Raw genomic sequence first — 69,391 nt, 5'->3', positions numbered from 1 at the left:
TCAACTGATTTTCCTGAATCCCCGAAAAGGACTGACATCTCATCATCTCCTCGCAGGAGGCAGCAGTCAGGGATGCATAAATGCCCCGAGTGTGACAAATGCTTCAAGCATCACTCTGTCCTCATCGAACACCAGAGAGTCCACAGTGGACTGCAGCCTTACAATTGCTCCGAGTGTGGGAGGGCTTTCAGAACAGCCACCCTGCTGGCCGGTCACAGGCTACGCAAATGCAAAAATGCTGCATATCTGTGCATTAAATGTGGGAACAGTTTTCCAACCTCACTGGAAAAATTCAGACACCACTGCCCAAAACGAGGCCGTAACTATGATTGCGGACACTGTGGCAAGAGTTTTCAAAAGACGAGCAGCTTAAAGGAACACCTGCTAACTCACGTCCAAAGTCGCCTTTTCAAGTGCAGCCATTGTGGGATAGGTTTTTCAGGAATTGGTGATCTCAAGTATCATCAGCAAGTAGATCATGATAAGCCTTATCAGTGTAAGCAATGTGGAAAGAGCTTTATATCCTCCAAGTGTCTCACCAAACATCAACAGCGGCACGAAGAGGTTGGGGAAATGGAGACCACCAAGTTAATGAGTGGAGGTAAACATAGGAAGAGTGGCTCCGCTCGCCGGACTTCCTCGACATCCATGTCGTCCAGGAAAACATCATTCAAAACCATCTACCCACGAGGACGTGTCACACATAACTGTCCACTGTGTGGGAGGAGCTTTAAGTATCGTTTTGAGTTTCTTGAACACCAGAGGTTCCACACTGCGGTGAAGCCTTATAAGTGCTCTCAGTGTGGCAAAGCCTTCCGCACAGAAGCACATCTGTCCGGGCACAGGAAGAGAAAGTGCAAAAATGCTGCCCACATTTGTACCAAGTGTGGCTGTCTTTTCAGGTCTGTACACGAACGTGCCAGACATCAGTGTGTCCAACTGCTGACAAAATACGAGTGCTCTCACTGTGGAAAGACCTTCAAGATGGCCCACCTGCTGAGGAACCATCAGATGAGTGAACACCAGCTCCCCTACAGCCCCAATCATCGCTTCAGGTGCAGATACTGTGATGAGACTTTCCCTGGCATCAGTGAGCTGAAGTACCATCAGAGAGTTGACCACGAGAAACCCTATCAGTGTCAGGAATGTGGCAAGTGTTTCCTGTCTGAAAAATGCCTGGCCAACCACGAGCTGCGCCACAACGATGACCGACCAGAGAGCTGTCTGGTGTGCGGCCGCGGCTTCAGAAACCGCTACGACTTAAAGCAGCACATGCGCACTCACACAGGAGAGCGACCTTATCAGTGCACCCACTGTTCACAATGTTTTTCCACAGCGGGAGGACTGAGGAGTCACACCAGGGTTCACACTGGGGAGAAGCCACACGTCTGCCCTGATTGTGGTAAGGCTTTCTCCCAGATGGGTGCAATGCGCACCCACAGGCTGACCCACACAGGAGAAAGGCCGTTTAAGTGCACAGTGTGCGGCAAAGGTTTTACAATGGCACACAAGGTAACAGTACACATGCGCGTGCATACAGGAGAGCGGCCGTACGTGTGCTCTCAGTGTGGGAAAGCCTTCTCAGATGGAAGTGTGCTGAAGCAGCACATGCTGAACCACTCAGGGGTCAGACCATACCACTGCCAAATCTGTCCCAAGACCTACACCTGTCTGAACCACCTGAGGAGGCACCTGAAAAGTCACTCCAACATGAACTGAGTCAGGCTCAAAGGGAAAGTGGAGCAGAAGGCTACTAAAATTGCAATGGACCAACTTAATGAAGCAATAAAATTATGCTGTACAGTTGCTGTTGAAACTGAGGTGAAAAGTTCAATTTCCTCTTCACTGTAAAGTAACACATTAGCTAATTGTCATAGATGATGTGATTTAACTCTCTAAAGTTTGACATTTTGGAAACTGCACTTATTCCGTTGTTTTGCTGATAAGTTTGATACCACTCTAATTTCTTTCTGTTAATAAGCTGAAACCCAGAGATGCTAAGCTTAGTAGAAAAAAAATCGAAGCGAAGGGAACCTGCTAGACAGACGGCTCAAATTCCACCGGGTAACAATGTGATGCGTTCTGTGTGGGCAGCGGCTGCCGGAGCTAATCACGGACATTCTAGTCAAGTTTTCAAACCTCACTTGTCCCGTTGCGGTCACGATGTGACAGAGACATTAAAAATCAACCTCAAATTAAAATCAAATCAAAGAAATGTTCATTCTTACATTATAGTTTTGGTTAAACAAACAAGATATAACATGTTAATTATTGAGCTTTAGAGGTGCTCGTAGGTGATATTTTAAACTTTGAACAGTTATTCTGTTTCCAATTATTCTGCTAAGCAAAGCTATATGGCTGTTGGCTGCTAACTTTAAGACTGGTATCAATTTATTTAAGGAAGAAAGGAAATGAGTGTATTTCACAAAATGTCAAACTATTCCTTTAACATCTGCACAAGCAAATGGCCTGTCCTTTTCCTTTGTCCCCTATTTAAGCTTTGTTTGTTTTTTTTGTTTCTTACATTGATTTCAGATGCATGAGTATGTTTGGATGTTGTCCTGGATATTATTCAGGTTAGATACAGTATGTTCAGAATCTGTAATGTTGAAAATATATTTTTGGAAAGGCCTGAAAAGTAATAGAAAGGAAAATGTTGGCTCTGTAAATATGTTGAAAGACAAATTATTGAGTGCAAAGTTAAAATCATGACACCATTTATTTGAAAACACTTTATCTCCGTTGGCCTTTTATATGCCCCATTATGGTTTGCAAACCTTATGAATTTCAAATTAAAGTACCTTGGTTAATCTTTGTTGACATGTTGACAGAATTTATTTGACAGAAAACATCTGGAAGAGTTCTCAGACAAAGTGTGGACATGAGAATAAAAGGTTTCACTAGATGGCAGTAGGGGACCATTAACCGTTTCTTTCCAGGCAGTGTTGTCCGTTGGTGACCAGTAAACATTTAATCAAGTTTAATTCATTCAGTATTTGTTGCTGTGGGTGTAGACTGGAACAACTTGAGACTATTCTGAAGATGCCTGGGGAGACAAGAGTGATTGGTTCAGCGGAAGTTAGACTGGCCCATTTCCTCTCATTAACTTCATTTGGTGTGGTTGGACTCTTGATTGGACTGCAATTTCCTGATGTTTTTGCAGATGCCAAATGATATCTGAAGTCAACAAAAATAATTCCTCACTTTTTGTTTTCATGGCGCTGCCGTAGCCCAGTTTAGTTGAAGAGTAAAGTCTGATCTGGACCGCCACAGTTCCTAGTAACTTGTGAGTTAAGTTGGGCCGCAGGCAGATGAAGTCTTAAGTCATATCCATAACAGGGTCATTGTGATTAATCTCTTCCATCTGTGCTGACTTTCTTTTTTTCCCCTCTGTTTCTGCCTTGTTCCGTTCTTGTGTTCCATCTCATCCGTGGTCACTAATGCATAGAGTAGCTTTTGAATCTTTCAGCATCATCGTCTGGGGAAGTTCTACCCAAGAGATGAATGTTGTGGTGTATTAAATGTTGCAAGATGTTAAAAACCACAAACCGTTACATATAAAAAAATAAAATAAAAATAAAACAAAAACCTCGTCAGGCTGGAGACACTGCAGCACTATTACTGCTTTCTCTCTGACTAAGAAATGCTACTAATCTTCTCCACTGAGTGTCGGGATCCTGTGGAAACTCGTGCTACATCCTGTCTGCCAACAAGCAGTGCCCAAGACATTATGCAGAACCTCTCGGCTTTAGGAAGCATGCAGTGTTTTTTCATTTTCTTTCAACATGCTGACCTTTTGAGGACATGCATTATTTTTGTTTCCTCTGTGGGGTAAAGATAATGACTTCTCAGTGATCTCAGTCCCACCTGCATGCTCCAAGACTGTAAAAAGGTGCTTTTCTTTGAACTGAATCATTCGGTTGTGAAAACTGAAAACAATCCAAACTGCTTGGCAAATGAATTCTTCAAGAATTAGATTTTATGTAGTAATGTATTCCTCATGAAAACTGGTATTGAGACACCTCAAAATGCATGCATCACAATTTATACATTCTCCTACAGCTGCCAACAATCCAACAGATTTACTATGAGAGCTTGCTAATAAACACAGATCATTACCAGATGTCCCCCCCCTCTCGCTTTCTCTCCCTCCTCAGCCCCCCTTTTCTCCCTCTCCCTTTCCTTTCCTCTCCCCCCCCCTGCTTCACACAACTTTTTTCTCTGAAACAGTGATCTCAGTGGAAAATCGGAGACCAGGCCAGGCCTGCCCCGCAGTCCCACAGTTTGAGCGTATACACACAAATGTATGTCCACGGCAACCGGTGCAACATCCACCCACATCCACACCTTGCCAAATTAACAACCCACGCCTACACCTCTGCCTTCCATGAAAAGTATCTCACTGCAGGCTTAAACTCTTTCCAAAGACCTCTCCAGGATCAGGTCAGAAGGAGCTCTAGATGGCACTGTGTCTCTTCCGTCTTCCGAGGAAAAGGGGAGTGAAGAGCCCCCCTCCTCCTCCTCCTTCACTTGATTTTATGTTCATGTCTGGACGAAGAAGTGAACCAGATGTACCCCCCTCCATCTTCCACAGAAAGGAGAGTTTTACAGAAAAAATACAAAAATGCTTCCAAGATGTGCATTAGCTGCTATTTATTAAGTTCTGATGACATGTATTGGTTTTCTACATAGCATTTGTGAAGTGGGGTCTGATCCTGTACTTGTTCTGAAATCATTAAATCCTAACACAGCACCCCCCCCCCCCCCCCCCCCAAAAAAAAACTGGAGTGTGTGTACATTGGGCCTCCTTCCCAATCAGCAGGTTTAGTGTTTATTCCTGTGTGTATCCGTGTCTCTGGGGACCCTTTTAAGGAAGCAGGCATATCTGTGATTTTGTATAAACTTTGGGCCAGCGCGCGTTCTAGTCAATTCCTGCTAATCGTCTCCCGAGAGCGCGCGTGAACTTTTCTTCCTCCCCCTTCTCCTCCTCCTCCCTCGCCGTGCGCTCTGGTCTCCTCTGCGCGCTCTGGGTATCACCTCGGACAAATTGGGCGGAGCGCTGGATCACGAAAATTTCGCCGAATCCTTTGTAGAGGTACCGGGTTTGGGGCGGAGTGGTTCGGTGTTTGTTTTTCTGGGGACTGGGGTGCTTTTTTTTATAGTTTTAGGTGTTTTTTTACGGTTTAACCATGGGGACTTTCAGAGGTTCCTTGCGCTGCTGTGCCTTTTCCTGACTGAGGCGCAAACGCAGGACCGGAAAAACAGATTTGCGGGTAAGTTTGCTGAAAATTTTGAATTTCCACAAAAAAAATCTTATTTCTCGTGTTTGTGCCATTGTGTTGCATTTAAAGTGATCTTTCAGTGTTTGGATGTAACATGGCACATACTGAAGTGATGTCTGCTGCAAGAGTTGGTCCAGATGTTCATTGTCTCTGCGCTGCATACTTTCCGAAGCCTGGGAAGACTCGCAAACCAGCAGCACGGAAACAAAACAACTGAAAGTAAATCAGAGGGTGACTGTAGCCTAGCCCACCCTGAGCAGGCCCTTGTTTGGTCTCATGTTTGTGTTAGTGGGCCTGGATAGTAGGCGTAGGGTATAATGCATACTAAGATCCACCTGAGCTGTGGATGCCAAAGTGATAAAGAACTAAAGATTTTTTCCTGCCAAGGTGCTGGTAACAGTTAATAGTACGGTGTATGTATACAGGTTATGGGTGCAGTCAGTCAGTACAGGCCTGCACCTGCCATAAATCGACATGTATAAAGTGAATAGATGAGGTCAGATCAGCCCCATGACACCCACAGTGATGTAAGATGCTCCAAGCAGCATCATGCTGGCCTGGCTCTGCATGGTTATACTGTGCTGACATCACCTGAACTGATGTGGACGATTGATCTTAAATGTATTTTGGATTTAATAACTACATAGATTTCACTTTTTCAGTTTTTATGGTTGTTTAAGAGATTATGTAAGATATTGCTGACAGCCATCTTCTGTTTGTTTGTTTGTTTGTTTGTTTGTTTGTTTGTTTGTTTGTTTGTTTGTTTTATGAGCAGATTGTCCAGTTGACCTCTTCTTTGTTCTGGATACATCTGAGAGTGTCGCCCTACGACAGCAACATCCCAACTATTATATTGACCAGATCAAGCATTCACCAATCAATTCATAGATGAACTCCAGAACATGTAAGCACACACACCACACACACCACACACACCACCACACACACACACACACCACACACAGATCTTTTATTACCACAGTGGAAAGATACTCAATTAGAAGTAAAGCTTGCCTTTAGCATTTCTTTAAGAGTAATTTAACACCCTAGTGGTATACCTTATAATCTTCCTGCAGTGATGTACAGGTGTACTTTGGGATACTGTGACATCACAGCTGGGTGTGGTTACATGTGCAATACAGCAACGGCTGACGTTGTTAAGTTATTTTTTAAGTAAAAGTACAGAAGTATTTTCAGAAAAAAGTTTTTTTTAATGCATAATGAAAAGTGTCATAATATTATGACTCAGTATATTCACATTAGGCTATATACATCCTATTTTATTCAGTCATTGCAAGATTTGTATTTTAAATCTCTCAAAAATAATTAGTACCAAAGCGGTCTGATGAAATAGACTAGATTAACAGAACAAGCATAGAGTAGACAAAACATCTTGTCCTGTTTGCTCCATGTTGCATCTTATGTCCTATGTTGTCATGTGTTGTCTTGACTTGATGGTTGTACCATTGATGATTTACTCTACTTAATGACTCTTTTATGAGGGCGTCATGTATGTGAGCGATCCTGATAGGAACTCAGGAGCACTCCACTACAGTGACGAAGTCGAAGTTGTAAAAGAGCTGAGTGACCTGTCGACTGAGCGCGAGGCCCTGAAGAAAAGCGTCAGAGACATTCATACATCGCAGGCCACATATACTGACTGTGCCATCAAGAGGGTCTTGCTGAGCTGCTTATGGGTAATTTTAACACCCGTCACACAACACTTTAGCAGATTAAGTTGGAAAAAGGGTGACATAATTTACAGTCTGTTTGTGTGGCTGCCTGCATGCAGGGGCTCCAGCTACCAGGAGAACAAGTACATCGTGGTGGTGACTGATGGTCACCCTATCACTGGTTACAAAGAGCCATGTGGAGGTGTGCAGGAGGCTGCTAATGAGCCAGGCAACATGGGTCAAAGTGTTTGCTGTCGCCATTTCACCTGACCAGGAGGTACAAGCACACACACACATTTGTTATTATATACTTGTGGGGACCCTCGCCAAAACTAAATGCATAACCTCCATCCATACTGCAAAATTAAAGAATAAATGTTAAGGCTCATGCTGTGGGTGATCGGATCCTCCATGAACACAGTATTGGAAGAGGTTTCAGCGATTTAAGACTTTCTTAAGTTGTAGTTTTACACAGTATCTACTGTGTCTGCTCATTTGTGCATTGAAGAGTTATTGGTCTATTGGTCCATAATGGCTGGAGAAGTCATCCATTCTCAGTGTTAACAGATGGGAGACAAAACCACAAGTTCTTATTCAGTTCAAACCATACGCTATTAAAAAAGATTCAAATACCAACTTGATCAGGCCAACTGAGATTGCTGCTCCTTAATTGAGCAACATCAGAAATTTGGAATGCATGTATTTTTACAGAAATTCCCTCTTAACCTTGCCATAAAACCAATTTCTAACCCTCAAGCAACCATTTGAAGTGTAATCTGATGCCTGACTATGTGCATGAAAACAAGTTCCGTTAAGTGACAGTGAAGTACCTTCAAGTGAAATAAAATAAGTAGGGTGATGCACGTAAACTAAAGAGAGAGAAGGGAAATAAACTTAAGTCAAGACCATCAGTTTGTAAAGTAAAGTAAAAGTAAAAAAGTAAATCAAGTTAAGTTAAGACAAGAGAGAAGTAACGTCAAGTGAATTGAATTGAAGTGGAGTAAAGTAAAATAAAGTGAATTGAAGTGTCTAAAAATGTGATTACTCTTAAGGTCTAAAGCTAAAGCACATATCATTAAGAGACATCATTCTGCAGGTCATACAGTATTTTAAATATGCATTGTCAGGTGTTTGTGTGGTTTGCTGTTAAAAGTCACTTCTCACACTGTGTGAACGCTTAAAAATTTTAATGTCGCAAGTTTCACAGCTTTTAGAGATCTGTGTCATCAGTCGGTCACATACATTCAGCAGAAAGTCTATTATACTGTAGGTGATATTTCAGACATGTTGATGTTGTTTTTTTTTCTGTCTCACCAGGACACCAGGCTGTCACTCATTGCCACAGACCACACCTACAGACAGAACTTCACTGCTGTAGATGACACCAGAGCCACCAAGATCGGAACCATTAGAACCATCATCAATATGATTGTACGCATCCTCTTATCCTCTCTTCTCTTGTCTCTCTCTCTAATATTTGAAATTTAAATAACATCATCTTTCTTTCTTTCTTTTTTAAAAAAGAAAGAAAGAAAGATGATGTTTTTAAATTTCAAATATTAGAGAGAGAGACAAAGAGAAGAGAGGATAAGAGGATGCGTACAATCATATTGATGAGGGTTCTAATGTTCCGATCTTGGTGGCTCTGGTGTCATCTACAGCAGTGAAGTTCTGTCTGTAGGTGTGGTCTGTGGCAATGAGTGACAGCCTGGTGTCCTGGTGAGACAGAAAAAAAAACAACATCAACATGTCTGAAATATCACCTACAGTATAATAGACTTTCTGCTGAACTGTATGTGACCGACTGATGACACAGATCTCTAAAGCTGTGAAACTTGCGACATTAAAATTTTAAGCGTTCACACAGTGTGAGAAGTGACTTTAACAGCAAACCACACAAACACCGGACAATGCATATTAAAATACTGTATGACCTGCAGAATGATGTCTCTTAATGATATGTGCTTTAGCTTTAGACTTAAGAGTAATCACATTTTTAGACACTTCAATTCACTTTATTTTACTTACTCCACTTCAATTCAATTCACTTGACGTTACTTCTCTCTTGTCTTAACTTAACTTGATTTACTTTTTTTACTTTTACTTTACTTTACAAACTGATGGTCTTGACTTAAGTTTATTTTCCCTTCTCTCTCTTTAGTTTACGTGCATCACCCTACTTATTTTATTTCACTTGAAGGTACTTCACTGTCACTTAACGGAATTGTTTTCATGCACATAGTCAGGCATCAGATTACACTTCAAATGGTTGCTTGAGGGTTAGAAATTGGTTTTATGGTCAAGGTTAAGAGGCATTTCTGTAAAAATACATGCATTCCAAATTCTGATGTTGCTCAATTAAGGACAGCAATCTCAGTTGGCTGATCAAGTTGGTATTTGGAATCTTTTTAATAGCGTAGGTTTGAACTGAATAAGAACTTGTGGTTTTGTCTCCCATCTGTTAACACTGAGAATGGAGACTTCTCTCAGCCATTATGGACCAATAGACCAATAACTCTTTCAATGCACAAATGAGCAGACACAGTAGATACTGTGTAAAACTACAACTTAAGAAAGTCTTAAAATCGCTGAAACCTCTTCCAATACTGTGTTCATGGAGGATCCGATCACCCACAGCAAGCCTTAAACATTTATTCTTTAATTTTGCAGTATGGATGGAGGTTATGCATTTAGTTTTGGCGAGGGTCCCCACAAGATATAATAACAAATGTGTGTGTGTGCTTTGTACCTCCTGGTCAGGTGAAATGGCGACAGCAAACACTTTGACCCATGTTGCCTGGCTCATTAGCAGCCTCCTGCACACCTCCACATGGCTCTTTGTAACCAGTGATAGGGTGACCATCAGTCACCACCACGATGTACTTGTTCTCCTGGTAGCTGGAGCCCTGCAGGCAGGCAGCCACACAAACAGACTGTAAATTATGTCACCCTTTTTTCCAACTTAATCTGCTAAAGTGTTTGTGACGGGTGTTAAAATTACCCATAAGCAGCTCAGCAAAGCCCTCTTGATGGCACAGTCAGATATGTGCCCTTGCGATGTAGGATGTCCTGACGCTTTTCTTCAGGGCCTCGCGCTCAGTCGACAGGTCACTCAGCTCTTTTACAACTTCGACTTCGTCACTGTAGTGGAGTGCTCCTGAGTTCCTATCAGGAGCGCTCACATACATGACGCCCTGCATAAAGAGTCATTAAGTAGAGTAAATCATCAATGGTAACAACCATCAAGTCAAGACAACACATGACAACATAGGAACATAAGATGCAACATGGAGCAAACAGGACAAGATGTTTGTTGCTACTCTATGCTTGTTCTGTTAATCTAGTCTATTTCATCAGACCGCTTTGGTACTAATTATTTTTGAGAGATTTAAAATACAAACTTGCAATGACTGAATAAAATAGGATGTATATAGCCTAAGGAATATACTGAGTCAAATATTATGACACTTTTCATTATGCATTAAAAAAAACTTTTTTCTGAAAATACTTCTGTACTTTTACTTAAAAAATAACTTAACAACGTCAGCCGTTGCTGTATGCACATGTAACCACACCCAGCTGTGATGTCACAGTATCCCAAAGTACACCTGTACATCACTGCAGGAAGATTATAAGGTATACCACTAGGGGTGTTAAATTACCTTAAAAGAAGATGCTAAAGGCAAGCTTTACTTCTAATTGAGTATCTTTCCACGTGGTAATAAAAAGATCTGTGTGTGGTGTGTGTGTGTGTGTGGTGGTGTGTGTGGTGTGTGTGGTGTGTGTGGCTTACATTTTTCTGGAGTTCATCTATGAATTGATTGGTGAATGCTTGTCTGGTCAATATAATAGTTGGGATGTTGCTGTCGTAGGGCGACACTCTCAGAGTATCCAGAACAAAGAAGAGGTCAACTGGACAACTGCTCATAAAACAAACAAACAAACAAACAAACAAACAAAAAACAACAAACAAACAAACAGAAGATGGCTGTCAGCAATATCTTACATAATCTCTTAAACAACCATAAAAACTGAAAAAGTGAAATCTATGTAGTTATTAAATCCAAAATACATTTAAGATCAATCGTCCACATCAGTTCAGGTGATGTCAGCACAGTATAACCATGCAGACCAGGCCAGCATGATGCTGCTTGGAGCATCTTACATCACTGTGGGTGTCATGGGGCTGATCTGAACCTCATCAATTCACTTTATACATGTCGATTTATGGCAGGTGCAGGCCTGTACTGACTGACTGCACCCATAACCTGTATACATACACCGTATATTAATGTTACCAGCACCTTGGCAGGAAAAAATCTTTAGTTCTTTATCACTTTGGCATCCACAGCTCAGGTGGATCTTAGTATGCATTATACCCTACGCCTACTATCCAGGCCCACAACACAAACATGAGACCAAACAAGGGCCTGCTCAGGTGGGCTAGGCTACAGTCACCCTCTGATTTAACTTCAGTTGTTTTTTTACCGTGCTGCTGGTTTGCGAGTCTTCCCAGGCTTCGGAAAGTATGCAGCGCAGAGACAATGAACATCTGGACCAACTCTTGCAGCAGACATCACTTCAGTATGTGCCATGTTACATCCAAACACGGAAAGATCACTTTAAATGCAACACAATGGCACAAACACGAGAAATACAGATTTTTTTTGTGGAAATTCAAAACTTTTCAGCAAACTTACCCGCAAATCTGTTTTTCCGGTCCTGCGTTTGCGCCTCAGTCAGGAAAAGGCACAGCAGCGCAAGGAACCTCTGAAAGTCCCCATGGTTAAACCGTAAAAAAACACCTAAAACTATAAAAAAAAGCACCCCAGTCCCCAGAAAAACAAACACCGAACCACTCCGCCCCAAACCCGGTACCTCTACAAAGGATCGGCGAAATTTTCGTGATCCAGCGCTCCGCCCAATTTGTCCGAGGTGAATACCCAGAGCGCGCAGAGGAGACCAGAGCGCACGGCGAGGGAGGAGGAGGAGAAGGGGGAGGAAGAAAAGTTCACGCGCGCTCTCGGGAGACGATTAGCAGGAATTGACTAGAACGCGCGCTGGCCCAAAGTTTATACAAAATCACAGATATGCCTGCTTCCTTAAAAGGGTCCCCAGAGACACGGATACACACAGGAATAAACACTAAACCTGCTGATTGGGAAGGAGGCCCAATGTACACACACTCCAGTTTTTTTTGGGGGGGGGGGGGGGGGGGGGGCTGTGTATAAAATATATCTTTTAAACCTCATGTTTCCTGTCAAAATACAACAATTCCACAGATTTCACAACATTTATTGAAAAGTAGCTGATAAGTAACATGACAAAACAGCTATATATATATTTAAATATATCTTTTAAACCTCATGTTTCCTGTCAAAATACAACAATTCCACAGATTTCACAACATTTATTGAAAAGTAGCTGATAAGTAACATGACAAAACAGCAGCCAGAACATCCTCGCAGCCTCTTTACTTGACGCACAGGTCGGAACAGTAATTGGCACATGCGTGCGCAGTAACCTGTGGAAAATAAAAGTGTCCTGTGTCCCTCTTGTAACGGACAACGTGAATAAATGTGTTTCATTAAATGAAAAAAACAAAACCAAACAAGGTCGGCTCAAATATCAAAAATGAATGTGAATGCACATCAGCGGCAGATCTGCGCTGCTGTATACATTAGTTACGGCACGTTGCTAGGGCAGGTTGCCTGTTTCATGACAGATGCAGTGGGCGTAAACAAAATCCGCGATGTAAGTTTTACTATTTTCATACATGTTTTAAGGCCGTAAAACCCCTAAACACACACTTTTATACACCTTATTACACGCATTTTGTACAGTACTCCCTTAATTAATCAGGACGCAGAACACACGTGCGGTTCTCACTCAGCCAATCAGGACGCAGAACGCATGGTTCTGCGCATGGTCATGGCCCGCGATGGAATTGTCAGAAAAAAAATTGGCCCGGGTCCAAACTTATTTGCCGACCCCTGCTGTAGGTGATATTTTCAGACATGTTGATGTTGTTTTTATTTTCTGTCTCACCAGGACACCAGGCTGTCACTCATTGCCACAGACCACACCTACAGACAGAACTTCACTGCTGTAGATGACACCAGAGCCACCAAGATCGGAACCATTAGAACCATCATCAATATGATTGTACGCATCCTCTTATCCTCTCTTCTCTTTGTCTCTCTCTCTAATATTTGAAATTTAAAATAACATCATCTTTCTTTCTTTCTTATTTTTCATTTCAGAAAAACGAGACAAGGGATACGGTATGTGACTTTAAATTAATTTGTTTAAAGGAAATCTTTTTGTTTGTGTTTGTTTAATGAATTTATATTTAAATTAGTAGTTACATAATAATTATGCATAATGACTGTATTGCAGAACTAAAATCTATTCTATATTTTAAACTTTAAAAGTTTTTTTTTTTGGCCTTTATTTTTGCGCCTGCTAGAGTTGTTTTTGATGTTTTTGAGTTGATTTAATGCAATAAATCTTTGAGTGTGTTTAGTGTTGATTTTATAGATTTTAGGTAATTACTTTCCTCTGATTCTGTCTCAGTTTGTTGATTAAGTCTTGTTATGGCTGGTCTCCACTGCCATGTAAACAAGGAGGGGTCAGACAGGACAGCTACAGGAAGCTGAAATGAGATCACAGTGATATTCATGATCTTGCCTACTTTGGCGTGTCCAACAAAACCAACTAAAACTATATCTTAAAAACTGACCATCAAACACGGTGATGTTAAATTCAATTGACTCCAATCAACATTATTGTGTATAATTGATCATAATCTTTCTTTTCTTTTTTTACAGTGTTGCTCCTTCGAATGCACTGTAAGTGAGCCATTCATTGTCTTATCACCAACATAGCTTCTTGTTTATATTTGTTTTCTGAACAATTATTTTACTGTTTGTGTTTTATTGTTTTGTTTACAGGCTCCAGGAGGGCCAAAGGGATTGATAGGAGACCCTGGATCCAAGGTGGGATGATATAAAATGAAAACATACAAATACAGAAACTTAATGCAACCTAATACACAAACGTACAGAACTCTGCATTATCAACATCATTCTTTTGTTCTCTGCAGGGAGAGTCAGGTAGACCAGGAATGCCAGGAGAGAAAGGAGATCCTGGTCCCAAGGTAGGTGTCTTGCCCTGTTGACCTCCTTCACATCTCTTTGGATTTGTCATGCAGGCTTGATGGAAGCTTTGTTCAGATGATCTAATATTTCTATGTCTGTTACAGGGCAGCATTGGAGATCCTGGTCCAGTTGGTTACAGTGGAATGAAGGTAGAGTGCCTTTAAGTGTTAAATAAACATACGAGATATTATTTGTACTGAAACATAGACTAAAAGTGACAGGAGGGACTTTTTACATGTGAATAAGTGGATGCTAAAGATATTTAGCAGCAGCAGCAGCAGCAGCAGCACTGATGGATAGAAAAAGCTGTAAGTGATGGATGATACATCACCATCGAACAACAATGTGTCACATTGGAATTGAATGATGTTTATATACACATATGTGTATCTTATAAACACATGTATATAGTCATTTTCTTGTATTTTTATAGCCATAAAATAAAGGTAAGTTTTTCCATGGATTATTGTCCTTTGTTGGTGTGTTTGTCTTCGGCTATTTTCACCTGATGGCTTTCTTGTTAGCAGCCTTTAAATTGATATAAGTTTCTCTTAGATTTTCCCCAGGTAAAAGGTAACATAAGAGCAGTTAACATATACTGTATATTGTTGTTATCTCTTTAAACATGAAAAAACACCTTTTTAGCTTTACATAAATGTTGACTACTATGTGAGTATGAAAGTATTTATAATTTTTTAGGTTGATTACCTGTTGATGATTTCTGACTCTAGGTCAGACTTCTCAGTGATCACTTCATTGCGTGTAATGAAGATAATTCTGATGTGTGTATTTCTGTTTCCAGGGAGACCGTGGTGGCAGAGGAGAAAAGGTACTGTCAGAATGCACAAATACAAAAAGCATACACAATTCTGTGTATGTTCTGGGATTACTGTGTTGTTTAACTCATGAACACGGCTGACTAATGTTGTGTGTTCTCCGTAGGGTGAAAGAGGACACAAAGGCTTCAAGGTGAGCTCTTCCTAACACCTGTCTTCAGAATGGCTGCTCTAAAATCTAACACATAAATCATTGTACCACTTTCCTGTTTTACTTACTCTTTTATCTTTTAATCTTCCTCTCTCTTTCTCAGGGAGACAAAGGTCAAAGGGGAAGGGATGGAATTGATGGACGCAAGGTGAGTTACAAACCTCAACATGAAAATAGAGGTCTGGCTATCTGGCTGTCTGTATTTTGCTGATTTGATCAAGTTGTTTGAAGATGTGTTGTCTCTCTGGTTTTTCCTCCTTAGGGTGAGGCTGGTTTCGCTGGTCTTCCCGGCTGTAAAGGATCTCCCGGATCAGATGTAAGTTGTATATGTCAGTCTCAGAATAATCCCTCAGGGACTCCACTGACGCTGAGGTCACACATTGTAGACAGTTTGATTCACAACCAGATAGACACCAATTACAAGTTTTTAAAACACTGACATCAGGTTTGAGGTGTGTAGGACACACACACACACACACACACACACACACACACACACACACATTTTTACATGTTTTTGTCTTACACTCTTTCTTGGACAGACACACATACTGAGACAGGGCACTTTTGTATCTACCTGAGGCTCAAGCCACATTGTTTACAGATTAGCCATTAGCCACAGCATGTTTAGGAACGTTGCTGTCAGTGCGGCCCTGATCAACATCACTCCCTGCATCTGGAGCCCCGCGGAAGGCAGACTGAGGCCGTTGGTTCTTAATCACTGATTTGTTTACATTCTCTGCTGTCAGATTGTTTAAATGAGGCCGTATAGTCATACTGTAAACACACACACATGCCTATATGTACAAGCCTCTGAGAATTGAGTTCTGTGGCTTCAGCTGCTTATGATCATGTACTGACACTTTTTCTGTGTTTTCTGCTTCCAGGGCCTACAGGGAGATCCTGGACCAAAGGGAGACCCTGGTCCTTATGGAATAAAAGGAGAAAAAGTACGATATGAAAAATGATTGTGCTGTTAGAAGATTTCAAATAGCCTTTCAGTGGTGTGTTATAAGAGACTTTCTTCTCATTTTAGGGAGATCCTGGAAAAGACGGCCTGTCTGGAAGACCTGGAAACTATGGTGCATCGGGACCTAAGGTAAATCAGTGCAGAGAAAGCAAGAATAATGACAAAATAGAAAAAAAGAAAAAGCAGGAAATATGATAAATGTGTAACTATCTGTGTTGTGACAGGGCGAGCCGGGCTCTCGTGGAGGCGATGGGGACAAAGGAGAGCGCGGTGACGATGTAAGTGATGAAGCTCCTGACAACGCCACAAACTTTGTGATCTTTAATGACTTATCTAATATCCTGCTATGTGTCTGTGTGTTTCAGGGCCCTACAGGACCAGATGGACCTCGCGGCGAGAGAGTAAATAGGATTAATATTGACCTTGTGACAGCCAGAGTGTTTGCGTGTGACAGCTGCCAAAATATGTTTTAATGTCTTTAAAATTCCTCGTAGGGAACTATTGGAGAGAAAGGGGTTCAAGGTTCCCCCGGAAACAGAGGTCCAAGAGGAGATCCCGTAAGTAATGATAAGGATGATGAGGAGGGATGAAGGGCTGATCTGTGGTCACTCTGATTTCAGGGCCTTCTCCTAAGAAATTCTCTGGAAATGCTGTTTGGCTCAGTGAGTCGACTGCAACCATACTGACTTTAATCGTCCTCCCACTGTTATTATTCTCATGTACTACTGATCGAAAAAAAATTGGCCCTCTCTGCTTAATTGTCTATTGTTACTGTCTTTCAGTCACTTTATTCATTTGTTCTTTTCCTTGCCAGGGGGACCCTGGACCCCGTGGAGAACCGGGGAGGGAGGGCACACCTGGTCCCAACGGAGACCCTGTAAGGCACACTCAAATATAATCACACACACATTTACACGAGCGCATGCTTTCCAGTATGTGTGCATGCGTGTGCATCCATTTTTTATGTTGCGGGAGGGAGGTTACTTGTGCAGAAGCTTAAACAGAGGCGAACCTGGCTGGAGCCCCAGAGAGCTGCCCACTCCTACATGCTCCATCTCTCCTCTCTCATTCTCAGCTTTTACTCCTCCTGGGAACATCAACACTCACTCTTTCCCCTCTGACTCAGTTCTTCTCTCCATCTGCTCCTGCCAAAGCCTCAGTATGGCTCTCTTAATAAGGCACCAGGCAGTGTAATAATAATAATACGTTATAAGCGTTAGTTGTGGTAACCACCGTGATGTCAGAACATTCAATGGCTCTTTTGTGCTGCTTTCTTTCCTCATCAGAACTGAATGAATAGTAACTGAACTAAATAGTACAGAAACATGGAATAACTGACATCGGGCCTACCTCATATACTCAGGAAAAACTGTATCCTCAAATTCAGTAATGTGCTCGACATCATTTACACTCATTAAACACTGTCAAGCTATAGTACAGTATGCACAGTGTACAGTACTCAATGTAACATATACATATTTTTTGTCAACATTAACTTGAAATTAAAAGAAGCTCTTTGACATTTTGTAAAGTTTTCCTATATTCTGTCTTATCTATAGAGAAGAGAACAATTTATTTCAACTTTGTGCATCTAGTGGTGCATAGAGAGCCCTGCTGTGATTTATGAAAACAGGGAAAAATCAACACATTCTAAGTTTTTTTTTTTTTTTTTCCATTTCAACAATGTGCAAAATCTGTGACTTCACTTTGACCAGGGGTGCTGCATGCAGCAGCTGGACGCAGCTGTTGTTTCTCAGGAAATTCAAAAGCTGACTCCTTTTTTAAACAACAACGTCTTGTTTTCCGTATCACTAAGTCATGAGTCAGATTCAGAAGACACAATGTGTAAATCAGACAGCTTTGGAGCTTTGGAAAGTGTATTTATTTGACTTTTGTCAGAGCTAACACATATGTGTCCGATCTTTGAGCCAAGTTAGGTTCAACATATCTCAGCTATGAATTGAAAGGGATTACAGTAATATTGATGTGTTAATGTATTCAAAACAGTGTGAAACTTAAACTTCAAAACAGGGAGGGAGGCTAAAGATTTCTGGACTGTGCTCAGGACAATTTAACTCACTGAGTCGAGCATATATTGACATCCTATGATCTTATTCTGATAATGGCCGTTTTGACACTTAAGATGAAAAACATCATCTGGATTATACAGAATTTCACAAAGAAATCAAATCATCTATCAACTATTGCTTCAATTTACTGTAGCAAAGATGCCACAGTGTAACCAGATTTTATGTAAAAAGTACTTTAAAACTTCTTTTTTTTTTAAGCAAAAACTAATGGCCAAAAATATGAAAAAAAAACAAACTTTAAAGAGTCCTTTAATAGAGTCTGAAAATCCTGTTTTTGCTAACCTCTAGTGGTCTAACTTCTCACCTCACTGCGATGATGGAGAAATGTACTCCAGGACACCATGACATCACGGTTGGGTGTGGTTTCAGGTCTGTTGGACCTTTGGTGAGAGCCAACAGAAACTGGAAGGGGAGTAAAATTTAAAAAAATTGTATTAACACTACACTCGCCATACAGCTCTAATAGTCTGCCATCGCCAAAGATTCATGGGAGTTCTAGAGTCAAGTAGGAACATAATCAATGAAGAAATGAAGAAAAAGTCCTGCCTCAGCTGGCCTTTTACCAGTTGTTGCTTTTTTTCTTTTTCAGCTGAGGCAGGACTTTGTCTGTGTTGTAAAACCAAACTGATTGTTTTAGCCTTTTGCCAGTTGTTCTTTTTTTCTTCTTCAACTGAGTGTGCTTTTGTGGCTGTTTTTGTTGGACACGTGTTTTAATGGTTTCTCATTAACGGTGCTGTTGTTTTCCAGGGTGTGAAAGGCAGAGAAGGGCCTCCTGGCTACAGAGGAGATGAAGGACCATCTGGACCAGAAGTGAGTCCAATAGGACACACATATGTACAGGGATAATTGATATACGCACACATATACCTATTTATTCAATGAGCTTCTCTTTTATTAGTCATAGGGTCCAACTTGAAAACACAATTGAAATTTTTGTTCAACAGTTCCCAGTCCAACTTCACTGCTCCGACTGTAACATCATTGATTTAACTCTAGAATCCATACAGATGTGCAGTTTACTCCATAAATTGCAATAAAAAGAGCTATGTCATGTATATTAGAACCATTACTTTAAGAAGTGGATATTCGTAATGGAAGAAGGGAAACAGCTAGCAATAATCTGTAACAGATTGCAGTGAGGATTATGTAAGCAGTGAAAATGTGGGCCCTCAGACACACACACAGACACAGACATAGAAAAACACACAATGTTTTGACAAGATCCACATGTTCTCAACCAATATATGCCATTTACATTTCATATGTTTCTAATCATTCCTTTTATCTCGCAGGGACCCAAAGGAATCAGAGGAATCAAAGGCGCTCCTGGAGACAGAGGCCTGATTGGCGACAGGGTGAGTGTGGGAGACAGAGAGGGGTGGGGGCAGACAGATGTGTGCCATTTATCATATTGCTTGCCATGAGGTTTGTGTGTGTGTGTGTGTGTGTGTGTGTGTGTGTGTGTGTGTATGCGGATGGATCTGTAAGTGTTTCTCTTTTTTACTTTTAGGGAGAAGATGGTGCCCCAGGAAATGGTACCGCAGGTTGTCCTGGCTTCCAGGTCTGTATCAAGAGTATATGATGTACATTCATGTGCACATGACAATTGGCTCTGTTTAAATTTGTTTATTCTGAATATTTCTATCTTTTTTAGGGTTATCCTGGGACCCGTGGAGATCCTGGTGAGCCTGTAAGTGTTCTTCCAACCTTAACTGACAACTGATTATTATTTAATGCAAAATGGATTATTTGCTGTGTAAAGAAGCTTTAAACTGAACAGTATCCATGTTTGAAGTTAGCTGCCTACAGTGTAAAATCAATTGTCACACCCCTGTGCTGTCTTAACCTCTAACATTTGCTGTGTGACCTCCAGGGTGGCAAGGGAACCCCTGGACCCAAAGGAGATGACGGAGATCCCGGAGATCCAGGCCCCGATGTGAGTCTGTCTCTTACTTGTCTCTTTTTTGGAACTGCTTCTCGTTCTTGATCTCATTTTATCTTTTCACAATCCCTTCTTGGCAGAGAGCGCTTACAGGATGTGAGTCACATGTCTTGATTTATGAGCACATTTACATATTTCTCTTTTATTGCTTTCTTATAATGCATAATAATATACAATGATACATTTTGTCTTTTAGTTTCTGTCTGTCATTTTGTTTTCCTGCATTAACTCCTTACATACTTTACTACTCTTATTTTTCTCAGTCCATCCATCTCGCTCTCACACTCTCCTTCTGTTGTGCAGCTGAAAATGCTTTCTTAAGTCGGTCTGAACACATTTTATGTGTGTGTCTTTGGGGAAGAGGGTTTTGAGCTGATGCAGCTGTGTATATGTAGTTGTCAAGGATACAAGGAAATGAGCAGAAACATTCAAGGGGCTGCATTACTCTTTCAGTGTGTGCGTGTCTGTCTGTGTGGCAGCGCTACATGTGTGTCACCCGTGACCATATAGCGTTTTAACACTTTAACCCCTGGTTCAACTTGGTCATGTTTACATTGAAATTATTGCATTTCCAAGGTCTGTGTTCCATGGCATAAACATTTCTGCACATGTTTGTACTTTTCTCTCATCCGTACATCAGTGTACTGTAACGTCTATTCTTCAAGAGGAATCACACTTTGTAAGCTCTGGATTTACAGTGTCAGATCAGTTTACAACTCATCAGGACTGTGTGTTACTGAAGCACAGGGAGGGATTAGATTAAAAAAAAAGTAGTGACAGCAACATGCAGGAACCATCTCATAACCTCTGTAACTGATTCTACAGCTGTAATAAAGGACCATAATCCTCACCTTGATTATATAGTAACAAATCACCAACTGAAAACATGCATGATGTCATGAGTTAGCTTAGAGGAAGAAGTTTTGGAATCTTTACAAAAGTGTGAACATGCTACTTTTTATAGACTGGTCCTAGCTCTTAGTGAAATGTAAATCAACGCCTGCCTGAATCGGTCTAAAAACTAGTGTGTAAACTTTAGAAATTGTCGTCAGGAGTATAAAATTATATGGGCTAAAACAAAGTCACACATTCTTCCAATGAGCTCCACTTTTAAATTGTCTTGATATGGACTTTTGATGAAATCTATTTAACTTTGTTGGCAGTACCATAGTTAAAAGGAATAAATAACCCATTTAGGCCACTTTGCTTTCTTATCGAGAGTTTCTTGTGAAGATTAACCAGTCTCATTTTTTATATATATATGCATTTACAGCCAACAGCTGTTAGTTTAGCTTAGCTTAAAAACTGGAAACACAGGGAACCAACCACCTGATCTGATCCCTGCCTAGCTCCATGTTCACTTATTAATACATTATAACTTGTGGTTTTACAGGAGTTTATCGGCCCAACTTTGTTTTGGGCCAGGAGCACTACTTCCTAAAATCCGACACACAACCATAAAAACACTTCAACACATAACCCCAGTAAAAAAAAACAAAAAAACTGCAACTTGTCATTTTCGGACTTTGGTTTTTGCTGTTTTCTGTCTTTGTGCTAATCTCTTCAAATCAGCAGCTGGCTGCAGCTACATATTCCACAGACAAATATGAGTGGTATTAATCTTTTCGTATAACTCTTGGAAAGGAAATTAATGCGAATCCCAAAATGTCAAACTATTGCCCTAAAATAATATCACTAATCTTCCTCAGCTACTGCTCCATTATTCCATAGATCCATCAATCTATGACTAAGTCCTTTATAAAAAATACATAATAAGATGCCATATTTTTGTCTCTCTCAGTGGAAAAAATTAGTCCATTACAATCCTTATTCCCAGAGGCATTCAGCCATTTTTTTTCTCTTTTTAACAGGCCGTTATATCTGTTTCTCTGAACAGTCTCTTGTTTGTTCCCACATGTTTTATACACGGCTACTCACTGTTTTGGACAGTACAGTGGAAAAAACACTTACCAGTTTGACTTGAAATCATGAGACATCGAACCAGCTAACAACATTTTCAATTTAATCAAATTTAATGCCACTGGTCTTGTTATAATTTTTGAGCAACTGGATTTCTAATTTAAATTGTTGAAATGTTTTCACACTGCACAGACATGTACTTTGTTGCCTGAACTTTCTTTGGCCAGAGGGGACAGGAGGTTATACATGGGAGGGGGGTGTCAGAGGAGATAACGGTGGAGACAGACCTTTTGACTTCAACCTTTATAACTTTTTGTCAAACACACTTTGGAATGATAACATACACATAATCAACAAGGTATGACATTTGCAAATGCAGTCACATCTGGTTGTGTGTCATCAAATATGACATCATAAAGTGAAGGTCAGGATGTGTGTGTAATTATGTGATATGGCCCATGTTCTATATATCAGAGCGTTTGAAGTTGAAAATGCCGTAATTGGAAACGTGTGTGTATGTGAACGCGCATGTGTGTGTTCTTATTCAAGGCTGACAAGCAACTATGCATGTGTGTGTTAAAAGCCAGGTGGTTGGCATTACCGACTCTCTCTCTCTCTCTCGTTCTCTTTCATATCTGTCCACTGTAGGTAGATCAGCAGTGTAGATCAGCTGGTTTAAGTAGGCTTCAGATCAAAGAGCAAAAATGTTTTATTGTGATTTGTGACTTTACGGTGCTAGCCTGCCCTCTTGCCCTCACTGCATCTCATTTCATTCTACCATGCTGAGCTGCAAATAAGTATTTATGTAACTATAAATCAATTGTTTTGGAGCAGAGAGAAGATAAACTATGTATTGTATGGATCACATTTCTGTTACAGTATATTTTTCAATGAAGAGAATACAAGATAAGTCTGTTTAAATACTTTAATGTTGTACATGAGTAAATGCTACTTTAAAATAGCCTCTTGAATCTGCACATGTGTTTGCAAGCTGTTTTGAAAGCCATTTCTTGAGCATGACGCTCCGCTCTCAAATGGCAATTTTACATTAATTTCTAATTCTCTGCAGCTGTTTGCACTCTTCCTCAAACCAAAATGCCTACATTTGGAACAGTGTTTGTGGGAACATGGAACTTATAGATGAGATAATTGATTTACAGTGTTAAAATCATTATTCTCCACAGTCCTACAGTCTGGAGCATAATCTCATATATATCAGCAATGGGTCAGAGTGGAGCAGCTGCAGAGGCTTTGGTGGCTGTCTCAAGGCCAGATCTGGCTTCAACTAAGTCTTTGGAAGTGTTTTGACATCTTGATTCCATTTCTGAAGAAGTCAGATAGGCTTATATGAAATATAATAAACTATTGACTATTTAACATTATTAGTTATTGTATCTCGTCATTTAGGGGAAATTCATGATGCTAAAGTAAAGAGAAGGAACAAGCAAAGAAATTAAATAAGAAATGGAATAAAAAACAAAAGAAGACAAAAGAAAGTAATGGAGGAAATTAAAAAGGAGACGTTAAAAGAAGAAAGAAAGATGATAGTGACAAAATGATCATTTCACATGTTTAATGCTAAAATCTGCAAAGTCACTATAGTGACTATTTGCTACTCTTAAAAAGCTAAAAAGCCTCTGAGAGACTGCTTTTGTGAAATTAAGTAAATAGATAGGAGATAGATAGTAAATAAACTGAGATTTGAAACAATAAAAACACTTAAACTCATTGACACATTTTTAAAGTGTTAGTATCTCAAGGCTCCATATTGCGACCACTTCTTTTCTCATGCTATACGCCCCTATATGGGAACATTCTCCATGAATTTCATGTAAAGTTCTGTTTTATGCTGATGACATCTGAATTTACATTGCAGTCACACCAAGTGGTCCAGATTATTTTTAAAGTTGAGTGGTTGCGCAGTATTTAGTTTTTTGGGTCTCACCTCTGATTCTTTTCACACATCAAAAAACAGTTGAATGACACCATCTGGGTACAGATGTATATTTTAAATTGTGAACCTATCATCCAGACTAAACTACAGTGATGTTTTATTTTCAGGTCATCCAAATTGCAGCATTATAAAAGTCAAAACTAGCCTAAAATACAGTGCCAAGAATTCTTATCACAAACATAATGTTTGAACTAATATTCAGCTTTTACAGTGGCTTCCTGTGCCTTCTGGGTCAGACAAAAAAATACTGTTCATGCAAACTCTTTGCTTTACTTGGTATAACACATCTGTTCAAATCACAGATTTTGTTCACCAAAAGATAAATAAGCAAGCAGTAGGTAGCAACGTTAATTATAAACTTTTTTTTCTTTATGTTTACTGTTATAGACATAAATTGTATGAATCTAGAACAATTATTTGAAAAATTATTAATTCAATCCAGTATTAAATACAAAGTCATTTTGAATACAATGGATTAAACAAACTTATCAAGTTGTATTACAGGCTGATAATGGCTACCACTTTATGTAATGGTGGTAAAAAGATTTTAGTTGTAGAGTAGACTCCTAGATGTTGTGCAGATACACTCTCTTGCATATGATTAGAAGATTAGAAGAGAAGCAGCACATGTACACAGCTGGAACGTTCCCGTGTAGTCTTTTGAAAGCTTCCAAATTTGTAAAACACACCTACAGGAGTCCAAACTTTCATTTTGTCATTGAAATGATTGCATGCTAAGGCCAGACAATGATCGATGTTTGTATCAAAACACATGTAACTACAAAACATTGTAGTTGTATGTATACCTACATGCATATGCTGATTTTTGTCTCTTTCTAAATCTCTATCCTTTTTCTTTCTTTTTGTTTTTTTACACAGAACGACATCCCAGGAACTCCAGGACGTAAAGGAGCCAAAGGTCACAGAGGACCCGACGGCAATCCAGTAAGACTACCATGGAGTAACAACCTGAGCTGATAGTGTGCGCGCGTGTGTCTGCATGTGCATGCAAGATGAGACATTAGAAGAGCTGCTGCTCCCAGATTCAAACATAGTTTGTTTCATTTTATTGTTTTTCTTTAAAAACCTAGTTTAGCTTAAAAATTACATCTTTTAAAAGCCACTGATTTTAGTCTTAAAAAGTCAGTGAGATTATTATATCAAATTTAATAATACCCTCTGACACAGTTCATTTAAAGGATATGTCTGGTGATATTGAATATGTTTGTTATTGTGAAAGAAATCAGTGTTGGGGGTTAGTCTGCCTCTGCATCATTACCAACATTCCCAGCCTGTCTGTGGCATTCACTCCCATACAAAGACTTGTGGATCATTGTTTTTTAATAGTGGGATAAAAATTGTGGTTTAAGTCGAAGAGGAGTAAGCTGTAACAGGCTGTGGCTCCACAGGCACTCGTACTAATTAGTAGGATCAGTTCATTATTGGTTTGGCTCTTTTCATTTGATTTGGTGAGACTAAATATAGAAATGTAAAATATCACCATCATCTTGTTAGTCCAGCTAACAAGAACAAAGTGAACACCCAGCGCTGTTAATTTCTCTGCCTGTGAGCAGAAGTTACTACTGATCAGAGAGACATCCAGTAACTGAGCTAAATGTAGCAACATGCAACATCAAACCACATGTTAAGACATCAGACAACAGTATGTAGGAAAGACAGAGTGATTACCTTTCACTAACTGGCAAGTGAAAGTTTGTGGTACTGGATCATGTGAAAAGATGCAGAGAACACAGATCAGATCTAAATATAACACTGAAAATGTTTTCCTCCAAGGCCTCAAACTCTGCCCTTTCACACTTTCTCTGCTGTCTTTCTCTCGTCATCCTCCTCCTTCTTCTCTTCCTTCTTTTTCTCCTCCCTTTCCTCATCTGTTTTCTGTCTCTCCTCTGGCTTGTTCCCCTGCTGCATATTTCTGTATGAACCCTTTGCGTCATGTGTTCACGAGACAGTTTCTCCCGTCTACAATTAACGTCTCTTTCTCTCTCTCTTGTGTGTGCAAACTACTCTGGCCTCTTTGTCACAAAAAAGAATGCTCTTAAACTGACTTTAATGCCTGTTAAAACAAAACAGATGGTTTTCCCTGCAGCTGAGCACAAGAAAACAAAATGCTGTTGCAGTGAACTTTTGAAGGATTCACATGTCGCAGAAAGATAGCAGCACACACAAATGTGTGGGTGTGGATGTGGGTTCAGTGAGGTATTCTGGTTTGCAGTCAAATGAGTTTTCCAAAGTATCACTACTTTTTTTTTTATTCCAGTTAAAAAGAAAACAGTCATCCAGTCTAGCTCTGTCAACATCAGACCAGATCATTTTTTGTCTGGCCATTTTTTTTTTCTTAAAACAGATAAACACATCTATCAGGATGAATTATTCAGCCCTCTAATCTTCTCTTCTTACTCACTCTTCCTTTCTTTTTCAGGGACCTCCTGGGCCTCCTGGACCAGCAGGAACTGATGTAAGTATAAAAAAAATGTAATCAGTTTATTTAATCTGAATCCTCGCCCTCTTTTTTGCCAGAGGAGAGACTGGCTAAGTACCACAGAATATTCCCCCTTGAGGCTGAGCTAGTTTTGACTGAATCTGATACTGCATATTCAGTCCAAAGCCACACATCCAATTTCCTGAACCCAGAAGCCCGTAGCCTTTTACCAACAAATCCCGAAGTAAAACATTACCATTGTCATGATTTCTTTTTTTTTTATTTATTTTAAAGCAGTTTCAAACTGTCTAGGACCTGGTTGATGTGTGTTTCCTTTGAAAGTTATGTGACGTGATTTAACAGTGCATTGCCGTACTGTAACATGTACTCCACCTCTCTCTTCAGGAATGTGAAATTCTGGATATCATCATGAAGCTCTGTTGTAAGTTAAACACTCAACTTGTTGCACACTGAAATACACACTCATAGAAATGAAGCCACATGCACTCCCCATTAAACACATTGCCCTTTTCAACTCTGTGCCTGATTAGCCAAACATGCAATTGAAGCCTAAAGAATGTGAGGGTTAGGCAGTTTATGTTGTTTTACCTTTTTTATGCACAGTTAATTAACTCTGATTTGTGTTTTTTTTTTCAACCCTCTCCTAACCACTTCACAGCTTGTTGTGGTAAGTTTGTACATTCACTACAGCACTTTTACTTTTTTATTGTATTTTAATTTAATTGTATTTATTTATCTATGTACCTGTTATGTATTGGGTTTTTTTATGGCTTTTTTGTAAAGCACTTTGGGTACTGTCTGGCTATTGTAAAGGGCTATATAAACAAACTTGATTTGATCTTAATTATTTCTCATGCTATATGGCTATTGTGATCCTGTGTGATTTTGTTTATGTGTGTTTCCAGAGTGTAAGTGTGGATCTCTGGACCTGGCGTTCATTGTGGACAGCTCAGAGAGTATTGGTGAATCAAACTTTGCTCTTGCCAAAGACTTTATCATCACAGTCATTGACAGACTGATCAAAGACCAGCAAGTCAAGGTAATTTCCTTTTCTGAAAATATCTTTGTTTTGGATCTTGGCTGCACTGATTTTCATACGCCTAGCCCTTGTAAGATAACCCACATTTGACCTCTGTGGATTTTGTTGTTTGTTCAAAATAGTACCAAAAAAGTTGTGAAAACAATTTCAGAGCTGCCCTGAGATCAGGCCTAAAAACAGAAAGTGTGAATGAAAGAATTGTGTGGTTTTGGAACTCGCTTTTATATCTCTCCAATGACTCTCCTCTTCCAGTTTGGATATAATTAGTCAGATGGGTGGGAACGCAGAAATGTTGACTGAAGAAAACACATGCTTGTAGACATAACACACACAGACCAAAACACACAGTAACCATGCAATGCTTTTCTTTCCAGTTTGCAGGTAATGAGTCCAGAGTGAGTGTAGTGCAGTACAGTGGAGCAAGGGCCCAAGAAGCTGTCCAATTGGGATCCAACGCTTTTAGCCTCACCGACTTCAAACAGTGAGTTCACATGCATGCAACCAGAGCCCTGACGCCTCTCTGACTGTATGTTGAAGCACTAATTCTGCATTGACTCAGCATCACCACTGTAGAGGTTTGATTTCATTGGTTCAGTATTTGATTACATCCTCTCCAAGTCTCAACTTTATATCTGTCAGACTGTATTAAGAGGGAAGTTTGCAGTGTTTTAGTAATGAAATAAGCTTATAACCCTCTTGTTTGCTGTCTTAGCAAAAGACAGTAAGCAATGGGATACAGATCAAAATTTCTTTCCAACATCTCCAGTGCTGTTTTAGTTATACATTTTTGTATTTATATGAATGTAAATAGAACATTACACTGCTTTAAAATGTTCACACTTAGAATATTCACTTTCTCTTGAAGAGTGACATGAGAAGATCGGAAATTATATGCAGTCATATGTCAATGCAAAGTGCAGGAGCCTAGCTTAGCTTAGCTTAGCATAATTACCGGAAGCAGGGCAAAACACCTCTAAAAAGCACAGTTAATATGTTGTATCTCATGTGTTCAATCATTTGCCCTGCTTCCAGTCATTATGCTAAGCTAGGCTAAAATGCAATCCAGACCTCTACTCTAATGGACAATGAAATTAACATCAGTCCTTTCATTTCATTCAATGCAGGAAATATGTGTTTTTGCATATGAGCGTGACTAGTGTGTTTTCTTTTTAATGTCATTAATCTGCTTTTTTTTCTGTGTGCACACAGGAAAGTGAGAGACTTGAGATGGCTGGCTGAGGCCACATACACAGGCGAGGCCCTTGATTTCGCTCTAAAAAACACAATCAGTCTGATGCGGCAAGACAACCGAGTTGTTCTTGTCCTCACCGACGGACGTTCTGATACTGATAGGGACACGATTCCCCTCAACATCCTCTGTGGTCAAAATGTCCGGGTGAGTACAATACACCTACATAGACACAGACTTGTAGACCCTTTAACTGAAATACTGACAGGATCTCTGGAAATATTCTTGACCCTGTGAAAACCATGGTGTGATGCTATAAAAGAAAATTTGCCCCTCACACCTGGTAACCTAAAAATCTCTTTCCTCATCTCCAGGTGGGTGGTTTAGGAGTGAAGGACTACGCAGGTCGTCAGCCCAACCAGGAGCGGCTTGATGAAATGAGTTGTAAGAACGATCCCAAACCAGGCTTTTCCTTTGTTCTGGACAACTTTGCCGAGCTGCTGGATGACACTTTCCTGCAAAACCTCACAACCAAAATCTGTCAAGGTAAACATAGACATAGGTGCATGTGCACACACACACACACACACACACACACACACACACACACACACACATACATGCATCTCATTGGTCATTTCTATCAGTTGAATATTTTGTACCAACTTCTAATAAACTGATTGTTGTTCTCTTGTCCAGATAAGAAGTGCCCGTCGGCACGACAAAGATGTCCCAGTAAGTCTGTTTTTCTTTTTACGTGGATAGTTTGACATTAGGTTAAGCTGCTGTTTGCTCTTTTTAATGTTTATCTTTGGTATTTATATCTTTAGTGACATTTCCCTCCCTTTTTCACATTCTGTCTGTAATAGTATTGGAAACATCCACTGATGTATTGTGTGCGTGTGTTGCAGTTTCTTTCGATGAAAGTGCCGATATTTTGGTGATGATGGACAGCTCGGCGAGTGTGGGCCAGAAGAACTTCGAGACAAGCAAGACCTTTGTCCGACGTTTGGCTGAGCGTTTCCTGACCGCAGAGAAAAAGAGGGTCGCCACTGTCAAAGTGGCCGTTGGCCAATACAGCCGGAGCAGCCGCATGGAGCAGCAGCTAACTACCAATTTGACCCTGCTGTCTCGTCGCATTGAAGAGGCAGCCTTCCAAAATGACGGCACTAATTTATTAGAGGCCATGGAGTTTGCTATTAAGAATTTACGTGGCCGTGGAGACGCATCGGGAGGTGTAAAGAAGCTGGTGCTGTTCTCTGACGGCAGGTCTCAGGATATCACTGATGCTGGGCTGGAGAAGCGCGTACGTGAAGTGGCGGAAGCCGGGGTGGAGCTCTTTGTCATCGCCATTGGCACCCAGGTCAATGAGGCCAACTTGCGCACTCTTGTGAGCAAAGGGCGTCGGGAAGACATCATCTCTGCCCAGCGCCACCTGTTCCGCATCGGAGACTACCCCTCTCTGCTCAGAGGGGTCTTCTACCAAACCGTTTCCCGTAGGGTGTCCAAGTCCTGAGTGAAGGGCCCAAACAACAGGACCAACACGCTTTAGATTTTTAGTCCCATTATGAATATTCAGTCATTCACTCATTTACCATACACTGTGTTTGAATAAAAGAAAAGAAATGTCACAAAACGACAAATGATTGTGTGGCAAACAAATGGAAATGTCTTCATGTAACTTTGAGGGTCTTTTTTGCCCTGGGGTTGGCCTCCAAGTCAAGACCATCTAAGGCTGTGTACCATTTCCACCTCCACGCTAGGATTATTAGACTATAATCCAAGTGATGGTCCAAACCTAAACCATTTTACAGTTTTACAGTTGGTTTTGACAGTACACAACTGGGAGGAATTGCTGCCTGGCAGGCAAAGTTCAGGGTAAAAAAGTCAAAAGGAGTCGGTTCGGTCCTGGAGAGCCAGTACTGGCCACAATTAAAGTAAATTTCTATCTTAGGCTACTTTCTACTCAGGTATTCTGCATCCCTGCACCACCTTCAGCTAGTCTAGACCTGTGCTCCAACTTACTTCAACTAATCAGCAACAAGGCTACACTCTACTGTCTCTCCAGGACCGGAGCTCCTGCCTTTGAAGGATTTATGTTTCGGGTTTAATGTGGACTAATTTTTGTAGACCTTACCACTCTTTCAAGTGGTGTCGGATTTGTGATGTCACAATTTTACAATGAAAACAAATAGAAGTGAATCAACCACAGCTGTGAATTCAAAACACGCAGATCTTTTGTTGAGTGCTTGCTGTACCTAAATGATTGTTAACCTGGAAGGTTGGCTCATGATTGGCTGGTCATTTTTATTTTAGGTTTTGCCCCTTTAAAGTGTCTTGAAAAGGTCAGTTAAATAAGCAGTCTTGATAAAAAGTCACACCCGACATCTCTTGAAAGCTTTAGATCACCAAACCTACAGGGAAAGCAGGATATGACATCAGACAGACTCAAACAAACCCGCCACTTCACCTGGTACTAATGAGGACATGACAGCTGGACTCAACATGCGTGACTCTATCTGAGTGTGTGTGTATCTGTGTTTGTGTGTATATGTGAGTACCAATTACATGTATATGTGTGGAGGTCATTTTTTATGTGTAGCTTTGAGCGATTGTTCCATAAACAGTTGTGCTGGGGTCACTGGCTCAGATGACAGAAACCTGTTCTTTATTTTCTGTGCCATAGAAATACCACACACACACACACACACCACACCCACACACAGACACACACACTTTTGTACTTCATCAGTGAGGTAGGAAAACATCTGTCACAGTTGAAGGCTGGAAAAAAAAAAACCTAATGGGACTCAGTCGCCCCTCACACCCACACACAAACAGAAAAGACACACACACCTTTCAGATCCCCTCAGCTGTAAGTTTCCTACCTTCAGTTTTATTGTCATCAGTTGCACAGTGTCACTGTACTGTTGTCATATCCGTGGTGCTATTAGTCCCAGTGTATCAGCCTCTACCCATTGTTGTTAAAGATTTCTTTACCTGAGGATACGAAGCCTCAGTAGCGTTGTAAGAGCTCCTTCAATAAAGGTTGCCACACCAAAGTGTCTCAGCTCATTTTTGTCCATACACACACACAGACTTACAATGTGTAGCTCTCAAATCCAGTATACAAAGACTTATTATCAAATGTTCATGCATAAATACACCTCTAAAGCTCATACTCTAAACATTGTGATTTTAGCCTAATAGCGATATGGCACTAACGAACTTTGGTGACTAACTTTTCATCATCCAGTCAAACTTGTAATTTTTTTTGGTACTTTATTTTCTCTTTAGTGCTAATTAGCTCATTTAGAATGCTTACATGCCAAACTAAGATAGTAAACATAACTGCTGCTAAACATCTGCATTCTAGCTGACGTCTAGCATGTTGGCAACCTGATGTGAGTCATCAGGGTCACGGGGAGCTGGAGCATGTCCCAGCTGGCTTTGGGCGAGAGGCAGAATACACCTTGGACAAGTTGCCAGCTCATCACCAGACACATACAGACAAACAACCACTCACACCAGTGACCAAACTAGAGTCACCAATTAACCTATTAAGTGCATGTCTTTGGCCCACGCCTTTATATGTACAAACAATGCTCTTAAAACCCAAATAATATTGCCATATCTCAGATGTCTTAATAGGAAAATGCTACATTCAGAATAAACCACAGTCAAATGGAAGTCCAAATGGAATATGCTATTTACATAACCTGTGTCAAATTCTGAATATTATATATCAATATATATCATTCGGAATAATGGTGGAAAATGAATGTACATCTAAACATAATCTGCTTTTCAGTTTTAAAGTTGCAAAAATTCACTAGATAGAATTTGAGACTCACCCAGTTTGACCTAGTTTCAGCTGTGCTCGCAGTCGCAGTGTGACAAGTCAATGGTGGATTGGGCCACAACTTTTGTCAAGAGTGAAATACTTCCAGAATTTATGGATGAATTTTGAAATTAGAATTTTTTTATCCTAGGGCGATACAGTGGTGCAGTGGTCAGCCACCCCGCCAAGCACCTTCCTCCGAGACCACTACAACACATCCTTCTTTTGACAGAACTGATTGGAGTCTTGTGTTCTTTATTAATTCTGTATCTGTGATTAAGTTTGCAATGTCTCATGGAAATAAGCGTGATAAGTGCAGATCTTCTGGTGTTGTGGGCACTTTTGGTCTGTCTGATCGTACTTTGGATACAACTGATCCAGTTTCTGCTCAGTGTTTTAGAGATTCATGTGCTGCCCACTCAGAAACTTTTTGTCTAGTCATGACTTGAGGCCGGGAAAGCCCCTGTTTGCTTAGAATAACATTTCTGAATCCTCAAACTTTCCACTTCCAAAGACATAATGAGCAGTACAAAAATAGCTCAGAATAAGATACATAATAAAGTATATTGTGATTATAGTATGATATACAATGAAAATGAATAATAGTAATAACAACAGTAATAGTACTAATACTATTAAGTATATTGTAATAGGCAATAACAATAGATATTATATGTATTGTGCTCAGTGTTATACAAATGTATATAAATGGACTTCATGTAGCATGCTATAGCCAAAACTTTATATAACATTTATGTCTTTCCAGTCTTCTGACAACTCAAAGAGCTTTACAATCCCACTGTGCCCGTGATTTACAAAAACAATTTGAAACTTTTCCACGTTACGTCAGTCCATCTCAGAGGAACACAGAAGCTGTTGGAAGTTGTTATTGTTGATATCTAGCTATCTCTTTCCATGGTGGAGTCTTAACCTGCATGCAGTGAGATGCAAATCAAATCAAATCAATTTTATTTGTATAGCCCAAAGTCACAAAGTACATTTGCCTCAGAGGGCTTTACAATCTGTACAGGGAGTGACACCCTCTGTCCTTAGCAGCGATGAGCTGTGTTGCTAAGCCTGTCTAGTAATATTTTTATCCAGTTATGTTGGTTTTTATTGCAGTCCTGCCTGCGGGATTGAAGGTCACGTGCATTCAGGCCTTGCCTGTTATGGGTTTTCTCTGAATCTTTTATTGATATTATGGACTGTAGATGGAAAAATCCTGAAATTAAATGCACGTGTGTGCTGAGAGAAACATTATTTTTAAACTGTTGGACAAAGTGGTGAACTTCCTCCCATCCACTCTCGTGATCAACTGAGCCTTTCGAGAATGCCCCTTTCACCTTCTACCGACCAACCTGTTTACCTGTAGAGCTCTTTTGAATTTTCCACAACTTTTAGTCTTTTGTTGTCGCGGTCCCAACTTTTTGGGAATATAAGAATGAGTGCATATTTGCAAAAATCTTTTCGAACATTGAATATTTTGTCTTGTGCTGTATTTTATTCAGTACAGATTGAAAAGGATTTGCACATTGTCCTAATCTTTTTTGGATTTGGGGTCGTTCATGTAACATTCACCCATTCACACACATGTTAAAACACAAGGTGCACTCTGCTCATTAGAAACTAACCGAATCTTTCACACACAGCCTTCAGGAGCAATCAGAAGTATCTTCCACTACAACACTTTAACGTGTGGACTGGAGATCAAACTGCTGATCTTCTGATTAGTGGATAACTTACTCTACTTCTGAGCCACATCCACACCCAAAAGCATTCAAAAATCTATTTTTAATTAATTAAACACTAATTCTTTGTGATATTTGGATGCAACAGAGCGACAGTGTGACCCAAAGTGACATAAATGCAAGTACCAAGTCAAACTAACTGTGTCAGCAAGTATGTGCCTGAAAAGGTGCCCTTGAGGAACAGATCTCTTTCAGCTACAGTGAGCTCGACCTCTGACCTCCTTGTTGAAAAGGAGCAAGAGAAAAAAGTATTTCTCCTCCAGGGCTCAAACAGGTATCACTACACTTAATCTTTATGTTGTATCCTGCTCCTTACCACTCAGTATGCAGAAATTATTCATTACATGGACACAATGTTAATGTCTTCCTGTCTGTGGGTCAACTACAGCCACATGTTTTATATTAAAACTTCACACAGAGACTGCAGCAGAATTTCAGAGGAACTGTCTCCGTTTGACTTATTTTATTGTTTTTTTATCCTTTATCCTGCTCCTGATTTTGCGTCTCTGTTTTGATCTCTGGCGTGTGGATTCTGTGTCTGGACTCTTTAATACACCCCTTCCTGTGTTGAAGCCATTCTTGGAGATACAGAGCCAAAACTGTACTCATTAGGGGATTCCAGGATGTGTTTGTTTGTTTATTTATTTGCACATGAATGGGTGTGCCCAACTGCACGGTGATTCAAATTTCTGTGTATGATTTACGCCATATGTGCATGTATATCGATGTGATTTATGTGCATGTGCCTGTATATTTATGTGTGTGTGTAAGTGTAAGTGTGTGTGTGTGTATGTGGTGGACTGTTCCCCAGAAATTTGTCTTGGCTCGTTTGTAGTTTTTTTGAAACCTAATTTCCTCCTCCCTCCTGTTTTCTGAAGCCTGAGCGATTGGACCTCTCACTACCATCTTACTCACAGACCTCAACACAACCTTTTTCCACTGAAATTCACTGGTAGTTGACTTAAGTTTTGCACATGGACTTGGAGCCATATGCGTGCATGATGCGTGCACGACCTTGTGCATGTGTGTGTGTGTGTGTGTCCACGATGCACTGAGGTAACGACTCCCAGCTGCCTTGTCTGAACAGAAAGCACATCTGGAGAGAAGGAGGGGGGAAAGATTCTAAAGAAGAAGCAAAGGAAAGGCAGAGTAAAAGTCAGCATAAGTTTAATATAATATCCTGTTTATTTGTTCTTAAATATAACATTTCTTATTCAGGAGCTGCACTGGAAAACATCTGGAGGGACTGTATCTCCTTAAGAGTCCAGTTGCAGAGATCAGTATCGCCCTGTGAACAACCTTTCGAGCTGTCATCATGTGCATGCTGCAGATCACATGAACATGTACCAGCTTTTTCTGTGTTTTTGTGCATGTTTGCGTATGAAGTCAGTTGAGTCGTTCCGTGTGTTTTCTGTGGAACAGAGAGCAAAAAAAGTTGCAGCATTGTTGGGAAAGTCAAACTGTTTGTGATTCTGGAACTGATTATGCAGAAATCCCCCCGGACTCAAATTCTCCCTTTTAGTCCATGTGAAAGAAAGAAAGAAAAAAATTAAAGAGTGTGTGAGAGAGTAGGAGTGAGACACAGAGAGAGAGACTGGTTTGCTCTTATTCGGGAGGGAGGTCATTCCTATTCTATGAGTCACACCAGAACCCCTCCACCCCCAACTCCCTCCACATCTCTCCATCACACACACACACACACACACACACACACACATGCACATACACACATTGGTCCACTCTTCTTCTCTTTAAGGAAAAATCATCCTTGGCCAAGAGAGAGAGAGAAGAGCTTCAGAGAGTAATAACTCTGGTCAGCAGCTGGCCTTCTCCTCCTTCTCTTCCTCCTCTCCTTTCCTTTTTCTTTTCACTCATCTGCACTTGGTCACCATGGCAATATGCTGACAGCTGCTGTCACAGCTCCAACCACTTTTAGACTGATCATGAAGTTGATAAAGTTCGATGAGTGCACGGGAATAAAACTTCAAAACTTCCACATCCAGGTTCTCTACCTCGGTGGAAAACTTTTACTAAAAGCCACTTTGATATTCTTATTGATACAGATTCCAGTCTCTGGTTGTTTCACATCAACACCTTCCATTATTGACTGTTCCTCTTAATCTCCACCTCTAAACTGATATCCTATCATGTAACGGATGTGAACATGGATGTTAAGCCTGTTCCTAACATGCCTCCTGGGTTTGAGTCTGGATAATGCATTAGTGGCAGTGTTGCTGGTTAATGCATTGGCAGCTCTACAGGCCACATCAGACAAATTCAAGCAAAATGGAACCTCTAACATGTGCAAGTGTTGCTGTAGCCAAAACATGATCAGCCACGATGAAATGAAAGACAATATGCTTTAAGTTGACTGATGCAAGTGTCTGTGCGGATGTGAACAGACATGGTAAATCAAAAAAAAGGGGAGACCTCCCACCACGTCCACAAACACTTAAATACATACAAATAGACATGGGCAGCTGGAGCACCTAAATGGTTATAAACATAGTGAGCAGACTCATGGACACTGTGTCAGTGTTTACAACAAGTATAAACTCCTCTCACTCGCCCTACTAATTGTAACCAGACTACCAGACCTTAACGAAGGTCGTTTGTGTGCGTTTATGAGTATGGGGGGGTTTAGGTCTGCCTGTTCTATTACATTCGGACACACCACATGTATGAGCTCAACTGTGGAAACCTCTCTCACATGGACATGAAAGCTCACTGTGTCCTCATGTATTCCACAGAGGGCCACATCTATCAGATTGTCAAATCTCCTGATACTAAACCAAATCTGGTTGGTGGAGTTTTAAGGCGTATTCGAAAGGGGGGTCTGCTCCAGCTGTGGTTTGGCATCCTCTTTTACTGGTACATGGCAGTAATACTGGTACAATAGGCCAAGGTACACGCGCGCGCGCACACACACGAGTTCCTGCGGAGCCATGGCGCCTCCAAGCGGACTGTACTACCCACTGCTGGGGTGCGCCGTGCGCGCACAAGAGGAGGGAACAAAGCTGGTAGCTGGGGCTGGACCGGGACAGGAGAGCGAACGGACGGCTCTTCTGTAAACGAGTAATCGAGCATCCAGGGCTTTATTTCTCATTTTCATCCTCCCGTATCTCCCCTTTTCCTTCTCGGCTTTTCCTCCTGCTGAGATGAGAAGGTGATCAACAGAGGATCAGCAGTTGACGAAGTTTTTAAGTTGTTGGAAAGAGTTCGGGTAAGCAGCATTTTTACGCACGACAATGTGCCAGTGTCTCTTTCTCTCTCTCTCTGTGTCTGTCTCTCCTCCGCTCTGTGTTTCTCTACGCATTTCTCTCTTGTGTCTTTGCATGATGTCTTAAAACTCTCATCAACAGAAATCAGATTTTTTTTTTTCCTCAGGAAAACCTAAAAACTAACAAACTCCAACAAACTTTGAATACGCAACTCCTTAAAAGTCCACAAACTAGCTGCCCAAGAAGAAGCAAAAACAAAACAAAAAGAGAACGGGCACTATCAGTCATGCTATCTATATATATTTATATATTTTGCATGATGTTCACCTGTGATGAAAAGTCATGAGAACTCCCACTCACTCTCCTGGCCTGGACAGTGGGAGAGCAGTGGCAACATCTGCAGGAACGACTGTCCTGCGGAGCTATCTCTCCACTAGAGGGGGTCACAGCACGGCTTGACTGTCTGTTGGACAGAGTGTAAAAAATGTTTCAAAGATCTCACATGATGAGTCTAAAAATATTGTTTCCCTTTAGTGTGACAGGTGTGACTTATTTTTAAAGGTAAAATTTTGATAATTATCTTTCAGGTAAATTGTTCAACATGTCTGTTCACATGCAAATATAGAAAATATATTTATTATTATCATTATTATTATTATATTTGCGTTGGAAATGATATTTGCATTATTATATCTTGTCTTGATGGTGCATATTTGTACAGTATGATGCAGTGGACACATGAGTTGGTAGATGGTTCCGTTGGGGACACTTGATGGGTTGAGATCTTCAGAGTTGACGTAGAGTGATGAATAGACTCCAGAACAGCTGTAGACTTCAGTAACACGTTTCTAGTTTCAGTATCATGACAGAGTATTTACTGGATGTGACCTTCCCCTCCCACACAGCCTAATGGGATGGATTATTAATTGTGCAAAGTAGACACTGTCTGGGCCCCCAGCCTTTAAGGGCCATGGAGAACTCATGATATCAAATGTGTGTCCTTTTGCTTAATTTGCGGTAATTTGTTGAACTTTATTTGTATAACTTAGTAACAATGTTACAAAAAGATCAAATCAGATTCAGAATCAGGTTTATTGCCATGTAGGTTTTCCCATACAATGAATATGTCTTGGTGTTTAGGTGCATAAACATTAAGTAAAAAGTGGTTGGAGCTGTGAAAGATATAAATGTATGTACAGTGTTTTTAGCTGCACAGTTCTGTGCAAGAATGTGAAAAGTATTCACTTGTAGTGTGCAAATGTTCACAGCATGCAGAGTATTTAAATGATAAAGATATTTTTCAAAACACAGTGATTCAAAAGATGTTCTTAAAAGGTTGTTAATGTAACGCACAGAGTCAGTAGACTAATGTGTAGGGTCTGAGGTGGGGGGGTGAAAGTCAGTTTCAGAGCAGGCCTCTGGCCTTTTGGATGAGGCCTGCAGCAGCTGGGGGGAAAATTCTAAAACATTAGTAACATACTGTCATTGATTAATAATAAATAATTTAGATTTAACTAATTTTGTTTGGATTATGCACATCTGAGATAATACAGGCCATTATTACCTGTCTTGTTGAAATTGTCATAGTGCATATTCCTCTATAAATTTGTTGAACCAAATTGCAAACAAGGGTCAAAGTGCCAGCGCCCCCTAGAGGGTGAATCTGGCCATGACAGCTAGTGAACCCAGGCTCAGTGCAAGGGCATAGGAGGCCTTTGGAGGGCAGCAGTGCTTAACCAAAATGTGAGCTTTGCTCTGGAGCTCTCTGCTCCCAAACACAACCAGGGTCTGTTAATTTTTTTTTTTTTTTTTGTCATCACCCAGAGTAGTGTTTGTATAATTTGTCCTTGACATGAAAGGATGAGGTGCTGTGTTTAAAGAAGATAATTAGTTCAATTTTTTTAGCCTTGGACTTAAAACTGCCATTTGCTCAAACAGTGAGTCACTTGAAAACTCAAGCCTGTAATAACTGAGTGTGACTGAACCTCCATCAGTTATGGCTGTAGTGTTAGGCCTGTATCCAGGTTTTGCCATGAATAATCCATAATGAGGCAAATGTTAGCCTATGTGGAGACCAGTCACTTCTTATGGCTTCTGTTGTTTCCATTTCCACCATAAAGCACAAGAGATAAAAGTCATGTTTAACTCGTGTTATGCTTCCAAACTGATTACATAACTCTATGGCAGCCATTTTGTTCCCTGAGCGACAGCCGGTAGACTGTTCTTCATACAATCTCCTTAAATTAATACCAGGTGCAGAATATAGATGAATTATTTTGCAAGCAATTTTGGCAATCAAATGAAACTCCTTGACAAAAATCATACAACATGTGATAAGATGATGATAAGAAAAGGCATTAAAATAAGTCTATGTATGAGACTTATTTTCATTATTCTCTTCTAGTCTCATTATTTCTTGATTTGGGCCATAAAATGATCACATATGTCTTTCCACATTCAGTGTTTTTCCTGTGTTTTATGTCTTTTCCATTTTCCATGAGTTCCATTTTCACTTTATTGATTTGAGAGATGATGTGATAAACATACAAAGGCGCAGTTGTCTCATTTTGTACTTTTATGCATCAGACAGGAGAGGAGGAAGATGCTGGGTTTAGAGGTCCTCGTGCTCTGTCTTCTTTGTGGAGCGCTGACTCACAGCCAGCCAACAGAGTGCAGCAGTAAGTGCTATGAAACTGAACCCTTATTGTTGCATGTCCTGTTAATCTATTAGCACAGTTTTAGTGTTATGACTTGGAACATGTTATATTGCTGATTTAAATGCATTGCAATTTTCCATGAAGATTTTCCATGTGTTTTTTGTTGTTTTTCCCTCCAGAGAAGAGTGAATGTCCCATCGATGTGTACTTCACCATTGACACATCTGAGACCATCGCCCTGCAAGAGCCACCCCCAGGATCGTTGGTGAACAGCATCAAGGTTCCTCATTTTTCTGAAGTTTTATTTCTTAAAAAACTCAACACAAAGTAGTCCTATTCTAGAGTGTCATCATCTCTAAATGACATTGGACAGTGTTGGCTGTATTAGTCATATTGTATAATGTGTTGTGTCTTGTCGTTGTAGAACTTCACAAAGGAGTTTGCAAAGCGTTTAGAAGATGGTGAAATAAGAGGTGCTGTGCGGATCAACTGGAACATCGGTGGACTGCACTTCTCCCAAGAAAGGGAGGTGTTCAGTCCCATTGTGGCCAAGAACGAATTCATAAGTGTAAGTGGTCGCACATGCATACATACATGATCACATATGTAATCAGGTTAAAGATCAGTTTGTTCAGATTGCATTTGTATGTTTAAGGTACATATATTGATCTTTATTATAACCAAGTAATACCCAATAGGAGTGGAATAGAAATTATTAGAATGCATTCAGTAGAGTCCTGATCTTCACCAGGTGTAGGGGCGCGACTGTGTGTCCAACAGGTGATGCCAGACAGGCTAAATGGAGGTAATGGTAGATAGATCTTGTTCTTCTGACAGAGCCAGCCTCGATGTTTCTCTCTGTTTCAGGTCTTTGTGCTAAGCTAAGCTAACTCATTATATTGAATGAGCTAGCTTAACTGTACATGAGAGTGTAATCGATCTAGATCTAGACACAGCAATTGAAGGTAAAAATGTAGGAGCCACCTTAAATCTCATATCATTTCAGTTTATATAAACCAGTAATATACAACAATATACTAACTGATGACCACCGAGCAAACACCCTGTGGTTTTCTGACTGGTAATTCAGCCTTAACAAGTCACACTTGTCTTGTGTTCCCAGAATGTCGATAAAATCCGTTATCTGGGTAAGGGCACCTACATCGACTGCGCCATCTCCAACATGACCAAGGAAATGCTGCGTGCACCCTCCCACCCCAAGGCACTCCGATTTGCTGTGGTCATCACTGACGGTCACGTGACTGGAAACCCATGCGGGGGCATCAAAGTGACAGCAGAAAAGGCTCGCGATGAGAACATCCGGATATTTGTTGTGGCGGCATCGAGGAACATTGAAGAGACAGGGCTGAGAGAGATTGCAAACTCTCCAGCGACTGTCTACAGGCGGGACTTCATGGCTGTGGATCTGAGCCAAGGCAAAGTCAACATACACACGGAGACCATTGACCGCATCATCAAGACAATGGTAACACACAAGCACACCCACAGAGACACACAGAAACAGAGAACATGATCAGTGCCTCTTCTGCTCACATCTTGTTTCTTTTGTCTTCACAGAAACATCTGTCATATGTAGAGGTAAGAATGCACACAGAATTATTTAATGAATGATCAGAGATATCATAAAGATGTGTGTTTATGTTTATAACTGACTGACTGTCTCTTCTTTCCTGTATAACACAGTGTTATAGTGTGACCTGTCTGGAGACACCAGGGCCTCACGGTCCAAAAGGCCACAGAGGACAAAAGGCTAGCTTCACACACACATACACACACTCTTACAGAATTTGCACACTCGTCACTTTAACCTTCATTGATATTTTCTTCTTTTAACTTGTTGTCTGCAGGGAGCTAAAGGAGACAACGGCGATCCAGGTCCTAAAGGAGAAATAGGTCGCCAAGGTGACCCCGGTATCGAGGGTCCCATCGGTCAGCCCGGTATCAAAGTAAGACACTGAAGTTCCACCTATCCATCGTTCACTCTTTATTACACTTGAACAAATATGATTTTTGTTTGTGTTTATGTTCTTATAAATATCTTTTTTCTTGTTCATTTTTCCTCTTCTTTAGGGAGAACCAGGTCTTAAAGGCGAGAAGGTGAGGCACCCCTTTCATATTGTGATCTGACTTAAATGGTGAAGTTTTGAATAAATGACAAGGTTTGTAGATGAATGATGAAATGAAGAGCAAATATAAACAACAATGTTCTGTCTTCCCACAGGGAGAAATTGGAACTCAGGGGAAAAAGGTAAGACTATTTTTCTATTTTTGATTTATTACTTAACAAATTCTGATACAAATTCAAATATCATTCATTTTATAAAGAGATTGGTCTTTTTCATTTAGTTGTTTTCTTTCTTTGTCATTAGGGCGTGGCCGGCATCCCAGGACGCAATGGAACAGATGGACAGAAGGTAGGTGGTGCATAAGGCTGAACTTTGAGAAGTTTTGCTGTACAATTTTGGGAGTGAAATGCTATGTACAATCAAACTCTTTCTGTTCTGAAACTTTTATACAGTTTGAGTTTCTAGGATTCTTTTATAATACATTTTCTTTTCATCATCTTCTTCTTTACAGGGTAAAATTGGACGGATTGGCGCTCCCGGCTGCAAAGGAGACCCAGGCGACAGAGTATGACATTCAGCATAACTAAAGTAATATTAGTACATCAGTGTTGTTTTGTGTCATAGTCTATTTATGGTGTGTGTTTAATGCTGTGTAGGGTCCTGATGGCCACCCTGGAGATGTCGGTGAACGTGGTCCCCAGGGAGTTGACGGAGATAAGGTATATGGTCTCATCTTCACTTAAAACAAAATCAGCCATCCAACCTTGGGCCTGTCTGACTGACTGTGTTTGTGTGCTTGTGTCTTGTCTTCAGGGTGATCCCGGTCGCCCTGGAAGATCTGGCCCCTCTGGCCCAGCTGGAGATCCTGGTCCAAAGGTAAATTGGACCACAGGGACAGGGATAGCTGTTCTTTGCTGGACCTGATATCAGATCTAAATTCATGTTAAATCTTTTGATGTTGGAGATGAAAGGCTAAACTCTGGTGCTTCTTCCTCAGGGAGAAGCAGGAAGTCCCGGACCACCTGGCATCCCTGGACTTAAAGGAAACCCAGTAAGACTCATCATCACAGACAGAAATACATTTAAATACGTATTATTTTATGCATCAAGTAGCTCACCTGTGTGTTGTTTTTCTTAGGGTTTACCTGGATCTTCAGGAGCCACAGGAGAGCCTGTAAGACTTATTCATAACTTGATGTTCCCCTTCATACTTTGCCTGCATTTGTATTTTGTTGGTTTTCTAATTGTTCTTGTACTCTAGGGAAGAAGAGGAGACTATGGGGCAAAGGGTGCTCAAGGGCCAGATGGAGTAAAGGGGGACAAGGTATGAGTTAATGTACACAATCTCACAAGTGTAAAACATTTCTGTATTATTAACTCAAACTATTTGTTTCATTGAGATACATTATTTCACCCCTAGAGGGCTCAGTACTGATTTTATGTTTCAGGGTGAAATGGGGCCAGACGGCATGCGAGGACTTGCAGGTGAATCAGGAATCAAAGGAGCAAAGGTCAGAAGAGCTGTATTTCCTTTAGAATCTGTATATGTTCATTAGAACACTATATACTCTTGAACTCGTTCATCTACCCCTCTTTTGTTGCACCTGTTGACAACTTTCTCTCCTCTGAACAGGGCGACAATGGTCTGCCAGGACCCAGGGGACCAGCAGGGTTAGCAGGGGAACCTGGGAAAAATGTAGGTTAAAGGTCACATTTTGGCATAATTTGACAAAGCTATAAAGAGATACATTACCTCATGTAACTTACATTAACACTGTTTGTATTTTTTTTATTTTAGGGTACCAAAGGTGACCCTGGTGATGCTGGACCAAGAGGAGAACCTGGAGCACCTGGACCAAAGGTATGTGTCAAATGTGTTGGTGTCTTAGCTTTTGTCTTAAACTGTTTTCAGATATCTAGCTGCAGGTCCTTGTCTTGAGCATTTCTTTCTTCTCTAATCAGGGAGACCTCGGAAGACCTGGCTTTAGCTATCCTGGACCAAGAGGACCATCTGTAAGAAACACATGCACTCCATCTACTTACATTTGCAAGCTGGAGTGACACACTCAACTGACAGAACTTATATCCCACTGTTGTGCAGGGTGAAAGAGGAGAGAAAGGCAATCGCGGACCCCGTGGCAGCAGAGGAGACTGTGGTCAAAAGGGTGAACCAGGAAATAAAGGAACTCCAGGAGAGTCAGTGAGTAACTCCTTATAGTTGGATGTATGCTGTCACTAGAGCAAAAGATATCACTATAGTGCAGTAACACAATGCTAATTTTTATGCTTGCAACAGGGTGAACCAGGATCTCAGGGAGAACCTGGCCTAAGAGGACCAAGAGGAGATCAGGGCCGTGACGTGAGTACACAAGACCTGTGTTGTAAATCAGGGATATCCACGTACAGATTCTTGTCACATAGTCCAGATAAAGCAAACATCCAGCTGCATGAAGCTAGGAAAAGCCCATCTAAGCTGATGTTTTCTTATGTTTACTTGTTACCATAGCTAGTAGCAGTCCCAAACTGGACAAATGCTGAGTGGCAGGATGTGATATTATGTGTTCTCTTCCTCTACAGGGAGATCCTGGACATGAGGGAGATCCCGGCCTCACTGTAAGAACATCTTACCACTGTTTTCTCACTGGTATATCAACAGAAACGCACAGAGAATTTGGTGGATATAATGATAAAATATTCTCTGCTTCCTGCAGGAATGTGATGTCATGAACTACATCAGGGAAACATGTGGCTGCTGTGGTGGGTTTAGTTAATATTCATGATCTGAACATGCTCTAATAGCTTGTCAGATTCTCACAGTTTGTGTTTTTGTCTGCAGACTGTGAGAAACGCTGTGGAGCCCTGGACATCGTGTTTGTGATCGACAGCTCAGAGTCAGTGGGTCTGACGAACTTCACCCTGGAGAAGAACTTTGTCATCAACACCATCAACAGGCTGGGATCCCTTTCCAAAGACCCCCAGTCAGATACAGGTAGACATGAATTGGTTCATGCACATTTCTTTGCTTTCTAAATGACTTCTGTACAAAAGGATGGCTGCCAACTTGGTGTAAACACAGTTGCTTCTTTTTCCAGGCACAAGAGTGGGAGTTGTTCAGTACAGTCACAGTGGAACCTTCCAAGCCATCCGACTTGATGACCCCAAGATTGATTCACTGGCTGCTTTCAAGGTCTCACTCTCAAACAGACACAAACACTTAAAGCTTTGAAGTCTATTTTTAGACAAATGTATCACAGACTGTTCTTGTCTCTTTTGTCCAGATGTTTCTGAATTAATTGAAGATTCATGTGTTGTGAAATCAAATGTGCTGCACACACACATGGCATATGGGATTTGTCACAGTTACATAAGTGTACATGTTCCTTTCATCATATTTGATGTTTACTAATATATAATCTGTGATGCGATCGACAAACACATCACATCTCTCACATACTGACTCCTCCATTATTCAGGATGCAGTGAAGCGATTGGAGTGGATCGCTGGAGGAACATGGACTCCATCTGCTTTGAAGTACGCCTACGACAATCTGATCAGGGATAGCCGCAGAGCCAAAGCCAACGTCACTGTAGTTGTCATCACTGACGGACGATTCGACCCAAGAGATGACGACACTCTGCTGACCTACCTGTGCAGGTGCCTTACACTGGGGCTGTATTATGAGATTAAGAATTAGCATTTGTGATGAAGAAAGAAGTTTTGTTTCATTACTTGTGTTTGTGTGTATGGCGCATGTGTGCAGTGATCCCAGTGTTGATGTGAGTGCCATCGGTATCGGAGACATGTTTGACCAGATTGAGGAGAATGAGAGTCTGAAGAGCATTGCCTGTCAGAAGGATGGCAGGGTGCTGGGCATGAGGCGCTTTGCAGACCTGGTGGCTGAGGAGTTCATTGACAAGATTGAAACTGTGCTCTGCCCAGGTAGGCTCATCATGGAAACACACGCTATGTACAATATGGTCATCTATGAGAACCTGCTTTGTTTTTTTGTCCTCTTTCTCTGACAAGTTTTCTTTATCTTTGTTTTAGAACCCATCATCGTATGCCCTGATCTCCCTTGTAAATCAGGTAAGATTTTGAAATATAAATACAAGTCCAAAATGCTTTGTATCACGTAGTATCCTCTTTCTTGCTGCTTCAAACCTTAAAGCCCAGGTAACTTGCATTATTAAGACGTCAGTATGCTCCAAAGGAAGTGCTTGTCAGATTGCCAAACAGCATCAGATTTCAGGGAGATGCGTCCATCAATTCTTTACACAACTGCTTCCACCTCTTTTGCTTGTATGACCGAGTGCAACACAATTATCCCAATTTGTATCACTCAATGCAACCCGCACCCCTCTATGACAGGAGGGTTTTTGCCCCATCCTTGGTGTGTCGATTCAGAACAGGTATAAACACTTAACGTGACGTGTTCAGACAGCTCTTTGTACTAACTGCTACATTTGAAGCATACTGACGCCTTTAAGCTATCTTAAGGATGCGTTTTGGCTTTGATTGAGGTCAATATGTCTTCTTTTTTTAAAATTACACAATTGTATCATTTAACTTCGTTTGCTATGATGCAATTAGTTCATGGTTCTGTAAAGCCAACACACAAGGTCAAACATGCAATTTAGTGAAACTCGGTGTACCTCCGGCATCTTTGTCGGCTGTGTTGATGCGTCGTGTCTGTGGGACCCCGCCCACAATGTTATTCCGCCCACTTGTTTCAGGAGGGGGCATCACTGAGAGGCAAGTGCCTCCCCCCTGGAAGCCACTGGCCGAGGAAGGCAGCCCTTCGTTGGTCCCCACCTCTTTGGAGGGTGTGGCCAACCTGCTGAGTGGCCTGAGTGAGCAGCAGTATGGGGTTGGCGTTGCAACCATGGCGTACACAGCCCAGAGAGCCAAACTCGCCCAGGGAGAGGACAGGCAGCAGTGGACCCAGCTGTTCATCGACTCCTTCAAATATGTCTATGGAGACATTATGGGAGACCCAGAGAAAGCCTTAGGACTCTGCTAATGCTAATATGCTAACCATGCTACCTCGCCATTATGGACGCCAATAACTAATAAGCTTATTGCTGGACTTAGAATAGATTCTATTAAACTGTGGGCATTTTTGTTAACTATACTGGTGCAATATACACCTGGGCTGATGCAAAAGAATTGCATGATATGGAGCTGGTCCTGTGCTAACATTTCAGAACATCCTTATGTACAGTTACTGTATATGATGGGCCAAAATTCAAATGTGGATTCGCTCCTCATAGAATATTCTTGAATTAACGTACATGGCGATGTTTCTCAGAAAAGTATGTCTGTTAGAAATATGATACATATCATTTTTTCTTCCACCTCAGTGGAGGAATGTTTTCCATTCACATGGAAAGCGGATATCATCCATTTATTGGGAACAGATTGGTCTGAAGAGCCATTCATTTTGCTTCTGTATAGTATACAGTCGCTCTTTGATGAATCCTCGTTTCCACTGTGAATCACGAGCTCGCTGAATCATTCTGATGACTTTTTTTTTTTTTTTGCTGTTTTGCACATATCCATGGTTACGGCCTTTATTGTGCTCTGTGAATTACTCTTGTTGGTGAAAAGGCCATGACTTGTGGAAAATATCTGGTTTTATACATGCCACAGTATACTGTATATGAGTCAGAGGTTGGTGTATGTGGATGTTTGGTTTATTGACTTGGCACTGACAATGAAGGAACAATTGTATGTTGCCCTTGATTGGTGCATGTTTTTTTTGCATGTGGCTTGGCTTGTAAAGTAGGATGACTAGAGGAAAACTACAGAGCGGCTTTAACCAGATGTTATCATGTTAGCTCTGTGACTGCAACTCGCTGATGTGAACTATGTTGTTTTGTATAAAATGTATTCATGTTTTTATGATGTCATCTCAAGAGAATAAAATTGGAGAGCAAACTAAAAAAGTGCTTTCTTGATGAGGAAACTGATCTGAGAAGGTTAAGATGGCATCAATCAGCTGGACTGCAATTAGCATGTATGGAAGTGCACTATGTTACAGTATATCGTCTGCTGGCTTTGAGCATCTGTGTTCCAGCTGTAGCTCACTGAACACTATGTTCAATTTAAAACTTAATGTATGTGTGTGTCTGTTCCAGAGCCTGCTGTGGCTAGCTGCGTTCAGCGGCCTGTGGATGTGGTGTTCATGTTGGATGGTTCTGAGAGGATGGGACTGGAGAACCACCGCAGGGCCAAGGAGTTCATTGATAATGTGGCTCGCCGCCTCACCCTGGCCAGCAGCAAGACAGACGACAGGAATGCCCGCATAGCTCTGGTGCAGTACGGCAGCCCTACAGAACAGAGGGTGGAGTTTCCGCTCACACACAATCTCACAGTGATCTCTGATTCACTGGCAGGAGTCAGATACATGGACTCCTCTTCTGCTCTGGGCAGCGCTATCATCCATGCTGTCGATAATGTGGTGATTGAAAAGGTAACACAAACACTTAGATTGTTAGATTTGTTGGCATGTAATCTGTAAGGTAATAGTCCAGCACTTGAGCTAGATAAGAAGAACGATACCACTCCCATGTCTATACAGTAAAACAAAGGGAAAGAGCTAGTCTGGCGTTATACATAGTATGTCATTTGTTTGTGAAAAAACGTGTAAACCCCCAGAAATTGTGGTTTGTGGGACTATTTCTTGACCAGATGTAGTGACTTCCTGGAGCCCCTTCTGGTTGATTTAAAGAGGTCACTGCTACCAGCCAAGAACTGATCCTGCACATAACCAGTCTGAAAACCAAAACTTGTCAAACAAGGATTCAAACAAGATACTGTATAAAATATGTTACTTAGAGGATGTTTTACCTTTTGACAGAGCCATGCTAGTTGATTCCCTCTGTTTACAGTCTTTAAGCAAAGTTACTTCCCTTCTGGCTGTAGCTTCATATTAACTGCACAGATATGAAACAGGTGTCAATGTTCTTTAACTCTTGGCAAGAAAGGAAAAAAGTGAAGTTCTGAACATTGCACGTTGTGTTTCTTAGCGGGGATCACAGGGAGAGCGCTCGGCTCGTCGCAACGCCGAGCTGGCCTTCGTATTCATCACAGATGGCATCACATCCAGCGAGCAGCTGGATGAGGGCGTGACTGCCATGAGGCGAGCAGAAGGAGTTCCCACGGTCATCGCCATGGGAACAGACACAGACGAAGAGGTGCTGCGGAAGGTGTCGCTAGGGGACATGTCGGCCATCTTTAGAGGCGGTGATTACACCATGCTGAACAAACCCTCATTCTTTGAGCGCTTTGTCCGCTGGATATGCTAGTGAGGAACTGTAACGCTCTACACCATAGAATTAGAATCCATTGAATGAAAGAAGGGCCAGCTCCTTCAGCGTACACGTAAAACACACACACACACAGAGGCGTCAACAAACCTCATTAGTGGATTCAAAGCACTGAGGTAGCTGCATATCCAGTTGTTATGGGTGAAGATAAATACCTAATGCACACAAAAGCCAAAGAAACACAAAAGCCAAAGAAATCCACATAGGACCAACTGAAATGCACGCATACACATACACGCACGCACACACAAATAGGCATGTAATGTGTCTCTTGTAACTTACTGTTGCAAATTGTTCTCTTTGATCTAAATCTATGGTCAGCACTTCAAGCCAAAGACACTCACAAGTATCCCAAAGGAAAGGTATATGATTATTGAATGTGTATGAGACAAATTATAGGCTTTATTTTGTTTTATTTTGTAAGGATTTTAATTTTGCAGAAAGTTCTCAGTGCTCTCTGTCTCTGTCTCTGTCTCTCTCTCTCTCTCTCTCTCTCTCTCTCTCTCTTTCTCTCTCTCTCCCTCTCTCAAGGAAAGGTATATGATTATTGAATGTGTATGAGACAAATTATAGGCTTTATTTTGTTTTATTTTGTAAGGATTTTAATTTTGCAGAAAGTTCTCAGTGCTCTCTGTCTCTGTCTCTGTCTCTCTCTCTCTCTCTCTCTCTCTCTCTCTCTCTCTCTCTCTCACACACACACACACACACACACACACAAAGTCAGTATTAACAATAACGGTGCTAGATAAATGAAGGACAAAGCCATTTGCATGGTTCTCAAAGCTTTATGTTATGTTATGTTATGTTATGTTATGCTGTAATTACTGGAGTTTGTTCAGGGGATAGAAACATGTCAACACATCTTCTCCAGGGAAACAAAAGTGACTCATAAAAACGCCCCACACACACACAAGCACACACACATGCTGTAGTTAAATACACATACACTGACAAACATAGAAGGAACTAATCTGTAAACAAGAAGTCCAAATAAAACCTGCTGGTGACCCCCAACACTGTCTTCTGTGTTTGCTACTGTATTACTGTATTTTTGATCTATGTATAATTTGTCATTAAATCACTGTGGCAAAAACAATAAATCTAGTCAAGATATGAATAAAAAACAACAACAATGTAAATGATACATTACCCCTAACTGTGTATAAAGTGGTGTTTGTGGCTCTCTCTGCTGTACTGCTAAGAAATACAAAGCAGAAAATTCAACAGTGTATTCAGACAAAATTATTACTTTTTACATATTACATCAATCTGATAATCTACACTACATTTTTATGGAAGCAAATACTTTTACTCCACTGCATTTATTTGACATCTTTAGTTATTATTAATACAAATATAACACATTGTGTTGAATCAAATAATAAATTCTGATAAAATATTATAGATTAAGATACTAGGCAGTGTGTAAAATTGCTGCAACATTAAGGTGATGTAAACATGAATGTATCATTAATTATACTTCATAAATATCAATATAAATTATTCTCAAATTAGCCATTCTGCATAATGAATACTTGATTATATAAAATCTTAAACCAGTGAGTATTTTCAAGCTGTGCTCTAGAAATGTCTGGACCGCATACATTTCATGAAACACAAAAGAAAAAGTATTAAAATCAGATGGATATATTCTAGTTTATTTCTGTTCATTTACTCTTTTTTTTTTTACCGTGTCCTTTCCTAAACATCTAAACACGCTTTCCACCACTGCTTACATGTGAAAGACCAGCAGCAAAGAGGTTTGTCCACTCGAGGACACCGTAAGAGTAACGTGACCACATCCACATCCCGCATATCGGCGTGAAATTACACTCGCTGCAAACGGTAAGTCGTTTATAATCATACATACTACCTCCATGCACAGTGCACTGTCAACATGCGTTGTGATATATGGAGGCATTAACAAAGAGCATTGTGACGGAGCCTCGTAGCTTTCTTACTGATGAGACGCTAAATGCTGAAACAAATCTATTTGTAAACCTGTTTCTAACCCTGCAACAACTGTTAAGTTTGATTACTTATACTTATTTTATTTATATCAATTAAGGTCGGAAAGCATTCAGTGCAAACGTCTTGGTTTTTGCACTGAGTATAGTGCATAGTATTTTAGAGTGCAAAGGTATATATTGCATAACTTGAGGCACAGCCAGGGGTGGAGGAAGTATTCAGATACTTTACTAAAGTACTGCACTATAAAAAATACTCCATTACAGTACAAAAAAGTCTTGCATTGTAAAAGTTATTAAGGTAAGTATGTAGGTATAACAAGGGAAATGTATGTAAAGTAAAAGAATTATTGTTATGGCTTGTTTTTGCATGAAAAATGACTTGAACGATTATAAATGTCATTGTCAATTAATTTCTTCCAGTCCACTAAGCGACTAATTGACTTATTATTCGAGCTATACTTGTATAATTTATAACAAAACGTCATATTCTCTACGCGGTTCATTCATTCTTTCATACAAATGTTGTCATATAAACATAATGGAGAAAAAAAAATCACAATTTTTCTCTCTTAACTGTGAAATATGAGCAGAAAAATAAAAATGAAGAAAATGCAGAAAATGGAAATACAAGTGCCTCAAAAGTGTACTTGGGTAAGCACGGTACTTGAATAAATATTATAAAACTACATAGAACTGGGAAATAAGTATTAGTGTGTGTGCTGATGCGCTGATTTGTATATTTACTATCACAAAAATAGTGTCACTGTTGGACTGTGAGTTGAAGCCAGTCATGTACAAGAATTTAATTACATGGGAATGGGTATCTGTGTGTGTGTGCGTGCGTGCGTGCGTGTGTGTGTGTGTTACAGTGCTGCCATTATGGAGGGAGAGGCCCTCTCATCCCTGTGTACCCCTGCTCTGGTGGTTGATGTGGACAAAGTGAAGAGAAATGCCCAGAGGATGATTGAACGCTGTCAGAAGCTGGGGGTTCAGCTTCGGCCACACATGAAGACCCACAAAACCCTGTATGAACACACACACACACACGCACAAACACACACATTGATACAGGTCAGGTTCATACAGGTCAGTCATGTGTAAGGGGATACTGATCTGTGTCTGTGTTTGTGTCATGTTTAGTGAGTGTGCTGACATTATGACAGGAGGATCACGGAGATGTGTTGTCGTTTCCACACTGGCAGAGGCCTGTTTCTATGCCGACCATGCATTTGATGACATCCTCTATGCATACTCTCTTCCCTTTGATAAGGTTCTCTCACCTACACACTAAAAAGACTTCTTCTGTGCATGCAAATTTTGATAATGGAGTGTAGTCATACTGAAGTCAAAAAAAGTCAGCATGCAATGAAAAAGAAAAAGAATTTTTGTGTATGTACAACACGCCTTAGTAACAAACTAACTTCCATGTATGTGTGTTAATAGGTGGAGCGCTGTGCAGCCCTGTCAGAGAGGCTGGATCTCTTCCAGATTTTACTGGATCACCCTCAGGCTCTGGAGCAGCTCAAAAAGAGACCACTGAGAGACGGCCGGCAGTGGCACGTATGGCTGAAAGTCGACTGTGGCAATGGGAGAGGTAAACACACAAAGGGATTACGACACAGCTTGTCAACATTTGGAACATCTGCTCATCGTCTGTTTGCTCTTTGCTGTAGCTGGTGTCCTGCACTCAGAACCCGAGGCACTCAGACTGGCTCAGGCCATCACCCAGACAGAGGGTGTGGAGCTAACGGGCGTGTACGCTCACTGTGGGAACACCTATAACTGCAGAGGAGTGGAGCAAATACAGGCTGTTGCCCAGGAAACCACCAGCTTGACTCTGCAGTTCATGGAAAAGTATGACAAAAGTGGAAAAAAATGAGATGCAGGTAGCAGCCAGCTTTGTGACGTGTAACTGCCACAGAGAATTTTCTATTTTTAGATTAATACATTAATTCTGAATAAATGCTGCTGTAATGAATATTTTTAATAGTGATTTGTATGACTACTTAAACGTGAAAGCTTGCAGTAACACATTCAACGATTTATCAGATGACTCTCCTCAACTGTACACAGCGTTTTAATGTATTTTAGCTCATTGTTTTGGTTTCCCAAGCTCCAACTTAACTATTCTGATGCCCTCTCAGTGGGATCATCTCCAGAATCAGCAGGCAGCTTTTTATCAAAAAGCTCTTAGAAACACACTTTATGTCATCTTCACAGCACCAAACAGCAGGCCGATACAGTGAGCAAACATAGCGGGCCATATAGCAGCTGAAGGGCTAAACATACATATTTCTCTTGAGTTGCTGGAGACCAAACTAGAGTCAAAAGGAGAGTGAATATTGGACTTAATCTGTGAAAGACAATGAGTTGAATTCTAATGTTGTTTCTTGAATGTGTAAATAAGCAACTTTTTGTTAACACGTTCACCATTTTAAGTTTAAGGTAATGTGTCTTAAATTAGACTAATTTCTCATGAAAAGGTGTCTTGATAGAATCATTTTGTAAATGTCTCTAAATCTGTTGCAGACTGAAGGCTGTCGGCATCACCTGTAAGTCGAGCATTGGCTCCACCCCTTCCTGTAGTCACCCAGTCACAGACATGGCGCAGCTCAGTGAAGTGCATCCTGGAAACTACGCCTTCTATGGTCTGTGTTTATATGTATGGATGCAGATAGTTGTATCAGGGTCCCAGTTTGTTTATCCTGTTTTCCATTTGATGATGTTTGTGTATTTTAGACGCGCAGCAGTCTATGATTGGCTCGTGTAGTCTGGATGATGTGGCTGTCAGGGTTTTGACAAGAGTCATTGGACACAGCCCTCACAGGAACCAGCTCCTGATTGACTGTGGATGGACTGGACTCAGGTACCTTCATCTTCATCTTCATCCTTCTGCTTCTACATTGCCTTCTCTGGGTCTGGCCTGAAAATCTCCTGGCTATCTCCTAACTCCTGAACTAATATTATCTAACAGCAACTACAGTTTACAGCTGTTTACTTTATTAGGAAAATAGGACAGGTGTACAGGGTGCAGTGTAGCAGTAGTGTGAAATGATTTAAAGTCTGTTAATGATGTGAATCCACAACACGCTTATATTATGTGAGGGGTTTTTGTCCATTGATGCTCACAATTTCAAACAGATTACTGATTTTTAGTATTGCCATGGCAACTATCTGTTTTTACATTTACTTTAAACCTGTTTTTGTTCTTAGTCTAGACGGAGCTGGAAAACTTCCAACTGGATATGCTGTGATTGAAGGACACCCGAACCTCAAGTAATGCTGTCTATTCTTGTCTCTCTAGTCTCAGTACTAAACTTAAGTGAGACTGAGGTTCTCATGAAACAAATATCCCTCCAGGTTGTTGTCTATGACCCAGGAGCATGGTAGAGTGGAGCCCATTTCAGGACAACTGGACTACAGCAAGTACCCCCTGGGCACTCTGCTCACGTTGATCCCATACCATGTTAGTAAATGAAACATACAATGCAGAGTGAAGTCTAATACAGTGTCAGCTTTATTGTGACACTCGCCTTTTGTTTGACCCTCTCTCTGTTGATTTTTACAGTCGTGTGCAACTGCGATGATGCATCCTGTGTACTACGTGCACTCTGAGGGTCGTCTGGTCGGGAAGTGGACACCGACACGTGGGTGGTGATTAGGCGCTGTCTAAGTGGTGTGCTTATACATGCACATGATCTTGTTATGATAGCTAGATTAACTCAAAATGAAGGACTTCCTTCAGTTTCATGTCACCTGTGATTTGTTTCTTAAGGAGTGGACGACTATAGATGAATATTTACCTTCACCAAAATAACATGTTATACTTTTCATAGACGTATTCCCCAAACGTTTTGTGTGAAGTCACTTAGAAATAATAATTAATACACACTTGTATGTTTCTAAATGATTAAATAAATAAACGCCTAAAGGCTATGTGTTGTCTTGTAGTGATAATGAATTAAAATGTGCTAAGACTAAGGTAGCAGCAACAAATGCTAGTAGGCTGCTGTCAGCATGTGGACACACACTGGAGGCTGCAATACAATCAAATGAGTATGCTGCAACAGTTTATCAATCACTTATCTACAGTATATATGTCAAATATATGTTTACACACAAATTAATTATGCATTTTACAATATATGGCATTATAGCGCACTCTTGTCCATACAGTGTGGCGTATGTACAAGTATGTATTGACAGAGAGAGAGATCAGAGCCGTTTCTTGCTATATGCAGGGTATGCGGATGTATTTGGGCTCCACAGCCACTAGGGGGCCCCAAGCCGCAAGTTCAGCCTTAATTTATTTTGGGAGAATTAAAAGTGCCTGTCTTTATTTGTAGCCAGACAAACCAACTCATTTGTTGTGTGAAACACTTATACATACCACTACATTTGTACATTATACGCAAACGAACCAGACGCAGTCACATGGCACTAATGACAATATATTGCAGAATAAAACTTTGACAATATCGTGGAGCTGAAAAAATGAATCATAATAATACCACGACCTCCTAAAGATGCTGTTTTTTATTAACATAATGAATCCATCCAAGCTAGACGTTTTGTGCTTGAAATGTCATTTTTAAAAATATCACCCTGCTCCAGAAATCTTAGTTTACTGTATCTGTGCCATTTCATTGACTGCTCCTCTCCTCCATGTGTCCAGGACAAACCTAACACTAAACCAAACACAACTGGTTTCTGACAAAAAGTGAAGAAAAAAAGGCAGTGATGAACATGATGTGTCCTGTAAATACATGAGGGTTAAAGTGTAGGTGTGATGAGGTTTAAAAAGCCCTTGAACCTTTCCTGGATGCCAAACTGTCTGTTAATATGTTTGATATTGGAGCCTGTGATTTATTAAGTAAAGCCCGGTTCACCCAAAAAGCTCGTTAGGCCTCTTGTCAGGACTGTGTGGATGTGCTCCTCAGTCTTATCAGGGTTCTTATGTTAAAAATCCAGTTTTAGACTGATATTGACAGTGTGCTTAGATGATTTATGTTACAGAATTATTTTTGCGTTTGATCACATTATCACACAGCAAACCTGACGATGTATTCTAGCACAGGAATATTGCGCACACTGCACAGAGATAATGAGGAACAAGGCCTTGATAGGAGACTCAGCAGCTAATTTGCACTTTGCTTTGATTAAAGTACGATGCTATATACACAGATCATTATATTGAACAGTAGAGGACCCAAACTGCAAACACCAACCACAGAAGAGAATACATTTATACAGTTTATTCAACCAAATTAATAGCGCAACTCAGGAGCAGGGTGACTGGATGAGATCTTAAAGGTAGGGGATCCAGAACAGTGCAAGGTTGGTGGTGGCAGCAAACTTCAGGAGCAGGTGTTTAGATAAGACTGAACTGGATGGATGACTGCCAGGATTTCCTCAAGCACAGGGAAAGTAAGGTTAAACAGGATTCAAAAAAACAAGTCTGGAAGGTGGAATCAGTCCTCTATATAGGATGACTGGATGGTGAGCAGCAGGTGGTGAGTCAGGTGAGAGGGAGACTGGAGGTCACATCCAACAACACACAAAACAGAGAGACAGACATGTCAGACAAACAGAAGGTGGAGTTTGGTAACTTACATTTTCTTACAAGCAAGAACTACATACCACTACAGGCTACAACCTGCAGGCTGCCTACACCTGCAGGTTGTAGCCTGTCAAAGCTGCTTGCCCGGGTCTGCAGCTGGAGGCGGGCTGCATGCTGTTGGCAAAGTTTGGTAGGTGGATGGTCAGTCTAAAACTGCTTTCCACAGTCTGCAGGTGGAGGTTGCCAGAAGTCTGGTGATAGTGGCTGGCAGGTGGAAGGTCAGGGTGAAGCTGCTTGCCACAGTCTGCAGGTGGTGGCAGCCTGAAGGCTGGAGGCAGATGCTGGTAGGTGGCGGGTCAGGGTACAGCTTGTTGCCAGAATGTGGAAGTGGAGGTGGACTGCAGGTCGTTGGCAGAGATAGACAGTGGGTGGTGTTTGAATTTAAAGCTGGAGGAGGTGAGAGTCAAGGTACAGGTTGCAGGCTGCCTACACCTGCAGGTTGTAGCCTGTCAAAGCTGCTTGCCAGAGTCTGCAGGTGGAGACGGCCTGCAGGCTGGTGGCAGAGGAAGGTAGGTGGAGGGTCAGGCTCCAGCTTCTTGCCAGAGTCTGCAGTTGGATGTGGCTGGAGGGTCAAGGTGCAGCTGCTTGCCACAGTCTGCAGGTGGAGGCAGGCTGCAGGCTGTTGGCAAAGTTTGGTAGGTGGATGGTCAGTCTAAAACTCCTTTCCACAGTCTGCAGGCCATCTCATCCTGCAGACTGTGGCAAGAAGCTTTAACTGACCCTCCATCTACCAGTTGCTTGCCATAGTCTACAGGTGGAAGCACCCTGAAGCCTGGAGACAGAGAGGGGTAGATGGAGTGCCAGTCAAAGCTACAGCCTGCAGGTGGAGGTGGCCTCCAGGCTGTTGGCAAAGGCTGGCAGGTGGAGGGTCAGTGTACAGCTGCTTCAGGTCGCCTCCACCTGCAGACTGTGGCAAGAAGCTTTGATTGAACCTCCACCTACCAGCCTCTGCCACAAGCCTTCAGGCCGCCTCCACTTGCAGACTCTGGCTGGCAGCTCGAGCCTGACCCTCCACCTGCCACCAGCCTGCATGCCGCCTCCACCTGCAGACTCTGGTAAGCATCTTTGACTGACACTCCACCTACCAGCCTTTGCTACCTACGTGCAAGCCACCTCCACCTGTAGACTGTGGCAAGCAGCTGTACCCTGACCCTCCACCTACCTGTCTCTGCCACCAGCCTGCAGGCCGCCTCCACCTGCAGACTGTGGCAAGCAGTTGGAGCCTGACCTTCCACCTGCCAGCCTCTTCCACCAGCCTGCAGGCCGCTTGGTGGCCACAGTCTACAGGTGGAGGCACCCTGAAGGCTGGAGACAGAGAGTGGTAGATGGAATGCCAGTCAAACCTTCTTGCCACAGTCTGCAGGTGGAGGTGGCCTGCAGGCTGTTGGCACAGGCTGGCAGGTGGAGTGTCAGTCAAAGATGCTTGCCAGAGTCTGCAGGTGGAGGCAGCAAGCAGGCTGGCAGGTGGAGGGTCAGGTTCAAGCTGCTTGTCAGAGTCTCCAAGTGGAGGCGGCCTGAAGAATGGAGAAAGAGGAAGGCAGGTTGAGGGTCAGGGTACAGCTCCTTGCCACAGTCTGCAGGTGGAGGCGGCCTTCAGGCTGGTGGCAGAGGCAGGTAGGTGGAGGGTCAGTCAAAGCTGCTTGCCAGAGGCAGTAGGTGGAGGCATGCTTCAGGCTGGTGGAAGAGGCTGGCACGTCCCAGCTCTAAAGTGTATGGACGCGGGTGTCCATTCTTGTACCTGTGAGGAGCAGAGAAACAGAAATGAAACAATTATGATCTATTTCATAGAAATGTCATGTGTTGCGTTGAAAAGAGATTTTGTCTAAATCATACCTCAACAAATCATGTTGGCAACTTGGGACCAAGTCCAACGAGCTGGTAGAAGCAGTGGAAACTTGACTCAGCAGCTCTGGATGCCCAGGAGAAGGCTGGGAAGGACGAGCTACAGAGGTCCGCTTCCTCTTCTGGGGCAGGCTAGTAGGTGTAGCAGAGTGCTGGTGCTTTGGAGAATTAAGAAAGAGGATGTCAGGCTTCAGTAAATTTACTTACTAAACAAGTTGAAATTGAAAAGTGAAGATTTCACAGAGCAAAGTTTTTTAATTTTTTAAAGATTAGATGGAAATGCACTGCTTATTACACTCATGTAAATGTAAATGACTGCTATATACAGTGCAATCTGCCTGTACCATGTCTCAAAACACTCAGTGTTGAAAATATATTCTGTCATGATTTCTACATTTTGTCAAGCAGTCTAATTCTCTCGTTCTGGAGAATGACATTTTGAACAATTTGGGACATAAACCATTGAAAAATAAATATATTAAAAATAAAACCCAGATTTCTAACCTGGTTGTCCCTGCAGCATGGACACTGTCTGTGAGCTGCAGGCTTCTTTGTTCTCTCTGACCGACGTACAGAAATTTGTCTTTTACTGCTGTAGTTATGGTCTTGGTTTGCCACATTACACTGAAAGGATACACACACATTAGAATGAGGCTTTACAAGTACATGATATGCAACAAACAGCACAGAATAATGTCAATTTCACATTTCCTGCAAAAAATGAACTTCTCTTAGATAATTACATTTGAGCAACATAAATGTCTGAGCCCTTTCAACCCATAGAGTTCTGTTCTTTCCTCGTTAACACAGACACATTTATCTACCAGGGAACAAGTGACAGGCTGTGCCCATCTAACCTCTAGTGCAGGCTTTCAAAGTCAAAGACTTTGGGCCTCCCCTCAGACAACGATCAACGTTTGTTTATTTAAATGTGTGACCTAAATTATTTATTAGATAGTACAGTTTCGGCTGAGACTGCATACTAAAACTGGTCAATTTTATGATTTTGGACTATTTTGCCTCCATAAAATGTCTTTTTTCAGAAAAGAGTAAAGATGATGCTAAAAACACACTGAGTTGTTATAAGAAAATAAATTTATGTAAATATTTTGTTTATTCGTGTCTCTCCTGAATTTACCAAAAAGGCTCATTTACATAATTTAACATAAAATGTCAGGAAGAATACCAAAAATAATTATCTTAATGTATCTAATCAACTGGGGAAGTTTGATGGTGATATGGATTTGTTAATATTTTTGACCCTCTTCACCTGCAGTCTTGTTACATATATGTAATTTTACAATACACGAGGGGTTTGTTCATATTTCATTTCTAATTTTTTCTTTTTCTGTTGACAGTATTTACTGGTTTATTCAGAGATAAAAAGAGATATACAAAATCCCCTCTGAAAACCTTTGACTTGATATGATATGTCAACATGATTTTTATCCAGCGTTCACATTAATGTTCTGGAGATGTATGGAAATAAACGCATTTCTAATCAGATAATACTTCGTTTGCACATTTAAATCTTAATATTTGTCATAAATTCATTATTTCATGCCCATGTTTGGCCTGTTTTCAAACGAATAGATCGATTCATGCCCATGTTTGGCCTGTTTTCAAACGAATAGATCGATTGATCCGATATAAAATCGATATAAAACATTTCAAAAAGTAATCAAATCTCACATTTTCCATTATGCAACTTTCTTGGTCGGCTTCTTCACTCTGTGTGCTTTTAATCGTCGAGTGGATGTAAACAATCAGCAGTTGAAGGGTTAATTTTCAGTTAATAGTCGGTGAAACAGGAGACAAACTTTTTCGTGACTGTTCAGTTTTGTTTATGTTCAAGTTATGATCTTTCCCTAGTTATGATCTATTAAAATGATGCACCTGGAAACAAAACATAGCAACCATAGAATGTTTGAATAATAATATATTGTCTATTTTGTTCTAGAATGTGTCTGTCTTGAATGTCTGTAATAATTACTGAGACTTTTATTTTAACGTGTATCTGAATGATCATGGAAAATTAAAAAGAACAATTAGTATGTGGTACTGTGAATTTGCTACAAGTATAAGTCAATAATTTACTGTAAAAGTACAATAACATGTGTCACAGTAAAGCAGAATTATGTGAAAAGTCTAGTTTTAAACTGATATTAACAGTGTTCTCAGATGATGGCTTGTAGGTTCTTGACAGAAGCTGGTAGGCGTGGTTATCTGCAGGTTGTTAGCTGACACTGGTGGCTACTGCTGTTTGCCAGAGTCTGAAGGTGGAGGCGGCCTCCAGGTTGTAGAATGAGGCTCGTAGGTGGAGGTGGAGAGTCTGCAGGTGGGTTGCCTGCAGGTTCAGCATTTAATGAAATGACCACAATCAAACTGACAGACTGAAAACCTGGAGCCAGATGTTTTTATCCAGGAGTCCTTGTTGGGTTTTTGATGTGAGGGAAAACAATGAAGCTACTATGTAAGGTCTGCTGTGTGCTTGATATGAACATGGAGGCAGCGAGTAAGCATGAATAAGGTGGAGGTGGACAATTGAGGCAGCAGTAAACTTTTGTTCTTTGACTCCGAACAAGTTAATCTGACCTTGACTGTATGTGTTTTATGCAATATAAAAATCAATAGAAATCAATTGTATTCCCCTTTTGACAAGTATGGTCCCCATCTGGAGAAGCTGTACTCCTTCAAGATGTCATAGCAGTCATGCTGAAATGAGGAACACAATATTTTAGAGAGCAGATCCAGATTAATTATTTTACTAGAAGAACCCTATAATGACTCACTAATTAATTTCTATTTCTTTGTGCAGACCTGAAAACTTTTTGTAAAATGAGAGACATGAATCTTTTAGTGACCTTTTTTTTCTTTACATTTTCTCTTGTCAAGGAAAAGCTCAGGTGTTACTGAGAACATGAACAATAGCTGTGAGACAGTGTGACAGTGAGACATCATTTATTTTTACATGTCCATGTTTTCAAGATTTTCTCCTCTGGATGAAGTCTAGTGAATCACTGACAGAAAAACCTGTGCGTTTACTGAATGTGTGCTGTTTCATTGACTGCTGTGACTGCTGCTCATTGCTCCTCTCCTCCCGGTGGAGGCACTGTAGGACAAACACAAATGGTTTCTGGAGGTTTTTAATGGCAACAAGAAAATCCAAAGCAGTGATGAAGCTGTTGAACATAGACAGAGCTTGTTGTTGACCGTGTGTGTTGTCCCAGCTGTTTGTTGAACAGTACAAAGAGTGTAAAAAGACTGGGTCCTATAACCTATAACTAAACTAAGCTGCTATGATAGGGAAGCTGTGACTTGTGTTAGCGTGGTAATCAACTATTAAACTACAGCATAACTATTGTTCTTATTGTTGGTTTGTTTTCATGGTTTGCACTTTAAAATAGATGCTGGTTCAAGATAATTTAGATTTTGCTGATTTCTGTTGATCTTGTGCAGTGGCTTCAAATGTCAGACTTGTGGTTCTACACACCACAATCATAGAAACAAGTCTAAAATGGTGCTGAAGGGGTTGCAGTGTTAGAGTGTTAGAGGCTGGTCCTCTGATTATTCATTTAATTTCATTTTTTTACTGTTTTGGTTTGGTGGAGAGTTTTTATGTTATGTCACCATGTTTTCCAAGTTTATCATAAACATTTTTCAGGAACATGCTGCATCTGTTGCATTTATTAATGCACTGAAGCCTGTTTTCCTCTTAACATGTAACAGATTGTTGCATGACCACAGATCATCTGAAAAGGTTTGAAATCTCTCCCTCAGAGTTTGACAATATAGAGGCCCCCAAATAGCATCTTACACAGGGCCCCTAAACACCTGGAAACGGCCCTCGGGAAGAGAGAGTATAATGATCATAAGCCTAATATGAAGTGCTGAGCAAAAGACGTTGCACATGCCAAGATTCACACATGTTCCTTCTTAATATCCTTTTACATATTAAGTATGTATTTAAGTGTGCTTTTGCTACCAGACATTCTCTTGAACACTAGTGAAGGTATTTATTTTATGACTAAATTACTATTATTCACAATTTTCCACTTTTTATTTTGTCTTTATCAATAATTATTTGTATTTTTCTTACATATTCCTAAAATAGGTGTGATAATAATAAGAATAAAATACATTCACCTTTTAATTATAAAAAGTATGATGCCGCTGTCAAAATGATTCAGTGTTTTTATCGTTGCATTGTTAGTTAATAATCATAACACTGTCAAACCTCAGCTACAGAGAGCAGTCTCAGCAGCGTGGTAGAGCGGCGCGAAGTGCATTGTGGGAGGTGTAGTTATAAGAAAGCCGACGCTCTGATTGGTCGATACGTGACCTTTCACTTGTCACGTGGTTTAAAAACTTCAGGAGGATGGCGCGGAAAGTTGTCACACCACACTGCAGCCTAGTTTTCAGTTTATGACAGCTCTGTTTACATTTTCCTCCGGTGTACCGACACTATCGGGTAAGTTATTGTAGTTCAGATACGTTTAGCTTCTGTCCCGCTTTTCTTTGGAGACATTCAGCCGCTGCTCGTTGTTGCTGACCGTCTCCTCTGCAACACACTGACAGTACTTAGTTAATGACGCCACCATGACTGATAGAGAACTCAGTTAAACATAACTCTGCGTGTTTGTGTTTCTGTTTTCAGCTCGCTGCTGTCACACTGTGTGTGTGTTCCCCTTTTTAGTCATGAGTGTGTTGGAGGTGAAGTTCATTGGTGATGGAGATGCTCTGGAGCACATCGTGGACAAACAGCAGGGTACGGACAAATGAGGAACTGTCGTCTCCTGCACGGATATTTCTGTTCATTAGTATGTGGATAACTGCTTGTCTGTCTGTCTGTGTGTGTCACTATAAGGTGTGCAGAGCAACAGTGCGTCTGTCCAGAAGATGGTGACGTTCAAGAGTCCAGCTGGACGACGAGCCAGAGAGGATGAAGGACATGAAGATGAAAATGGACTTCTAGATGAGCAACACTATATCCAAGCCTTAGGAACAGACAACACAGAAGGTGAGCGAGACAAAATCATTTCTATATACCTACAGTGAGGTGTAAACTATGAACATATATTTTTTTCTCTTTATGTTTGTAAGTGCATTTTTATTTATTCTTTTTATTAAACAAAGTGCAGTACACAGTGTTCACAAATGTTTGTTTGTGTTGAAGCTGTTGTAGAGAACTGTTGAACCAACTTTATGATCATATTAGAACCTACGGCTGTGTAACACTTTTAATAGGGTGTTAGTTAATTAATTCACCCTATTTCAATCTATCAAGGTAGATTGAGTTTAATTTTCATGATTGGGTAATGCTGCAATCAGAACAACAGCTTCAATCCCTCCTGGTACAGTCTGCTTTAGCAAAAGGGCCATTGTGTGTAGTGCTGCTAAGCATTTGGTTACACACTACTTTACACAATTTTTCTTGGTTTTACAGAAGATGAGGAGTGTATGTCCAGAGTGGCTGGATCGTCCATTTTCACCTTTCAGAAAGTCAAACGTGGACACAGCATGGCTCAGACTGGTGAGAGCCTCCATTCCCCCCTTACCATACGTACACAGCAGTCTTTTTATAACATCAGCCGCATTCATCAGACGATTATTAAAATTAGTTTCTTATGAATATAGCAAGTGAGTTGGCTCGGACTCCTGGGAAGAGCGTGACCTTCAGCACAGCACCCAACACTGAACCCTCAACTCCCACCCGAACAGGCCGCAGTGAGTTCATCGCACTTTTTAAAGATTTTTTGTGCACATTTACATACAACTAACAACTGTTTTCTCTCTGTCTCTCTATACCTAGATAACAAAGGTGAAATCAGGACACCACAGAGGGTGAGACTGGAAAGAATTTGTTTGCTTCACTTCTGATGTTGCCATTTTTCTATAAACTAGGGTTAGGTTAGAAATGTTATCTCAGTGTGATCTCTGCTTTTGTTTGACAGAGGAAGAAGGTTCAGTTTGTCTCCACAACACCACACCGGCTCAGGAAGAGGATGACAAGTGAGTTTAATATGTTACAATGGAAGGAGATTTTCTCACAGTAGTTAAGATATATAAAGAAAGACTTTACTATGATCTAAAGCTGTTTGATACTTTCAGCTCCCAGTGTCCGGTCAGACAGTGACAGTGAGCTATCGCCGTCTGACTCTGGGGAGGAGGAGGATCAAGATGTAGTGGAGGAGGAGCAGAAAGCAAAGAAAGAAGACAAGGAGAACATGAAGACTCCAAGAACGCCCAGTAAAGGTTTATCTGCAGCTCTCTATAAGACTCCCGCCAAGAAAAGCAAGAACACTTCTGAACCCGTCAATCAGCCCAGCATGATTGAGGAGTATTTTGAAGCTCATGGCAGCTCAAAGGTCTTGACATCAGACCGCACCCTGGAACGTTTACACACCCCTAAACTTGACAGGGTCAGTATACAACAGACTAAATGCATTCAATGAGCTTTGTTGCTGCATTACTGAAGATCCTTATGTTGTGTTTGCAGGAGACTTTGGTCCAGCTTTTAGAGGGAAAGCCGTCCTGTTATTCAAAAGAGATCCAGCAGCTCCACAACAAACACCGAAAGCATTTTAGCAAATGGATGTTACAGTTACAGTTAAGTGTGGTTTGCATTTTTTCATATTACATGCTCTTTTGTAGTGTTTTAAATTTGGCTCGTAACAGAAAGTGTCTCACTCTGGTTTTTGTAGGTTGGGTTTCAGTGTGCTGGTCTACGGTTTGGGCAGCAAAAAAGCTCTGCTGGAGGATTTCCGTGTGTCTCACCTGTCAGAAGAAATTCACCTTGTGATCAATGGATTCTTCCCTTCCATCACTCTTAAATCAGTCAGTATACACACAGAAAAATGGATATCAAAATTCATATCAAATTAAACTTTGGACTGGATTGGGTGGTGATATTTTGTCATAATATATTTTTCTTATTGTCAACAAATTTCATGAAAATATCCCCAAAAAATCCATTAGTGTCATCAATAAGTATTGTGTCTATCCAGTTCCAGATGTATCTTATTTCTCTGTTCGATAGAACTGAATTGTTGCTCAAGTAAAACATCAGTGTGTCTGACTGTTGCACTGAGTGACAAGTGTCTTTTATTGCAATGAACACAGGCGTTGTTGTTAATTTAGCCTGTCCTGCTGAAGAAAACACTCAAAATGTTCAAATGAAGCAATATTACATGAGAGGGTGTGCTTTACTGTTATTATTGGCATGCCATTGATGCGTATATTGCTTAAATTAAATTCTCAACAAATGCACAATATCTCCTGTTTGAGAAACATTTTCCATAAACTGAGGTACAGCTGTTTTAGAGAGTTACTTTCGCAAAAATGTAAAAATATTTATGACCCAGTTTAAATATTTACATCTTCTAGGAACTAATGTGTTTGCTGCTGAGTGCCACAGACAGGGTCAGGAAGTCGGAAACTTGGCAGACTGACACGTTCTCAGTTTTGGTCTTTAAACAGTCTTTGTTGACAGCCTTTTGGTTTAAAAGAGGAATGTTTGAGCAGTAGTGATAAAGATTTTCTTATTGTTTCTATGTATTGATATTGTTTCTATGCTAATCATACATGCATGCTTTTATTGCAGATCTTAAATGCTCTGACATGTGAGGTTCTAGAGCACCAGGGAAGTTTACGTACACCTTCAGACCAGATCCAGTACATCACTCAGACGCTAAAAGACAGTGAGTGTCTGCCTATCAATAGCCTCTTAAATTTATGTTTTGAGTTCTTGTGTTTTACATTTAAAGCATGTCCTTGCAGGCCCAGATCTCCATGTGTACGTGCTAATTCATAATATCGATGGACTGATGCTGCGAGGAGAGAAGACCCAGAGTGCACTGGGGCAGCTGGCATCCCTGCCCAACCTGCATTTGGTGGCTTCTTTAGACCACATAAACGCTCCATTGGGTGAGTGTTTGTACAGTAAGTGCGCGTACTGTTGTGTTGATCATATTAAAATGTTTCCTTGTAGCTGAATCTTTGTTGTGTACCTCCCAGTGTGGGACCAGTTTCAGCAGAGCCAGTTTAACTGGCTGTGGTGGGAGTGTGTGACGTTCCAGCACTATGCAGAGGAAACGTCGTATGAAAACTCTCTCCTGGTGCAGCAGACTGGCGCTCTCGCTTTGTCCTCCCTTACACATGTGCTACGCAGCTTGACACCTAATGCAAGGTACCACATACACCTTGTTTTAATGAACTGTCAGAGCTGTGACTCATGAACTGATTGAGTTCTTTATGACTTTGGGTTCTTTTTGCAGAGGAATCTTCAAACTGCTGGTGAAGTTTCAGCTGGAAAACAAAGATAATCCTTCATACACAGGTACACACATACTCAAAACTTAAAAACGCTGCACAAATTTCCACCTAAACTTCATGATTTTAATGTTTTCCTTTCACTGCGTGCAGGGTTGTCATTCCAAGATTTCTACCAGCGTTGTCGAGAGGCATTCTTGGTTAACTCTGACCTCACTCTGAGGACTCAGCTGACTGAGTTCAGAGACCACAAACTGATACGGACACGCAAGGTACAGTGCTGTTTCAATAATTCCCAGCTCTCATTCAGTGTCACAACTCTCTGCCTTCTCCGGTGTTTCTCACTTAACATTTATTCCCATGATTCTTCAGGGTGGAGATGGAGTGGAGTACTTGATGGTCGCTGTGGACACGAACACACTGACGGATTTCCTGGAGAACGAAGAGGGTGACTGAGAAGAAGGCTTTGGACTTGTATCACCATACCAGCAAATAGATTTAATTTGTTTAAATCAGTCACTAGCTGTGCTTCCATAAATGTATTTGATGCATTTTAGAGTCATGCATTAGAAAAGGTTTTTGCAAAAGCTTTTAGTCTCACTTGAGGTGGGTTTTGCCTTTTTCAGACAGGAGTTGATGCGGTTAATGAGGTGGAAACACATCTTCCAAATAAGTTTTGACATAGTAAACATTTAACTTATGACTGATGGTCTCTTCATCTCTATAACACAGTGATTAACACTCCACATACATCTAATGTAACCTTCCTCAAATTATACATCTGGATGGAAACACAGTACGGAAACTGATAAAGGCCCAGTTCCATCTGATCAACATGACATGAGCCCAGCTTACAGGCTTCGCACAGTTTAAATTAATGGTTCAAATCTAATTATCAGTGTAAATGTTTTGACTTGTGATAAATGCCCCATTGTAGCACTGTGACATTCACATCTTGGGTTTTCATGGATACATGTTTCATTTGTGGAATTAAAATCAACACTTGGAGTTACTGTATTGCAGTTTCATCTCTTTACTTACAGAAATAGATTTAGATTTAGCAAAACATACATTCTTTTGTTCTTACAAGGCAGGTAGGCATGCTGTTAACATCAAGCCAAGAAAATTATTAGGTACTGCTCCAACTGTGACAAAAGGGAGACGTCAGTGAGCTTATACATCACACATCATGCATATTGCAGTTAGAAGGTGACAGGTAAAAAAGGGAGGGGGGTGTTAGTGTTCTGATCCACAAGAACAAGGCATGGGTCTGGCGTGGAAAGGGGATGTAGGGAGAGGTTTGGCCCTGAGTGCCTGCTATAAAATGTTTCAGTGTTGGACGTCAGCGGTTTTCTGTGCCTGCAGTGACTCGTTTAGCATTTCTGAGTCCAGCGTATATGTCTGGAGTCTGTTTTGGGTAGCAGTGTGTACAACGCGAAGCTCCTCTTCATCCAAATCCCTCAGCAGGAGCAAGACTGCGTCAAGAGCATGTGTCTGAAAATACAATTTATCATTTATTGGCAGAGATAATTTATGTAATATAGATATAGATATATAATATATATATATATATATATAATATATATATATCTAATATATATATATAGATAAGGTGTGTGTGTGTGTATATGTATGTAATGTTATGTATGTCTGGTTTAATGTATGTATACTCTCTATGTATCTGATATGTATGTTGTCCTTCGTGTATCCTTCTATGTAGATCTGACTCTTGTCCTATCTGTGCTCTCCTGTCATCTGCTCTCTGTCCTTCTCTTGCTCTATCCTATCTCCTACTCCTGTCTTCTCTTCTGCTCGCTATCTGTGTGTTGTCATCTATCTCGTCTCTCTCCCCTCCTCCAGTTTTTCCCTCATTCCCCACCTTTTGCGTTTTTCGCGGCGCCTTGTTCAGAGGTAGGAGGATACCTTTTTCAGTGATAGTTTGGTTTCTCTAGTTGATGGAGAAGTAAGAGAGGGGAACTTGTCTCTGGAAAGGAGCTTCATCCCCAACTCTTCCCGGATTTTGCTAAAAATAAAATTCAAGAGAGAAATGTGATGATGTTTTTAATATTCCTAAATTATTTTGGCAGATTTTTCAAGACAATGTTCTATTTTCTGTAAGTGTTGGTATCAGTTTACAA

At 40.9% G+C, this 69,391-nt stretch overlaps 7 protein-coding genes and 1 pseudogene across 9 annotated transcripts in view; 6 read left to right on the top strand and 2 right to left on the bottom strand.

The window, feature by feature from the left end:
* The window catches only part of LOC104934210 (uncharacterized), a 9,967-nt gene extending 7,147 nt beyond the window's left edge, over window positions 1-2,820 (top strand). The window contains exon 14 of the mRNA XM_010749823.3: window positions 1-2,820. This exon is cut by the window's left edge and continues 158 nt beyond it. Within this exon, the coding sequence (XP_010748125.2) occupies window positions 1-1,719 (1,719 nt within the window). The 3' untranslated portion in view covers window positions 1,720-2,820.
* A 4,281-nt stretch (window positions 2,821-7,101) lies between these two features.
* On the top strand, window positions 7,102-8,546 carry LOC113746535 (collagen alpha-1(VI) chain-like). The gene is made up of 3 exons (XM_027282557.1): window positions 7,102-7,232; window positions 8,273-8,386; window positions 8,523-8,546. Exons 1-3 carry the CDS (start codon window positions 7,119-7,121, stop codon window positions 8,544-8,546), a joined length of 252 nt encoding a protein of 83 aa, XP_027138358.1. The 5' UTR covers window positions 7,102-7,118.
* A 14-nt stretch (window positions 8,547-8,560) lies between these two features.
* Window positions 8,561-10,143, bottom strand: LOC113746534 (collagen alpha-1(VI) chain-like; annotated as a pseudogene).
* Window positions 10,144-12,979: 2,836 nt separating this feature from the next.
* Window positions 12,980-31,729, top strand: col6a1 (collagen, type VI, alpha 1). Its single transcript, XM_027283285.1, has 31 exons — window positions 12,980-13,120; window positions 13,219-13,239; window positions 13,786-13,806; window positions 13,909-13,953; window positions 14,061-14,114; window positions 14,220-14,264; window positions 14,918-14,944; window positions 15,058-15,084; window positions 15,206-15,250; window positions 15,365-15,418; window positions 15,990-16,052; window positions 16,139-16,201; window positions 16,297-16,350; window positions 16,438-16,473; window positions 16,567-16,629; window positions 16,887-16,949; window positions 18,910-18,972; window positions 19,455-19,517; window positions 19,673-19,723; window positions 19,817-19,852; window positions 20,036-20,098; window positions 24,858-24,923; window positions 26,419-26,454; window positions 26,824-26,860; window positions 27,098-27,106; window positions 27,345-27,478; window positions 27,853-27,959; window positions 28,688-28,874; window positions 29,042-29,213; window positions 29,367-29,402; window positions 29,579-31,729. Exons 1-31 carry the CDS (start codon window positions 13,115-13,117, stop codon window positions 30,181-30,183), a joined length of 2,352 nt encoding a protein of 783 aa, XP_027139086.1. The 5' UTR covers window positions 12,980-13,114; the 3' UTR covers window positions 30,184-31,729.
* A 5,533-nt stretch (window positions 31,730-37,262) lies between these two features.
* On the top strand, window positions 37,263-50,564 carry col6a2 (collagen, type VI, alpha 2). 2 transcript variants are annotated; one of them, XM_027283364.1, is made up of 33 exons: window positions 37,264-37,479; window positions 40,064-40,155; window positions 40,314-40,414; window positions 40,559-40,702; window positions 41,258-41,620; window positions 41,713-41,733; window positions 41,839-41,904; window positions 42,003-42,101; window positions 42,226-42,252; window positions 42,377-42,403; window positions 42,525-42,569; window positions 42,733-42,786; window positions 42,878-42,940; window positions 43,035-43,097; window positions 43,219-43,272; window positions 43,360-43,395; window positions 43,483-43,545; window positions 43,670-43,732; window positions 43,855-43,917; window positions 44,020-44,082; window positions 44,184-44,234; window positions 44,323-44,421; window positions 44,518-44,580; window positions 44,799-44,834; window positions 44,933-44,978; window positions 45,058-45,210; window positions 45,314-45,408; window positions 45,695-45,876; window positions 45,983-46,161; window positions 46,270-46,308; window positions 48,360-48,694; window positions 49,251-49,912; window positions 50,087-50,564. In XM_027283364.1, the coding sequence occupies exons 2-32, from the start codon at window positions 40,080-40,082 to the stop codon at window positions 49,527-49,529; spliced, it is 3,048 nt and encodes a 1,015-aa protein (XP_027139165.1). In that variant the 5' UTR covers window positions 37,264-37,479; window positions 40,064-40,079; the 3' UTR covers window positions 49,530-49,912; window positions 50,087-50,564. The 2 variants fall into 2 exon arrangements, with proteins under 2 accessions (XP_019112814.1, XP_027139165.1); XM_019257269.2 differs by lacking the exons at window positions 48,360-48,694; window positions 49,251-49,912; window positions 50,087-50,564 and adding an exon at window positions 46,956-47,918 and having other exon boundaries at window positions 37,263-37,479.
* A 723-nt stretch (window positions 50,565-51,287) lies between these two features.
* zgc:162816 (D-threo-3-hydroxyaspartate dehydratase) lies at window positions 51,288-55,446 on the top strand. Its single transcript, XM_010749819.3, has 10 exons — window positions 51,288-51,395; window positions 52,390-52,545; window positions 52,661-52,790; window positions 52,964-53,114; window positions 53,194-53,374; window positions 54,050-54,168; window positions 54,260-54,386; window positions 54,734-54,796; window positions 54,881-54,986; window positions 55,089-55,446. Exons 2-10 carry the CDS (start codon window positions 52,400-52,402, stop codon window positions 55,176-55,178), a joined length of 1,113 nt encoding a protein of 370 aa, XP_010748121.2. The 5' UTR covers window positions 51,288-51,395; window positions 52,390-52,399; the 3' UTR covers window positions 55,179-55,446.
* Window positions 55,447-63,331: 7,885 nt separating this feature from the next.
* Window positions 63,332-68,265, top strand: orc2 (origin recognition complex, subunit 2). Its single transcript, XM_019257201.2, has 16 exons — window positions 63,332-63,453; window positions 63,640-63,750; window positions 63,850-64,002; window positions 64,429-64,515; window positions 64,620-64,709; window positions 64,795-64,826; window positions 64,937-64,994; window positions 65,094-65,404; window positions 65,482-65,591; window positions 65,687-65,819; window positions 66,586-66,682; window positions 66,762-66,908; window positions 66,999-67,170; window positions 67,259-67,320; window positions 67,407-67,525; window positions 67,626-68,265. Exons 1-16 carry the CDS (start codon window positions 63,408-63,410, stop codon window positions 67,707-67,709), a joined length of 1,812 nt encoding a protein of 603 aa, XP_019112746.1. The 5' UTR covers window positions 63,332-63,407; the 3' UTR covers window positions 67,710-68,265.
* The window catches only part of cfap410 (cilia and flagella associated protein 410), a 2,272-nt gene continuing 1,143 nt past the window's right edge, over window positions 68,263-69,391 (bottom strand). For both annotated transcript variants that reach the window (XM_010755720.3, XM_027283395.1), the window contains 2 exons: window positions 69,177-69,276; window positions 68,263-68,747 (listed from right to left, as the gene is read on the bottom strand). In XM_010755720.3, the coding sequence (XP_010754022.1) occupies window positions 68,583-68,747; window positions 69,177-69,276 (265 nt within the window). In that variant the 3' untranslated portion in view covers window positions 68,263-68,582. The remainder of the gene's footprint in view (window positions 68,748-69,176; window positions 69,277-69,391) is intronic.

Source organism: Larimichthys crocea, chromosome X (genome assembly GCF_000972845.2).
Source record: "Larimichthys crocea isolate SSNF chromosome X, L_crocea_2.0, whole genome shotgun sequence".
NCBI classification, from domain to species: domain Eukaryota; kingdom Metazoa; phylum Chordata; class Actinopteri; family Sciaenidae; genus Larimichthys; species Larimichthys crocea.
The sequence above is the reverse complement of the archived record's forward strand: the minus strand, read 5'-3'. Positions and strand labels throughout refer to the sequence as shown.

What these genes read in the sequence shown, in the direction of transcription:
- LOC113746535 (XM_027282557.1), top strand. Translation starts at nt 7,119, where the DNA reads ATGGTCACCCTATCACTGGTTACAAAGAGCCATGTGGAGGTGTGCAGG. An exon ending in CCATTTCACCTGACCAGGAG is followed by an intron (nt 7,233 to 8,272) that starts GTACAAGCACAC and finishes CTGTCTCACCAG; the next exon opens with GACACCAGGCTGTCACTCAT. An exon ending in GAACCATCATCAATATGATT is followed by an intron (nt 8,387 to 8,522) that starts GTACGCATCCTC and finishes AATATTAGAGAG; the next exon opens with AGAGACAAAGAGAAGAGAGG.
- zgc:162816 (XM_010749819.3), top strand. Translation starts at nt 52,400, where the DNA reads ATGGAGGGAGAGGCCCTCTCATCCCTGTGTACCCCTGCTCTGGTGGTT. An exon ending in ACTCTGCAGTTCATGGAAAA is followed by an intron (nt 53,375 to 54,049) that starts GTATGACAAAAG and finishes AATCTGTTGCAG; the next exon opens with ACTGAAGGCTGTCGGCATCA. An exon ending in GAAGGACACCCGAACCTCAA is followed by an intron (nt 54,797 to 54,880) that starts GTAATGCTGTCT and finishes ATATCCCTCCAG; the next exon opens with GTTGTTGTCTATGACCCAGG.
- col6a1 (XM_027283285.1), top strand. An exon ending in AAAACGAGACAAGGGATACG is followed by an intron (nt 13,240 to 13,785) that starts GTATGTGACTTT and finishes CTTTTTTTACAG; the next exon opens with TGTTGCTCCTTCGAATGCAC. An exon ending in AAGGATCTCCCGGATCAGAT is followed by an intron (nt 15,419 to 15,989) that starts GTAAGTTGTATA and finishes TTCTGCTTCCAG; the next exon opens with GGCCTACAGGGAGATCCTGG.
- col6a2 (XM_027283364.1), top strand. Translation starts at nt 40,080, where the DNA reads ATGCTGGGTTTAGAGGTCCTCGTGCTCTGTCTTCTTTGTGGAGCGCTG. An exon ending in AAGGAGACCCAGGCGACAGA is followed by an intron (nt 42,787 to 42,877) that starts GTATGACATTCA and finishes AATGCTGTGTAG; the next exon opens with GGTCCTGATGGCCACCCTGG. An exon ending in CTGGACCAAGAGGACCATCT is followed by an intron (nt 44,235 to 44,322) that starts GTAAGAAACACA and finishes ACTGTTGTGCAG; the next exon opens with GGTGAAAGAGGAGAGAAAGG.
- orc2 (XM_019257201.2), top strand. Translation starts at nt 63,408, where the DNA reads ATGACAGCTCTGTTTACATTTTCCTCCGGTGTACCGACACTATCGG. An exon ending in AGGAACAGACAACACAGAAG is followed by an intron (nt 64,003 to 64,428) that starts GTGAGCGAGACA and finishes TTGGTTTTACAG; the next exon opens with AAGATGAGGAGTGTATGTCC. An exon ending in AAATGGATGTTACAGTTACA is followed by an intron (nt 65,592 to 65,686) that starts GTTAAGTGTGGT and finishes TGGTTTTTGTAG; the next exon opens with GTTGGGTTTCAGTGTGCTGG.